This window comes from Zeus faber, assembly GCF_960531495.2.
Source record: "Zeus faber genome assembly, chromosome: 18".
Classification (NCBI taxonomy): Eukaryota; Metazoa; Chordata; class Actinopteri; order Zeiformes; family Zeidae; genus Zeus; species Zeus faber.
Genome location: NC_137210.1, coordinates 7,959,877 through 8,010,346, shown reverse-complemented (window position 1 = coordinate 8,010,346; position 50,470 = coordinate 7,959,877). Strand labels below are relative to the sequence as shown.

At 44.9% G+C, this 50,470-nt stretch overlaps 1 protein-coding gene across 1 annotated transcript; it reads left to right on the top strand.

Annotated features, from left to right (window-relative positions):
- The first annotated feature begins 28,330 nt into the window (after positions 1 to 28,330).
- Positions 28,331 to 36,748, top strand: LOC307244464 (rho-related GTP-binding protein RhoE). Its single transcript, XM_080019637.1, has 5 exons — positions 28,331 to 28,581; positions 28,747 to 28,834; positions 33,230 to 33,339; positions 34,232 to 34,366; positions 34,716 to 36,748. Exons 1-5 carry the CDS (start codon positions 28,396 to 28,398, stop codon positions 34,962 to 34,964), a joined length of 768 nt encoding a protein of 255 aa, XP_079875763.1. The 5' UTR covers positions 28,331 to 28,395; the 3' UTR covers positions 34,965 to 36,748.
- The last annotated feature ends 13,722 nt before the right edge of the window (positions 36,749 to 50,470 follow it).

The following is a 50,470-nucleotide window of genomic DNA, read 5'->3' as shown; positions in this document are numbered from 1 at the left end:
GTGTGTGGGTGGGCTTGGCGTGAGAGACCCATGTTGTAACGTTATCTCTGGTAAGGGTTTCACAATCCTAGTTTCAATCATTGTAGCGGGTGTATCCGAGCGGTTTAGGTTCAGGTTCATTCCAAACAAGAGCCATGTGACTAGACCCAAGAGCCAGACACTTGGAAATAGACAATGTCCCTCAAGCAGTCCAGGCCCCTATTTTTCAACTGTATGTTGAAAAATAGGGGCTTCATTCAGATTGCTTCATTCAGATTGGACAAACCAGTAGACAGGGAGGATCGAGAGATCTATACAAAAAAACACTTTAGCATCCAGAAGCACTTCTATATTCTAGTCACACCGGTGTCAGGGGTGTTGGGGGCAGTAGGAGTGATATGTTTAGTTTTGCAGCAGCATGGAAGGATTGGTCCCCTTTTTCCTGTCCAGTCAGTCAACCGCAGAAATTAATTCCCCCTAGGAAAGGAACACGATACCAATATTTATCATCTGAAAAGAGTAGAATATTTTATTGATTTTTAAGCACTGGTATACTACAATATATGCTATCAGTCAATTTAGAGTGTGTTTGAAATTCTAATCGGGATCCGCTTTATGCACAATTATTCAATTTTCCCTCAATTGACCAATTTCAGTGAATCTCAATGCCCTGCTAAAGATATTAAACATTTTTCAAACTTAGATATATTTATATATATATAGATTTACCAAAACGTCCTCCCATGCTCACCAAAAACCCCTGCTGTGCCTCGATTAATGTCAAGTCAAGTTTATTTATATAGCCCCAGTCACAGTATCGTCTCGAAGTCCACATTTCACACAGAAATCAGCGATCCCCTTCTTTGCGGGCTTGGTTTCAGTTCGGCTTATGTTTGGTTCATGTTCTGGTTGAGATATCAACACAGTGATTAGCTTTTTTTTTTTCATTACTCAGACTTGAGCAACTGTTAAACGCTACACTGCTGCCGTCTTACCCGTCGCTTACTGTACCTTTTGAAGGTTATGATAAAATTACATCAAGACATTGGAAACAATGTTGAAAACCTTATCCTAGTATTTGGTCTTTTTTTAAAATGCTTCTCTATTCTTCGGGTTGAACACTGAAATAACTCTGGAATCAGGAGGATGAGACGAATCAGATGGCGGCCAATTCCGGAGGAGTTAATAACCCAATAACAGCCAAATGGATCGCTTACCTAAAAGCGAATATCATAACATGTCTATGCATTCAGTGCTATTGTTAGCTAGAACGTTATTGAAGAAATCCAGCCGTTAGGGAACCATTCAGGATCCAGATCAACTTGGCAATAGCTTCAACTTTTCTACGCCACCACCAACATTTGGAGAGGACATTTCAACATTTCTATTCGACCAGCTTTCCTTACAGATTCTAAGAATACACAGCCATGACTCATCCCAGTCTTAACCACAGCGCCGCTGAGTTGATCAACATTCCATCACCTTCTGGTGGGAAGACGTCTTTGAATTACTGTCATTTCCATTGGACAGCTCTATAATTTATGTGCTCGGACAGAAAAGCAAAGAGGTTTGCAGTTCGGGGAAGATGCGTTTGTGTTAAACGCCGGGCGCAGCGGTGCCAGCGGAGCGGTAACGACTCAACACAGAGCGGAAGGAAAGTCATCAGGAGAATGTCTCCGAATGAAGTTAGCTGCACATTAAGGGGTGGACAGTTTAATGGCAATCCATCTAATGAATATTTCATCTTCGCTGTAGGGAGGTATGGGGGCATTGTGGGGAAGAGCCGTGTTCATTAATCTCAGTGGGCTGGCGCTGCACAAGTGCCTCCACTTGTCTGGCCAATCCTACACCAACCAGGCATGAATATTTAAAGAAGTGATTTATATGTAAATGTGAGTGTGCAATACCTGGCAAATGACAACTTTTTCAGCTGTGAATATTAGGAATTATTAGGACAGTAGGACAACAATGGTATTCATGGCTAGTGGCAACATGGCTAATGAGAGGAGCTCAGGTAAGTGTTGGGGCCGGCCATATAACGATATCAGTTACCCGAGGCGTTCATTTGAGAATAGGTTTCTAATTATTATTTGTCAGGTCGCGAGATTAATTAATTGTGCAAATCAGCGTGGAAATATTCTCCTTTTCAGGCCATCCCTTACAATTTATGTTCAATTAGGGTGCCATAAAATCTCATCAGTGCCCAATCCTGGACAGTTATAGTTTATTAAAAGTTTATTAACGTGAAAATGAAAATTGGAACTGAAAATTACTTTTTTCCCCCATTGCTACCACAAATCGTTTCTTGGGTCATGGCTTTAAAATCACCCAACTAGACAGTCAATGGACTTTTCAAAAATATAGAGGAGGGGGGTGGTGGGTGTGTGGGGGGGAGGGAGGCTCTGGTCAGACAGGGGTCTCTAACCGAGTGGGGGGGTCAGTGGCTGCCGTGGTGTCGGACCAAGTCTCCAATTTCCCACCCCCTCTGTGTGAATCCATTCAAGACAGGGGCTTGCAGCCTGTCTGGGCTAAGAGCGGAGCGTAAATCTCCATATCGGCTGACAGGCGTGGGCCGAGTCTTGGGAGAAGAAGGGATCTTACACCGCAACACGATACAGAACTCCTTTTAGGCGTTGAAAGTAAAAACCAGACCTGACTGGTTTAAAAAAAAAAAAGTTGAATTGAATTCTCTACACAAGGAACTGGAATGCTCTACAAAAGATTTTCATCTTGCTATCAGTTTAATATGCGTAATATGTTTTCCTACTTGATTCTGTGCTTATTATCCAAATATGCGTAATATACTGGATTATTCAAAAATGTGCAGTCATTTGACAGAAAGTGAGTGATCAAATTGTGATTGGTTGAGACACCAATTTGTGGGACCAACTGATAAACGGCCTCTTCATTGGGGTGTGCAGTGTTTTTAATTTAAAGTTTATTACTGACTTGTCTTATTTAAAGGGCCACAAAAGTTATTCCGTGAGCGTTTTTAAAAAGCTTCTCAAGACTTCTCAATCCCTTTTCTTGAAATAGCCTTGATTTTGTGTTTGCATGAACACAAAATCCCGCTTTAAGTCTCTTGGGAGGTAAGCCGTTTACATACATCGTCATGCTTTTTTCACCCATATTTTCTATTTTTACACAAACGCACTACACTATTCGCGATGTAACCATGGAAACAAATATTACATAATTGGCAAACCCCAACGGTAAGATGAGGTGCATGACAAATGGTTGATAACAGAGACCACCCCACGTTACGCCAGAGGGCGATATCTGAAGGCCTCCGTAGCAAGCGGTGCATCGCATAATGCAGCGTAATACAGACTGAGGGGAGTTTATTTGACAAATCCCAAACACCGAATCGGGTAGGGGCCGTTCGCAGGAGACGACTAATCTCCAACTTTCTCCAGCAAACAGACGAAACAGCTGACCCGCTGAGCTTCAGAAACCGCTTTGGCTCTTGGGGTGAGTGCAGAGAGCCTTTGAAGGCTTTCAACAGCAACTGTACACACAACCACGGAGCGCTCTGCATTCATTAGATGAGAAATGAATAGCGTGCTCTGGTTTTGAGGGGTGGATTGAACATGGCTCTGAATTGGCTTCTTTGTTTTTTTTCTTTGGGGGGGGGGGGTTGCCCAAACCCCTGTGCCTGTGACCCCTAGGGCTTCCAAAAGGGCTTCCAAAAGGTCCGTGCCAAAATGATTATTTTAGCTACATTTGTTTTATTACATTGTTTCACATGTTTTAGCGTATCTGGAATACCCCATAATACAAAAACTAGAACAAGAGCTATGCATCAAACACTGTATTAAGAGAATTCTGTCTAAAATATTATCACTGTTCTGTCTATACTATCAATAATCTATTGGATTGGTACTTATTCTAGGCCAATGCATAATATAATTAATATGATTATAATTACAATTCTTATCATTACACAATTATCATTGCATATAATTGTGCAAAGACTCAAGATTAATGTTGTGAGCTACTCACTCCTGTTAAAAGGGTGGTTATTATGACTATTGTTCAGGCCCAGAAGCCATGCATAATCCACATGCATATCGCAGTTGTTTTTCCAAGATTTATAGCTATGTGGAAGACACTGAGATGTGGAAAATTGGTCAATTTTCACCAAATGAGACTCTGAAATCAAACCATTCACATTAGAATTGCGCTCCAACCCCTCACCCCCACCTGCCATAATGATTCATATAAAACTCATGGATTCATTTATTTAACACAATTTCTCAAATGTGCAATTCACGACAAGACCTCCATCAGTTTATATTTAACTTGATATTATACTTTTTCAATAGCTCTGTCCATCATTCCAGGGCAAGACAAAAATGAGCTGAGATAACCTTCAGCAATTCCTGTCACCTCAAGGTCAGACAGCCCTATTCAAAGAAAGGGAGCGCACAAAATGAAAATCGAGAGGAAAGTCAAATTCAACATGAATCACCAACTTGCCATCAGGTTTTTTTTTTTTAATAAAAAATAGAAAAGCAAATTCATGATTTCCAGCACTTAAAATAAAAATAAATATTAAATATAAATGACAAACCAGATTGTTTTTTCCCACTGAAATGCTATCTCAGCGCTCTTGACTTTCCTGTGGCTTGAAGCCTTGTAACAGTTGAGTTGAGAGGCTGAAAGTGAGAAGGTAGAGCTTTGAATAATGTGTAAAGGAGGCCGCTGGAAGTGAAATCACCCTCGGAATTGAGCGACGCGTTGTCGACGCTGTGGAGGTGACCGGGCGAAACTCGAAACCCGCGGCCAATGTTCATCTACGCGATGTCAGAGTTGAACTTTCCATCTCGTCCGAGCACTTAGGGGAGTCGCGTAAGCACCAGGAAAGAGGAAAAGATCCTATCGGACTGGAGGCCTCATTTATGGTTTCAAATGCAGGGCAGGCTTAATACACGCCAGTGATTTCCCCATCCATTTGGGGATGGATATAACCATCCTAAGCCCCTGCTGCCTCATTCCTTATTTTTGACATCTCGCAAATAAGCTCTCGGGTGAAATGAATACCTCCTAGCGGGGTGTGGGGGCTTTAGTCACCTCATCGCATGTACTGTTCACCCGGTAACTGACGTCCGGCGTGTTTAGCAAGCCCCCCCCCCCTTTTTTTTTAACTCACCTTTGCCAAGAATGACTAAACTAAATGGGTAGAGGGAGAGAGAGAGAGAGAGAGAAAGAGAGAGAGAGAGGGAGAGAGAGAGAGAGAAAGAGAGAGAGAGAGGGAGAGAGAGAGAGAGCGAAAGACAGAGAGAAAGAGAGAGAGAGAGAGAGAGAGAGAGAGAGAGAGAGAGAGAGAGAGAGAGAGAGAGAGAGAGAGAGAGAGCATGCTCCATCTGTTTGGGGTTCCTCTCAGTAGGGGCGGCAGAGGGACCTTTTAACGGTGTTTTGACCGCCATTAAATCACAACCTTTGAGGTTGTAAAACAAATAATGACCCACACGCCAACCACATTTTTCAAGCCACAGAAACATGCTATTCCCATGCGTCGCTCCCCAATTCGCAAAATCGCGCAGTGTGCCGGGGGGGGGGGGGGGGGGGGTGGCGTTAGCAGATCTGGGTCCACGGGTGAAGTTACCGGCTTCTCTGTGGGTCGGGGGGGCCTTCTGTGGCTGCGGTGCATTCTGCTTTCTCAAGGTCGTGCTGCGGGACTCGTGGGTGGCTGTGAGGGCTTTTAAAAAGTTATGACTCCCTGCACCAGAACTAATTGGGAAGTCCCATGCATTCACCAGTGCGCGTGCGCGCGCACACACACACACACACACACACACACACAGAAATACACAAGTAGACTCAGCACAGGCACATACACGCATACACATACCAGCATCTGCCTCGAACCTGCCCCCGAACACCCTCCCGATTACATTCTCTCCCTTTCTCTCCTTTCTCTACGGCCACGCACCGTAATTGCTGTTCCAATTTTCGTCTACTTAATTAATTAATTAATTTTAACCTGCGCTGTTATTATGCTGGGCATACAACACAGAGTATTTGTTTGCCATTGCATTTAGGACAGAGTTAATCTGCAAGTGGAACTTCTCAACCTGCAATGCCTCTTTTTATTCATTCTTTAATCATCAAGAACTTCTGCAATTGCTCTGTCCTGTGGACGACCTGTGGCATGACAAGAACACAGTTTTTTTGTTACACAGAACAGCCACCAATCCCCCTCTTTGGAGAACGATCTAATGTTTTGGTCTTTAAACAATTAATCATCATGACTACTCCAAGAGGGGGAGAATCACCACGGGTGAGACAAACAAACATAGAACCAAACACCATGTACCAAACATAAAGATAGAAACATGAGATGACATGTATCGACAAAACAGAGTTAATTAAGTCCAGGAAAACTGGAACAGAAATTGGGCACGTGGCCTCTTCATGTCATAGTTATGGCAGTAAATGAGGGCGAAAAGGAGAGGGATGCAACCAGGAGGGTTCGTTCAAAGCAGGTGCTGGTGGTGTGTCCGTGTGTGTGTGTGTGTGTGTGTGTGTGTGTGTGTGTGTGTGTGTGTGTGTGTGTGTGTGTGAGTGTGTGTGACCAAAAGATGGTAAGATTGTCCTCCAAAGAGGGGGATTGGTAGCGGTTCTGTGTAGCAAAAAGCTGTGCTCTTGTCATCCCACAGTGGTGGCTTTGCGGGTTGAGAAGTAGAACTCCACTTGCGGATTAACTCTGTATTGGATGCAATGGCATACAAATGCCCTGTGTTGTATGTATATATAAATAAATAAGTTGCCATTGGTATCGTGGGGTCTGATGGGGATGGGGATCGCTGTTTAGATTGATTTCATTCCTCAATGTGCGTTCATGGCCACATTAACGCCAAAGCCAAAGGTCTACAGGTGCGTTTTTGTGGAATTGTTCAGAGAAAACTATATTCAAGATGGAAGATGTAATTGCAGCAGAAGACCCTTTTGATTTCCTCGAAAAACCATCTGAAAGTCTTCTGGTGTGAATGGGAATGACCTCTTATGAAATAGGAAAGGTTTCAGCCTTGTTTACTCTCTTGGGTTGACAACCGACCATTGCTGGATTTTTTTTTTATTGTTTGTTTGGCATAACGTTAATATTTACCGCACATCCGGGATACTGCAACAGCGGTTGGCAAGACAGAAAATACGACAACGCAGATGTCTTTTTTTTTTGGTTTTGTTTCAGCCCTGAATTCCTTTACAGCAACCTCATACTTGTTCGGTCATCTCTGGTAATGATTCCCAGGTGTCAGAGTTAAGCACGTAGGCATGGTGGAAGGAGGTGGACGCATTTAGTGGAAACGGGAGGAATGAAAATTCAACCACATTGCACCATTGGACATGTTACGCCTGAGGATGCTATACATGCCATTAAACTACAATTTGAATGTATATATTTTCAGATGGTTGTGCTTGTACTATAAGTGTGTGATATGTGATGTATAGATAGATAGATAGATAGATGGATGGATGGATGGATGGATGGATGGATGGATGGATGGATGGATGGATGGATGGATGGATGGATGGATGGATAGATAGATAGATAGATAGATAGATAGATAGATAGATAGATAGATAGGTAGATAGATAGATAGATAGATAGATAGATAGATAGATAGATAGATAGATAGATAGATAGATGGATGGATGGATGGATAGATAGATAGATAGATAGATAGATTTATCAATGTGTAATGCTCTGGTGTAACTTTTTAGGTGAAGACACCGAGTCAGATAAATTAAATGTTGTTTATATTTCATTGGTACACACACACACTCTCACTCACACACACACACACACACACACACACACACACACACACATACTAATATTTCGATTTTTCACCCAGACCTGTGCTAAACCTGTCACATGCCGTCATATTGCCCAATCATCAGAACCCATGCTGCCTGACTACCGGAGGGTTACAGATAGACAGACAGACAGACAGACAGACAGAGCAGCAGTGCAGGCTATAAATAGAGGGTCGTGACAGTTTGTGGAGATGAAATTCCACGGCACGTGACGAATGGCAGCCGGAGAAAATGCGCCGTAAACAGTAGCGGTGGAGGAGAAATGTCCCACATCAAGACTAGGAGGGAGACGAGGGGTCTGTGTGCGTAAAAGGAAATCTGCATGGCCTCCCTGAGATGCTTGTTTTGATTTGTGTGTGTGTGTGTGTGTGTGTGTGTGTGTGTGTGTGTGTGTGTGTGTGTGTGTGTGTCTGTCTGAGGTTGTTAACTGAACAAAGTGTGAAAGAGAGCGAATGTGAGAGGTGATTATACTCTAAAAACATCTTTGTCAAAACAGTTTTTTGCTGAAATACCACTCAGATCATGCATTTCAGCCATTCTAACATGCCTCTGAATCCATTGTGTTCCTGATGCTCTGTTAAAGTGGGAGGAGCCACCCTCCCGTTTTGTGAGCCAATGGGGTTTGAACACAAGTTCCGGGTTCTGTGAGCCAATGCGGCTTGAGCTTCACTTCCGGGTTCCATTGTATTTAGTCTTTAAACTTTTACTGCTCTCACCTTATTTCACCAAAATCTGTTTCTGAACAAATTTGAGGCGAGAAATAAGCAATCCAGTTGCTGAATCTTCACTCATATTCGAACTACAAGGCCTCATTTAAAAGTTAGTTTCGACTTTAGAAATGCACCGGCACTGCCAGTTGCATTTCAGTTGCAGTAGTGGTAAAACAAAAAAGGTGGGTTAAAAATAATCGTATATCTATGTGGCAGAGTCACGACCACACGCCACTCAAGTGGTTTGCTCAGGGACCTCCGGCACAGAGACAGACGACGGGGGGGTTGTGAATTCCACCTAGCCTTGTAGAGATGAGGCTAGGTGGAATTAACCAGGAGCAGATGGAACATGTCGTGACACAGGGCTCCCCTCTTGACTGAATGTGTGGACGGGGTTTTTAACCCTGATGCTTAGCCCAACCAACGAGCATCAGGTGGGGCTACTCAAGCCACCCCATCCACCGCTATATAGAAAAATCGCACAGGTCTGTCAGACAGATCGGGATACTCAGAAGCAACATGAAGCCAGAAGTTTGTGAGATACTTCTGTGAGAAAGCCAGTTTCAATGTGCTGTCGCAGGAAAGATCCACACAGAGATCTTGTCACTGTGGCTGGTGAAGGGGTTTTTGATCCAGTTGCAGTGCACATCTGGCGATGGGGAAGAGTTTGCGCAGTTTGGTCCTCAAATAATTCTTTCCGGCTTCTTGCGGTGACATTTCTTCCTTTGTCAAAAAATCGGACAGATTCTCAAATGACTCAAAGTTTGACTGGTCATATCGCCTGGCCCACATATCCATTTTTCTTATGGTTGTGTCTATTTCATTCTGGACATTGAACATGGTCACTGCTTTTCCTTGGAGACTGAGGTTGAGTCCATTTAAGTGGCTGAAAATGTCGACCAGGTATCCAAATTATGCCAGCCACTCAAAATCACTGAAGCGATGAGCGAGTTCAAACTTTGCGTCGAGAAAAAAAACACCCTCACCTTTTCACGCAATTCAAAAAGTCACATCAGTACCTTCCCCCTCGAGAGTCACCGGACTTCTCTGTGTAACAGAAGCTGCTTATGGTCACTGCCCATCTCGTCACCTAAAATGGAAAATAAACGTGATTGCAGTGGACGGCTTTTGATGAAGTTGACTCCTCTGACAGTCTCATCTAGAACAGTCTTTAGATCTGCAGTATTTTCTTTACAGCCAGTGCTGCTCTTTGTATACTGCAGTGACCAGATGTTATGAGTGGAGCCACAGCTTTCACCTGGGTAATGACTCCACTGTGCTGGCCCAGCATCGCACGGGCCCCATCAGTGCTCACTCCCACACTTAGTTTGAAACTATGAATGCGTTCAAATTGTCAAAAATGGCCTCAGCAGTTGAAGATTTGCAAAAACAGGCACTCTTCTTTTATCTCTCCATTGTTTTCAAACCTTACATAGGCAAGCAGGTTTGACAGATTTTTGATGTCTGTCAATTGACCCAATTGAAGGGCATAAAAATGACTCTCTCGTATGCTCGTTATCAGCTCTCCTGACACATTCTCTGCCATCTCATCAATCCTGCGTTTGACTGAGTTATCAGACAATGAGGTGAGGTTGATTGGCTTGCACGCCTTTTCTCCCAATATTACCCCCACTATCTCTTTTGTGGCAGGAAGAGTTAAATTATCCCTGATTGTTTGCGGCTTATCAGGCTTGGCTATGAGTCGGGCGACCGATAGGACGCTTCCGCTGCCGTTGCGTTCTCGGTGCCCGTACATGGCGTTTCGATGACTTTCGTCTTGCCCTGATGCTCCTTGAGTTTATTATCAAAAAATTCAAGCGGCTTGGACATGTCCTGTTGGTGTTTTGTCTCGAGGTGACGGCGCAGTTTACATGGCGTCAGAGCTTCGTTTGATAAAATCTCTGAGCACACCACGCACAGCGGTAACGGTTCCTCTTCGGTGCCTGTCCAAAAAAATCCAAATGATAAATATTCAGCGCTAAACTTTCTCTGAAACTTTATTTTTTCTTTGACAGACGGGACTGTCCTGCTGGGACTTCACTTGTGGATGATGTACCAATGGCTTTGTTCCTTTTCAGTGTGACTGATGCTAGCCAACTATCCATTAGGATTATCACCTCAAGTTCAAAAATGTACAGGTGCAAGTCAATCGTGGTCCAGCTTGGACGTAGTACGCTCTACCATAAGTTCTTAGCTATGAGTGATGATGCATTTTTTAAATGCATCATTTAAAAAAAAAAATTTTTTACATTTCAAAACTTTTTTGTAATTAATAATTTTTTTTTTTTTTTTAATAAAATCAATGTGTTTTGCCCATGATTTGGCGGCCCACTTGCAATACCCTCGCGGCCCACCAGTGAGCCATGGCCCATAGGTTGGGAATCGGTGGCCTACAATATCCTGTTTGCAATTTACAAAAATACTGTAATAGTAGGGTGGAGTCAGTAATTTATGATTAGCAATTCTAAATCAGCTGTTTGATAGAACCAGTCCCTGATTTATTCAGGCAATATCTATATTTTCTTTCAATAATGTGAAAGAAAATAAAGATTGCCTTTCAAATGTAATGGAGGAAAAGTTGAAAGTCTGAGAAACTGAATATACTTAAGTAAGTACAGATGCTTGAAAAATACACTTAAGAACAGCAACAAAGATTTTGTTCTTATTCTCTTTCCAACGCTGCCCAATTGCAACCACTTCATGAGGTAAGGAGTAAAATAAGGCACTGAAACGTAAGAAACGTGTCACGAGGAAAAGTCCACAGACCGTAATTTCAGATGAAATTCCCCCCTTGCGGTACCAGCCCCAGTTCAGTTTTAGGGAAGGACCAGACTGAAGTCCATGCAAACTTGTATCTTCCACATTCCTCCTTTGCCCTCTGGGAGGCTGCCTGGCCTGCGGCTCGTCTGATCCCAGCCGGCCGCAGGAATTTATGGTGGAAAGCCCGCGCCACATTAGAAGGAACCACCGACCAGTTACGCCAAGTTAGAGTTTTTTTCCATGGTGGGGTGCCAGCACAGAGTGGAAAGGAAAGGAAATGCTTTCATTTAGGTTACCGACAGTTATCGCGCGCACACACACACACACACACACACACACACACTCACACACAAACACACAAACACACACAAACACACACTGTAACACTTTTGGTTCTTGTTTGTCCTGTAAAATGAGGTGGTAAATACTTTGTTCCGGGTTGTACACGGTCCTCAAATCTCACACACGAAGTTACGGCGTAACCGTGACAACTGAACGTACAGGGGACGGTTTTGTCATTTAATGAAACGCAAATAAAGACATTACCATCTATTTAAGAGATAACGCTTTGTTCAGAGGACAGCAGTGAGAAAGCCACTTACGGGCTAACTATGACAACAGAGGGAAAACAATGGACTATACAACGTGATCTAGTTCGTCATAAATTAAACCTGACTAGTTATCGAAAAGTATCACTAGCTATTTTAGAGACAACGTGTTTCCAGAGACCTGTAGAGACAAACTTAAGGCGTAACCGTGACAACCAAATGTAAACAATGTGTATATATACAATACTATACACATTGTGTCGTGTGAAAAACATCACTTTATTGAATGTTACACAACACAACACACACAGGCGCATATACAGTGTGCACGTGTTGATGTTGACAAGAATACTTTCTGGCTCCCGCTCCGACTATTTAATACCCTCTGACTCATAAAAGAGGAGCCTCGCGCTCCCCTCTCGGCAGAAAGCAAACAGACCTGGTCCGCCATGATTAAAAGTTGATCACCTCTGATCCGAGCGAGGGGAAGCGGGAGAGAAACACACACAGATACACACACGCACGCACGCACGCACACACGCACGCACACACGCACACACACTCTGGTCAGCGACTGTGAGGGGAATATACTGGATTCCATGGAAAGGGTTCCAGTTCAGCTTTGATATAACAACACTGGAGCTCCAACAGATGTGCAATGGACGATGGTCTCAGTGTGAGTCATCCTAATTTAACCCAGTAGAATAGCGTTTTGAAATCAACACAAGTTTTTGTGATCTTTGTGTGTGTACACGTGTGTGTGTATGTGTGTTTGTGTGTGTTGTGTGTGTGTGTGTGTGTGTGTGTGTGTGTGTGTGTGTGTGTGTGTGTGTACTCCGGCTGCGACTAGATTCCTGCGCAGTGAGCATTTGTTATATTTCGTTAATGCTGATGAACACCACGGCGTACGTGTGATATTGCATAGGGAGGCTGACACTTTTATTAGTGACAGGTTCGAAGCAAAACATCAGATGACACTAATCTGCCACATTGCTTATGCTTCGCGAAATGGAAATCGCAGTGGACAAGACAGGATTCAACTCATAATCGTGGGTGGTGAGGTGTTTTTCAAAAACTGTTTTGGAAAAAAAGTGTTACGTTTTTTAACCTGTGCTGTCAGCAAGCTGGGCATACAACACAGGGTATTTGTTTGCCATTGCATCCAATACAGAGTTCATCCACAAGTGGAGTTCTACTTCTCAACCTGCAAAGCCAGTCTTGAATAATATTGAAGAACCGCTTCCAATAGCTCACAGCATTTCTGAGCCCCGCAGCTGCTCAGACACTCTATGGCTGCGAGAACATTATGAGCTCAAAGCGCTGTAGTCGAACCCCAAACCCCGCAGTCGGGTTTAAAAAAGCCAGAGCTCTAAAAAAAACGATGGCTCTCTTCCGTATCCTTGGCAAAAACAGTATTTTGAACACAAATTTTACATCGATTTTGCAATGATGGCAAATGTTTATCTGTGCACAAGAGTTTATTTGGAAGGTTGCTTGGCCCCCAGCGCCAAGGGGCGCCTACTCACAGGCATGCCAGAGCCTTGTTTGTGTGTCTTTGGTAAAACGTCAGCAGAAAGTTTCACTCAGATGCCTCCTTCCTAACTAGGGATCAAAGACATTCCCCAGGTTGTTATAAGTCCAAGCCGACGGGAGAAGGTGTCAGCATCTGCACTGCAGTAACAACTTTTTCTTTTAATGGGAGACATGCAGCGGGGTGGAGAGTGGGGTGGATGTCTTCTGCCTCTGATCCTCGCAAACGTCCCAGCTCACCCTCATAGCTCCCTTCAAGCTCTGTACAGCTGCTCTGCACTCCCGACAAATGACATTGCTGCAGGTTTTAACAGTAACATAAATTGAATAGATGAACACAAAACCGATTTTAATAGTTTATTGTTATTTGTAAAAATAAATATCCTAGATCTTATCCTCAGTTTGGATGCTTCTTATCTACTACTACTACAACTTCTTGTCTTATGACCGTTTGTTTATTGATGAAATCACCCCCCCCCCCCCCCCCTGCAGTTAGACTGCTCAATAGCGAGCATTTGTATGTGTATGATCTGCTTGTGTGTTCACATATGTGTGTGTGTGTGTGTGTGTGTGTGTGTGTGTGTGTGTGTGTTGAGGTGTGTCATTTTGGTTACAAGAGCCAATAACAGGTACTTGTGATCAAGCACACAAACACACTCATTGTTGAGACTGTATAGGGCATTATCGGCCGCGTGTTCAGAATTACACACACACACACACAGACACACACACACACACAGACACACACACACACACACACACACACACACACACACACACACACACACACACACACACACACACACACACACACACACACACACACAAACACACACACACATGCACACACCTATCAATGCTAGTTTATATACACAAAGTGCTATGTGGCAACCACAATCCACCACCGCCCTCCATTGTAGCACCGCTCCCAGCTCGTCTCCAGCCGCAGATCCAGGTCTGATCCAGGTCAGACAGGAAGTGTGTAGCCCGGAAAAAGGCACACATCTGGTCTTCATTTGTGCACTTGGAGAGAGACTTGTACTGCCGGTACAAGAGACTTGCAGCTGCAGTCAGCGAAATTTCCCAAAACTCACGAGCTGTACATTTCCCCCCTTTACTATTTTAGACTGTGGTCTCTTACCACCGACTAATATTAGAGATTTTAATTCATTAACTCAGATGGTTCCCACTATTTACATAGACGATATCTAACACTGCAGCTACGGTGTTACAACACAACTTTGGAATTCCCTGGACCAAACATGTTGGATATCTTGCATCGTGAATCACAGGGGAAGGCTGTGGGCTGCTGCCAGATTTATGCCGAGCTGATTCTTGTGTAATTGAGGGAATCATTGCAGAGGGTTTTCTGTTAAAGGGATCAAAGCAGGTGAAGCAATATCCTGTTTTCTTGGCTTCTCAGCTCGGTTTCACCAAAACTGTTGGGGGGGGGGGGGGGGGGGGGGGGGGGTTGAGCGACGCAGAAATCAGAAACACGCAAGGTTCATTTTCACCTTGTAAACATTAATAATAGGCTGTGTCATTTTTAACTTGCAATTAACTTAGCTGCCCATATTCAACCCAAAATTAGAGGTCAACGTAGTCTTTTATTCAATATTTATACATGTAGACACAGTGTGTTTGTGTGTGTGTGTGTGTGTGTGTGTGTGTGTGCTACTGAAGGTAAGCGCCTAAATGAACAACACAGTTTGGCTTTAATTACAGTCCCAGTTACTAGTGTTGTATAGAGATATACAAGCCCACCATTGTTCTATGATTTATGGAAGTGGAAAACCCTATGCATATAACATATTACGGCCATTACTCAACTTCAAACGTGCGGTACAGCAAGGCCGACATGTCTTTGTCACACTTATGCACACTATCAGACTCATCCATCATTCAAAGCAGCTGGTGTTTACAGGGCATTTTGCTTTCATATGGCAGGATGCAAGCTTTCTAAGCCGTGGCCTTCGGTGTTTCTCTTCGGCTTTGTCCACTTTCTTGCTCGCTAGAGTTGGTGGTTTGGCTTTCAACGGCGCCGGACCACCCCCAGCACCATTTTGACGCCGTTCTATGTTCCCGAAAAAGAAGCCGTTGCTTATTTATCTGCGAATGTCCTAATGATCTCCTCTGGTAAATCCGGTCCAACGCTAATGGACAGGGAAGGGCGTCCCAGGAGGAAAGCATCCTCCTCATAGCTCGTGGACAAGTTGAGCGCTGCTCGGATATTTTTCTTTTGCTCCCCATTTCCGGTGAGTCAGACCTATTAGACCCATTCAGATTTCTCTCTCCCATCCCAAGGGAGCTTGCTTCAGACATAATTTGAATAAAAGTTTGTGGCAGTTATCCAAATGGTGCTAGTGGAGCCTCTTTAGGAAAGTCTGTGCAAAAGAGCATCGCTCTTTGTTTTTCCTTCATCTAAGTATTCATCTATCGTCGTTTTACTTTGGAAGCCAAACGCCGCTTATCAATCATTTATGTGTAAGCGGTTTAACCAGCAAGGGTCAACCTTGGTAGAAGTCGGTGTTATGTATTATTTCACATGCATGCGGCCCCCTTCTTTAATTATGATTTGACAGCTTGATTTATGCTTTACTTCCTGTTGCCATGGGTGGCTGTCACGGTTTCGGGGGGAGACGTTAATGTGCCAATGCTCCTTCCGCTGCCCTGGCCTTGACACTCGTCAAACGGTGATTGAATATGCACGTCTAGCCAGCGTCTCCAGGACCACCGAAATTGCCCTGATGTGAATCTCCCGCAATTAAACAAAAATGTGTCCGTGTTGCGCATTAGCATCACATCTCGGCGTACAGAAGGAGCTGCACTTTCAGAATACCAGCCACTTGGTTGTACCAAGTCCTAAAGTAAATATTCTGTCGTCAACTATTTTGACGCCTATGCAAAGATAATTGTTGTAAATTACTGGGAGGTGGTGACAGATAATTACCTTCTAATAAGCCGCTCAGCTTGCGGAGGATGGAACCCAGAGATAAATGTTACCATTACCAAGTTCTTATTCAGTGACTGATGGACATGATTGCGCTGCTGTCGGGCGGAATCAGATGCTCTTGTGAACTGTAACCATCGCTAATGCGTTGAAAAGAACGCGTGCATGTGCAGAGCTTTACAAACATGTCACGCTCAACATTGTAGAATGTTGACACTGTGTTTAGCAACAGACAAATACATCAATATTCAACATCTCAACGTTCGAATATTGTTTTAATTAAATGGCTTTAATTCACTCGTATGCGGCTCGAAAAACTGCTCGGTGCACTCAAGTGAAGGTGACGATCGCGAACCCAGGGAGCAACATACATCCAGATCTATAAAGCAAGCGTCATGTATAGCTATCAATTAAAGCTGGATTATCAAGTTTTTCCTGACCGACCATATGATTATTTATCTCTAATTTGTTGGGGTGCACCGTTGGACTTGTCAAACATATCAACTCATTTTCGACTCCGTGTTCATGTGTGAACACGGAGTCGAAACGCACCTGGGAGTAAAGAGTCATGCCTTGGTTTCTGCGATGAGGGCTCTGTCTGGGATCGTGCTCAACCTGCGAGGGGAAAATGCGCTTTGCCTTGAGCCGTAACAGGAGATTGTTCCAGACAACTCAGATGCAATCAGGCCGGCTCAGTGGGTAATTATGGAATAGCTAGCTTTTGTTGCTCCGGGAAACATTGTCTATCACGACAGAGCCATCAGTCCTCATAGCGGATATCTCGTTATGCTCTTGGCTGAAAGCTTGCCCCGTGCACCTGGCCCTTCTATGAGTTAATTCATTAGCACTACATTACTGCTAGTCGCTGTACTCCTTTAACATGGGAAATGGCTTTATTCTCCAAAAAGGCAGAAAGCATACAACATTCAAATCGCATGTAATGTGAATATGGCAATAATTAGTATTAGCCAGACGTGTCACTTTAAATGTATTGTTACCACCTGCATGGGAATACGCTTCACAGACTTTCTGGAATCCATTTTGTCGAAAACCTTTTGGGAAATCAAACCAACATGAATGTCTAAGTGGCTACGTTGCCTTCAAGAGCACAAACGGTAAATGTATTCTTCAGTCACGGGTACAGTTGGCTGTTCAAAAGGTTCAAAGTTGAAACCTCCTGAAATACCACTATTATAGCTTCAATATTATTTCTCTCAGAGTATGGATGCATACGGAAGGATTTTTTGGACTTCCATATGGACGCATATGGAAGTGTCCCGTATTTGGAGAATGACCCATATCACACACACACACACACGCACATGCATACACACATATTTTGCCTCTATTGCTTAGCTCCTGATCCCTCCCGCCCTCAACAGAGAGATGAGCACCTCTGCCATTTTTCCATCTCCAAACAACAAGAGGTCATGTGACTCCTCTCCCACTGAGCGGTGCCGTGACTCAACTCTCAGCACTGCCAGAGATTAGCGTGGATCTCCCGTGTTTCCACCACACCATCCAGGAGTGGCCACACAAACAACTGCTCTTAAGTCACGCGGATTATAAGACACCTCCCCTCCAGGTGAGCGTGGGCCGATCCGCCCGTAGGCCTACTCTTTTGTTTGGTCCCCGTTTGGAGAGCTGACCTTGTTGTGATATGGTTTTGGGCAATGTCGGAAAACACCAGCTGGAAGGAGGTCGAGAATAAGGCAAATGGACATCATCGCTTCTCCTGAACTCAATGACATCTGACTTTTAATAACCACAGCGATGCGAAACAAAAGCACAACCGCTGTCATTGGTTCCCTATCCAAATAATTTCCAGACACCAGCGATTCAATTTAGGATTTTCACTTTCTTCCTGTTTGTTTAAAAAAACAAAAGTGTCCAGCACAGTGTGACTGAGTGGTAAGCTGCGCTTGTTAACTGCATTTAACTTTGGATATAGTCCATATTTCATTTCTCAGGATTACAGTTTTTTTTCTTTATCAGCACTCTCAGGCTTAACTTCAGTCTTCAGAAAGGCAGAAAAAACAACCTTGTTCCTCAGTGATAATTCAGTTCACAGAACACCAAGTTATTCCAGGATTCCTTTCCTGAGTTATCTATTCCATACATACACATCGGGGTCGTTTGGCTGGTTGAACGCGGTCGCCTGCGGAGGGGAGGTGGGAGATAAGCCTACGCAAAGATAATGCTGAGCAAATACAACAAATATCCATTTTCCAAGCGGCTGAACGCGGCTCCGATTCTTTTGTTTTGTTTCGTTGAACCTTTTAATTTTGGCCATACGTGTGTGATGTATGGGATTTCTTGTATATCTATGTTCTGAGTTTACTTTATATAGAAGTTAGGAACTGATGTTTCTGTTTATCTTGTGATGTCTATGTAAGCCCCTGTAGTTTGAATGAGGTTTCTTACTGTATAATATATATATATATATATATATATATATATATACATACAGTATATATATATATAAATATAATGAAATATTTGATTCTTAAATCCCAGATCATCCCACAGATTTTCCAGGCAGAATGTACAATATTGAGAAGAGTGAAGAGGTTGGAAGATATGTCATATTTCACATGTTCTCCTTTTACATTAGGTGTTCCAGCCCCACAGCGTAAGAATGAACATTTTAAGTTTTTACGGCATCTCCAAGTCAAAAGAAAACCCTTATTCATACTTTCCATCCAACTTCCACAGAGGAAAAAACTACTGCTACTTAGTGGAAATCCACACTCATTTTCCCAATGACAAACCCAAAACGAACAGGTCTTGATATGCCATTCATTAAGTAGATATGGTAAGAACAGTGATCTAACACAATTCATCGTAATCTTCTGGAGCCCGCATACGATCAAATAATCATAATTTAGCTTCGAATGCATCCACCATAACCACTGACCAATGAAGGCTATAAACCACCACATTTGAATTCATGGCGGAACAGTAGCGGCGGCAATCAACCCTTAATGTTTGGGCTTGATAAATATCATGCTCTGGGCGGAAAAAAAAAAAAAAAAAAACCAAATAATTGAAGCTACACTGATTTATGTTCCTGCTGTAACTTCCATTAACCTCAGGTTTCCCCGCTGCAATACGCTGTATTTGGGTGCAACCAGCCGGCGATGGCCGCTCGTCTAGATTCCACCCTCCATTTGGTTCCCTTGGCTCCTGCAGTGGGAGATAGCCTCGCGCTGCCTCCCCCCCGGCACCGCTCGCTATCCTGCCCTCAATGAGCTCCATCCATCTATCCTGCTCCGCCTGCCAGATGAGGATTTTACAGTGTTACTTTCTGACCGCCGTTGGATTTGTTGAAAAATAACTCTGACTTACGATGACCGATGGGAAAGTGGGTCACATTTCGGCGGATGAAGCTAGGCATCAAATTGCATATGGTTTTGGTTAGTTGTAATAACATGGCAAAAAATGAACATAGAGTATGTGTCATTGTACGATGAGACCGGTACCCACCTATCTTAGCATCTGTGCTAGGGTTAAAAGCTGGCACAGAGGCAAAAAAAAATAAAAGTAACGTCTTCTAAATGCTATAAAATGCTAAATGGTAACATAACTAAATTCTAAAATTCTATTTGTTTGTTATGCTGAGCATACTGCAACTTGTACCTGTTAGTACGCGTAGCGCTACTAGTTACCATAGTGCTACTCCATGATCACTTTGTGTACATAGATGTGTACATATGCATTACTTCTTATATCATTTTCATTTTGATCTCTTTCCTAACTGCACTGTTTTTGCTGCTGTAATGCCTAATTACCCACCGAGGATGAATAAGGTCTTATCTCAAATTGTACTCAACATATTCATCTGTTTCTCCTTGGAACGCAAACAGGAACTTGCTTTACAGGGTGGCTTGGGTCTAAACGGGAAACCAGCGCGTAGCCTCCGGCCCCGTAGCACCCAAATAGGTCTGGACGTGGTCTTTCGGACTCAGGTCGGGTCTTCTCGGGGGTGGCAGCGTATAAGGTCACCGTGAGCTTTAAGCTGAAGCCACAAAGCTTCCCCGTACGCCGCGTACTCAAGGTCGTCCGTCGAAAATGCCTCTTGAGTCCAACTAGTCTTTCTGCCTGAGCGGCTCGCTCGCCATGGGCTGCAGACGCGGGGGACGCCGAGGTCTTTCAGGAACACTGCTGGGGGTTTCAGGAATAACCCTTCTATGGTTGACTGATCGATCTGAACAGACAGCTTAGCGAAGGAAAATTGGATCCAAATACTCACGGAAAGGTACCTAAAATAATGCTTGCCCCACATAGTTTAGTTTATTTGAAAAAAAAATGTTTTTATATGATTTAAAAGTATGTGCAGGATATTTTTGCTTCCTGCTGTTTTCTGTCGGTTTTTTATTTCCTTTATCGCTGTCTCTTTTAATTTACTTTAAAAAAACTCTACATCCCCTGAAAACACGACACTTCAATAGTACTTTAGCACACTACACTCTGTGTAGAAAGCAACATCCCTACATCTTTATCTGTTCTCCACGATAATTCTACAGGACTGAAATGTCAAAACTGCTGCTTGAGTCTTGTAAGATACTGTACATAATGTTATTGACCTTGGACAGCCTGGCTGGAAAATAACATTGCTTAACCAGCGTGGATTTGAGAGCGGTGCGGGGTCACCTGATATGGAAAAGGGAAACTGCAGCACTGAAGGTCACGTCGATGAGCCTCCCTGAGGCCTTCAACCTCCCGTTCAAGCAATCCAAAGGACTGGGCTGAACTCATATGCCGGGAATTGTTGCTTATATTTGTCTATTCTGTGACCCACATTTACCTATGGGTAAGAACTCAAGGACAGTATTGTCAGATAATTTGTTCTGAGATATTATCTTGGTCATGAATACCTATTTAAAGGCTTAATAGACAGACAGACAGACAGAAAGACAGACGGACAGGCAGACAGACAGACAGACACAGACAGACAGACAGACAGACAGACAGACAGACAGACAGATAGATAGATAGATAGATAGGTAGATAGGTAGATAGGTAGATGGATGGACGGATGGACGGATGGACAGAAGAAATATGCGATGAACCCAGGGGTTAGTTTGCTGAGAAGTTGGGGATATAAAATGACCCAGGAATGAACTAGAACGAACAATAAAAAATAAAGCAATAAAAATCAATTAATCGGAAATATAAACCTAAATATAAACAATGAATACTTTTTTTTGCAATACACAACAACCTTAATGATAAGCAATAAACAATAATAAACCAAAAGATAAACAATGAATTAACTACATAATAAATCAAATGAATAACATAAGATAAGAAATAAACAACAGACAAAATTTGACAATATACACTAAACCTAAAGAAACAACAAGGAGGCACCTAACAATGAACAATAAACAATATACCTCTGTAAGAGTGAGATTGATTCCTCATGTGAGAGTTTGGTTGGGAGAAACAGAGTGATTTTACTTTCAAGTGTAGCCTGTAAGGAGCTAAACTTGAATAAAATATGTTTTTTATTGGGATGTACAAATGTTCAAATTTTTTTCCCTATGGTCATTAAAATTTCATACCTGAACATATTGAGTGCAAGTCCGGAAGCTGAAATCCATACGGCAGAGCGATTGTCCGACTTCCTATGGCGACTTCTCATTTTAGCATAATGAGAAAGTGAGGATTTATGTTATTAAGCCTCTGCTCCCGCTGCCCTGGGCCTCATCGATGCCCAAATCCATACGCTCATTGTTTATAATGGAGACAATCATAGTATTAATTAATCACCGGGAACACAAAACCCATAACATAAGCACCTGCTGGCCATTAAAATGATTGACATTCTTTCCGTCTAACCTCGTCTCTGCACATATCTTTAAAGTTTGACCCCAAGCAAATTAAAACAAGGCTGAGTGTTGGGTACATTTCACCCATTTCACCATCGCTTTCATTTTTTTGACTATGACGGCCGAAAAAGAAAAAAGCCTTATTTTAAGACTCAACATTCCAGGACCCAAACAAGAACACTTTTTTTTTTTTTTTGGAAACAAGAGACACTATCGTCATTTAGAGATACAGGGGCACTCATGAAGGTTGAAGTGATTGCATCACCTTTTACGTGCAGTTTTCCAGGCAAATTCAGGATTTACCGTCAAAACCCCCCTGGTGGTGGCACAAAACGCGTACGGCTAAAACCCGGACGCGCTTTGTGCCACGTCCAGGGGGATTTTGACGGTGAGCTGTTTGTTTTTGATGGATTTCACCCGGGAAGTCATCACGTGTCGATGACCAGACGCTCACACATCGCACATTCCGGGAAGGGTGAGTCAGAGGAGAAATCTACCCAATAGCACATGAGGCCGTCACTGGATGACTGCACGACTTTAAAATAGAACCGTGAGCTGCATGGTAGGTGAGGAGTGAGTTGTTTCCTCCTTCTCCACTGTGTTTGTTTGTTTGGGTCTGTGGATGGTGCCCCGTTGCTCCTTTTCCTTTGATTGCCAAGAAAAATCATCGTAAGGGAACCCATACCTCCAAAAAAAAAACAACACTCCGACGTGAAGGAAAAATGACACCTCCCCAAACACAAACCTTTGGAGACCTGCGTCACCGATGTTCACACTTCACACCACACACACGCGGTTCTCCAGTTCCCCTCCATCCCTTGTTAATGTGTTGTTGATATGTGTGTGTGTGTGGGTTGCGTTGCGTTGCGTTTCCCACTCTCTCGTCTGCTTCCTACAGTTTCATTTTCTGTTTCCACCCATTTGTCGACGTCTCTTTCGTCTCCGCCTCCGTCTCTTCGCTCTCGCTGCTTCGGTCCTTCATGGAGCCGTGATCCCTTCCCCCGCTCTCTCACTCTCTCTCTTTCACTGGCTCTTCGTGAGGTGTGTCCTTCTCCCTATGTATATATGAGTTATGCTTCTACTGGGTGTGTCTATGTAAATATATGTTTGTGTTTGTGGGTATGTGTGAGTGTGTGTTTGTGGTATATGTGTGTTGACTTTATGCGTGCAGGACTTGTGCTTGCGTGCATGCTCGCACGGCTTTTTGGAGGACGATGCGAAGGCCAGCGCCTGCAGATATGTCGATTACGTGGTCACTCGCTTCACTGCCATGGCAGCTCTGGTAGGAGCCTTCAAGCAAGTAGGTCTCGTGCTGCAGACGCTGATCGTGGGCAACAGGACTCTACGGTTCCTGCAAACCTTACAGTAGAAAGGGCAAGAAACAAACTTACTGTCCACGGTCCCAAACGTGTAGGAAATACAATCACAATTTAGTCATTTGAATGTACTTGGGCCACCAGAGTTCGCCGGGTATATAGTACCACGAAAACATTTCTAATTCCACTAAGAATTAGAAATTCCACTAATTCCTCTAATTCCACAAAACTAAGAGTGGAAATGATTCTCTTGTGTTTCAAGATCAGAATTGCGAGGTTGGACTAATTCATTTAATTCATCGGTTCCAAACAGAATAGCAGCTCCAGCAGAACAAGTTTCCCTCTGAAAGTGACGACTATTCGTAGTGATCAAATGTTAGACCCTTTTGAGAATCGGTTCTTGGCGAGTCACTGAGTACAAAGAGTTGAAGTTGTGAGTGGAATTTTCGCTAGAATCAGTTAATTCTGTCAACGGGACTTATTTTGGTGGAATGCAAAGCGTAAATCAGTTGCATTTAATCAGAACTGCGTTAAATATGTTGGACTTTTTTGCCTTGGACTTGGACTAATGACTCGAGTCATTTTAAAGATGTGTTTGCTTAGAACAAATCAGTTTGCGGGTTGTGTATCAGTATTAATAGGCCATAATAATAAGCCCAATTATACATGTTTACGGACATTTTTAGTGTTTTTTTTAGGATAGTTGTGTGCCCTGGGATAATTTTATTGTAAAAAATGGGCCATGGAAGATAAAATGTTGGGAAACCCTGACCATTAGTACGTAGTCATTTTTTCCAGTGTGTATTGTGAGATCGAGTAATCCAGGTACACTCGAAGTGGTCCTCCAGCATAGCACCGGAAAAAGAAACAACAAAAAAAAACAAAACGCATTAGGTTTCCGTGCAGCAGACAAAGCAAAGAGGAGAAAACGACAGAATCTGTCTGTCGCAGCTTGTCAGCGCCGGAGTCTGTCCCGCCTCCCACCGCGATGAAGCCCGAGCCTGCTGTCACTAGCGATCAGATAGCACTCTGAACCGGCGGGGGGACGCCTCTCTCCCGCGGTGCTGGCACACGCTTTTACTTGCTGTTTTTATTTGACCTCCTCCATTGACGCTTGCCTGGCTGTTCTGCAGTGCGGGGAGGGAGGTTAAGTGCGGTCTTCCTACCCGGTGGATTCCAGCTAGATACTATTGCCTCCGACGACAATAATATATGAATCCGCTGTTTACACCAATTAGCGTGTCCTGGAAATAAGTGACAGGCACCACATCTTGGCGTGACGAAGATCATTAGCCGCCACCGACGCCATTAGTGAATCATTTGGAGCGAGGAGGTGGGAGGCAGTAAAACGGAGCAGACCCCGGGGCCAACCTGCAAATGAAGTGCTTGGGTTTCTCGCCAGGCAGGGGATCCTCTCCCCGATTATGCGTTTACCGTGACAAACGGCCGAGGGAGGGAAAGTCAAGGCAGTCACTGTGACCGAGAGAGAGAGGGAGAGAGCGAGAGAGAGATAGAGAGAGAGAGAGAGAGAGAGAGAGAGAGAGAGAGAGAGAGAGAGAGAGAGAGAGAGAGAGAGAGAGAGAACGTCTGACCTCATTCTTAATGTCAGTAGTTTGCGAAAATATTTCTATTTTCATTCATTTCAAAAATGTATTTCACTATTTCAAAGTAAACATCTGTCTGTTACTCATACATCTCAACTCTCTAGAGACAGCGATTGGGTTGGGTCAGATTTGGTACAGATGTTGGTTTGTGTGATTATGTATAGATTTCATATAGTTTATATTTCACTTCCAGTTCTTGTGCTAATGAAAAAAATAAATGTACCGAGGTTCTTGCCATTTCCCTGTGTGCTTCTTTCCTGGAAATTGACAGAATACGCACCTACCATCCATTTTGCCGCACGGTGGCTTAGTTGTTAGCACTGTTGCCTTGCAGCAATCAGGTCCCAGGTCCTCTCTGTGTGGAGTTTGCATGCTCTCAGCGTGTTTATGTGGGTTTCCTCTGGATGTTCTGGTTTCCTCCCACCATCAGAGACATGTATGTTAGGGGTTAATGCTCCTGTCGGTGCCCCTTACCAAGGCACTTACAAAAGAGTTGGAGTTGGTCCACGAGTGCTGCACTGCGGCTGCCCACTGCTCCTAGGTACATAGGATGGATCAAATGCAGAGAACTAGTTTCCCCCAGAGGGATTAATAAATATATACAGTATGTAAATATTTATATATACGGATGAGCCCGCCTGAGTCACCCGTCCTGCTCTCAATCATATGTGTTTACCTCCGCCCCTGAAAGGAAGTCCTATCTAGTGGAAAGTCTACTATCAGTCTGCATTAGGGAGACGCACGGCTCCGACTGATGCTTTTCCCCAGGTAAGAGACAGCAGATGCTCTCTTGATGGCCTGTCATCGCTCTTCTTGATCGTTCACCCGTAACAGGGGCAGCGCTGCACAGGTACCGAGACAAAACAGGAAACGCACTCGGAAAAGGAAAACGTTGCCTCAGACTGAACTGCATGGGGAGGGGGAGTTACCTGTCACACATGCAGTTAGTCAAAGAAGAAAAAAAGAAGGATATTCAGAAAAAACGGAAGTTATCTCATCAGACATCACATTTCTTACAAGAAACCAAAGTAATACTAGAAAAACAAAAAATGCCGCATCTGTGACACACAATGACATCCTTATAAAAACAACGACAACCCTGTGGCTAAAATACGACACAATGTTTATATGTCATATCTCAAATTTTATTGTCAATTCTCAGTGACTCCAATATAGAGTATGTTCACTATAGCATTGCATTGATATTTCATGGTGCAGGCTTTATTCCAAGATCTCGTGCCAGGGGTTCCCAAACTTAGGTCTGGGCCCCTGTTGGGGTACTCAAAAGAATTGCAGGACATTCGCACCACAATTGTTATTATATATTGGAGTTCCATCTCGCAGGGATGTTATTGTGATTGTTTTTGTTACGATTTTTATTAGTATTCTCCTTGGCACTTTTCGGGAGCCAATGGAGCTCGGGAAACTGTTGGGTCTCGTTAGAACCGGGACGCCTCAGACATCTCGTGGTTCTAGATGTTTCTAGAAGTTTTAGCCATATGGATCCCCATACGGAGCAGAAATTAGTAATTAAAAAAAACAATGAAATTTGACCGGAAGTAGCCGGACATTCGCGCATCGCCCACCCGCCAAGGTTCTAAAACTTCTGATCGGGTGGTGGAGCGAGAGGAGTTTGTTGAGTCGGACTTTGTGGCGCCATCATCCAATTGGTTGTATATTTGCAGGTTGTGGCTACAAACGCACAGTACAATCGTATGAGTTACATAGTGTAGACTTGTAGTGGTTGCATGTGTGTGTGTGTGTGTGTGCGTGTGTGTGTGAGAGAGAGTGCAAGCTTGTGTGTGTGTGTGAGAGAGAGTGCAAGCTTGTGTGTGTGTGTGAGAGAGAGTGCAAGCTTGTGTGTGTGTGTGTGAGAGAGAGCGAGCTTGTGTGTGTGTCGCCTTACCTGCTTGATGTCGGCCGGGCTTTTTGATTGATATTTTACATCTCTTTTGTCATTTTGATAAATATAAACGCATTCTGTTCGCATCCAACCCAGTGCCGTGTCCCTCCTTATTTTGCCGCATTCGAGCCATTGGTAACACAGAAACTCTAGGATTCGAATACAGTCCAAAACATATTTTGTGTTTGTGTCCTTGCAACTGGTCTGAATTGTGTTTTATTTTAGTCCCAAAAGTTAAACAAGTTAATGAAATGACTCTGAGGGACATGCAGTGTTCAGTCCGTTTGAATGGAACCGTGTTGTTGGGAACGTCCACGCGGAGTGATTTCCTTCCACAAAACACCGTGAGGCAGGACACTGTGGACTGTTATAGTAGACAGCCACCTTTTAATTTTTAGGATAAAGTCATAACACACAACAAGTGTATCGGCTTGCAGTAGTAATTCTGCGTTCAGCAGGACTCGGAAAACTTGCGTCACTGCGCCATTACGTCAGTCAATGCTACGTTCAGTGGGAACTGAAAATGAATAATGTAACTCGTTTCAGACATAATGCTGATGTATAGACTGATGCTACGTTCCATGGGAGCTCAAAAATGTGTATTTATGCATCGCTGCCTGCGGCGATATTTATAATTATCATTTCACTATTTTGCCTTTGGTTGTTTGGTCGACAGTTTCCTCACAACTTAATGTTAGCTAGCTAGCTAGCGAGCAGCCGAAAGTTCGGCGACTAAGACGTTTTGACGGTTTATTTTTCTTACATTTTTTATAATATTTTAGGGTTTCAAATATTTTCGTGTTTTTTTCCTCACATATATTTTAACATGGAATATTTTTTTCATTACTGTTTTTGATTTTTCCATAATTCTTTCCAAATATATTACAATATTGATTTCTGAAAACATATACAGTATGTGTATGTACATATATATATATATACTAAAAATATATTTAGACATATTATTTGTGTGTATTTATTTTAGGAAGCTAAAGTATATATCAATTTTGTATGTGATATATTGTTGAATCATTTGGGAATCCCGTGTCTTGAGTCACGTCGCGGAATCTCCTCCACCGATGGAGCGCGTTACAAAGAACGGGCGCTGCAGTTCCACGCCGACAGCAAGGTGGACGCTGATTGGCTGAGCCTGTCTGCACGGCCCCCTCTTGGCCCCGCCCTCAGAATATTGACGTAGCATTGTGTGCGTGTGTGCGTGCGCGCGTGCGCGTGTGTGTGTGCGTGCGTGTGTGTGCGCGCGCGTGTGTGTGTGTGTGTGTGTGTGCGTGCGTGCGTGCGTGCGTGTGTATGCGTGCGCACGCGTAAGGAGCGGAGCGAAGCTAACTCAGCTCAGTCTGGCCCGACCTCGCTGCGGTGCGGAACGGCGTGATGTCCCTCTGAGCGCGTCACACACACACACACACACACACACACTGGATGAAGTTAATGAAGGGAAGTCAGACGCCCAAGCCCTCGCCTCCACCTCCACCTCCACCCAAGCCCTCACCGTCACCCGGGATGGATCCAAACCAGAGTGTCAAGTGTAAGATCGTGGTCGTGGGGGACAGTCAGTGTGGGAAAACCGCCTTGCTTCACGTGTTCGCCAAAGACTGCTTCCCCGAGGTACGTTGCGACCGTGGGCGCGGAACCTTTTTTATTTTAATTTTATTTTTTTTTAATTTCGGACGACCACGAGTGGACGTGGGGATTCCTGGACGTGCCCTTCCATTCATCTCTTAACAACTTTTAACAAAAATGCATTTCTCTGGCTGTTGTTTTGTTCTGTAGAATTACGTCCCCACGGTGTTTGAGAACTACACGGCCAGTTTTGAAATTGACACGCGGAGGATAGAGCTCAGTCTGTGGGACACATCAGGTAAGTCCCTTTAAATTACGTGTAATTCCTTTTTTCTGTCAGTGTACACTGCTTGGCGACCGGTTCCAAGAGGGTTTGGAAGTCAGAAGTTAAAAAAAATAAATAAACAACAAAAAAAAAACCCGGTTTATTTATTTATTCGTTCATTTCTTTAACCCTTAATTAACAAATTAAAAAATGTTTTTTAATTCTTATAACGGTGACCCGTGTTATGCAAGTGGAACACATTCCAAATTTTTTTTGAAGCCAGGCTGTGTCTTGTAGAACATACAGTAGGGATGGACCTCACGAGATTGGTGGTGGTGGTGGTGGTGGTGGTGGTTCCCCTCCTACTTTGCACACCTGCAGACAGCAATGCACAAACCGTTGAGGTGTGACTGCACACACACACACACACACACACACGCTCGTGCGCGCCGCATGCTTTAAGCCCCTCACAACTCCTGCAATCTAGAAATATGCAAGATCATCCATTTTCGCGGCTAGTGGGTGGTGCTGGTGCAACAGACAGAGATGCACTCCCGCGCTCTCACGTTTGGCTCTGTGTGGGAAGTGTTTGCTGACTTGGTGCTTTTATGACTTGGTGGTCGTGCGAAATGTTGCCCTCCGATCGCCGGGTGTCTCCGGGGGTGATCACCTCGGATGACCCCCAGCTGATTGGGGGGGTAAGCCGTCGCCGGGGCTTTATCCGGGACGTGGGTCTGTGACTACACCACAAATCAGGAACGGCGGTCCACGTCCATGGGCTACTAATGGATTCTTTCGGTCAAATCTAAGATGATGTTGGGTTCAGATGTTGAAAATGACCGTTTTGTGCTCGAATGCACCTTACAAGCAGCTCGTCCGCCACATTTTTAAGTACTTTCATCTTGACACTATTAAAGGGTTGAGCATGGTGTTGGCAGCCCAGTGCGGACCACGGCACAGACTGACCATTGTGAGCGGTGCTCAGTTGCCAGGGGCAGAGCATAGGGAGCGGTTCGCTCGTGTCCGTGAAGGCCAATTCCTCCCCCGGGGCTCGTCCCATTCTGTAGCAACCTGCGAATTTGGAATTGGAGCATGTTTGTTCACGAGCCCCCTCCATCAGCCACGCTGTGGACGTGAATGGAGCTCATTTAAGAAAGCCTCCCACGGAGTGGCTCTAATGACACGATAAAGGGGCGAGGGGAGGAGATCAGCCGGGTCTGCTTGGCAGGGTGTGTCTTTTTTTTGTTTCTTTGTTTTCCTAATGTGAAAAGGTGTTAATGAGCCTCCGCTTCCATTGTAGACCTCTTTATAGACGGGAGGTCGTTTAGGTCATCCAGTTCGAAAGCAGGTAGCGTACTACAGACAGCATGCTACAAACAAACATAGAAATTGACAAAAGAAGCACCAAGGAACATGTCCCCGGGAACGCCGTTGTCCCAAAACGGTGAGGAGGTCACTTGGAAGATACATTCAAACAAGATTTGAACAGCTTGGTCGCGAGCTGTGACACGACCAACCGTGTGATATTTAGGCCGATTGCAGACAGCGAGGGCGTCGGCGAGCGTAGTGTTATCGCTTGTTCTGAACTCATCCTCACTCGATTGTTGCTGGCGCACCGGCTCCCTAACTCCGAGCCAACCTTTGTCCCGTCTCCTGCGCCGAGAGCCCCTTTTGAGGGCAAGTTAAAAGCTTACAGAAGTCCCTCAGCCCCTCTGTCATGCAGACAGCTGTTCCCCCACACTGTTTGTACCATAAAGGAGAGCGCACCAAACGCCAGACATTCCTTAAATGGTTTTGAAGGTAAAAGGGTTTTTTTTTTTTTTTGTGTGTGTGTTTATTGTTAATCTCTCTATTGAAATTATCCATCAGCCATACCATCATCGCTGGTAATGTTGAAGCCTGAAATGATAAAGTCTTAACATGTTTTGTTTTTGTTTTGTTTTGTTCCCCCCCCCCCCCTTGGATTGGATGGCAGTCTTAACTTAGTGGCCCGCTCCTCGAGGCCAGACTCTTAAGTCTTCCTTGTCATCTACAGTAGACGCGACTCTTTCGCTCACTCTCAAAGAGCCCATTGTGTACAGGTCTGTCCTCGGGAAGCACTGCTTTTGTTCAAACACGGAATGTTATGTGGGGTGTGTGTTTCCACCTGTTCTGGAGGTGGTGTGTTCTGAATGCCGCCAGCCCAGGATTTGGTAGCGGAGTAACACCAGCCATTTCACCGCTATTCATTTTTTTGTTTTTGTCCCTCCCCCCCAAGCCTGTTATAACATTGTCACGGTAGCCCAACTGTTTTCCGGCGTTGGGAGCGGAATTCATTTTGCGTATATCCGCCGTTCAGCTTGTATGGCGGCGAGGCTTTGAAGCGGACGGCTGTTCATTCCCTCATTGAAAAACGATTCAGTGTCATCCTTCGGAGATGCAGCGATCCTCAGAATGAGCGAGGTCCCCGGAGAACACTTTCCCTCAGCACGCTGAAACATGTTCTTCCTCCCGTCAACGGGGGATTAATGTCGGCTCTCATTTCACTAGTCTCAGGGCTGTAAAGGTTTTGGGCGCCCCTTCCAAACGGAGGATGCAGCTGACTGGATGTTATTCTCCCACATGATAATATATATCCATAGGTGTCATTCTCGTCGAGCCGTCCTCTGTTCTCACAAAGGTTTTTCTTTGTGTTGGCCTTTAGAGAGAGTGTGAGTGTGTGAGTGTGTGAGTGTGTGTGTGTGTGTGGTCAATAGCTGGCTCAGGGCAACCATCGTACGGCTCAAGGCTGAGGGTGGGAATGGGGCTAATGAGCTGTCAGTCAACTTGCGGCTCCACCCGCCCCGCCCTCCATCTTCCTCCTGACTCCGTTACCCTGCGTGTCATTGTTTGTCTATTTCCTCATCATCCAATCAGCAGCGTGGTTCCAATAAACCCCCGAAACCTCTTCAGCGATACGGTCAGAAGTGATCTCGTCGGCATTCTGATCTCGGTCAGTACGCGGTCCCTCGCAGCCGAATGGGCCGGATTAAGCCCAGGTGGCTTAGTAGCAAGGGACGATGCACACATGGGTTGAATGTTCTTGATTTCCTGTAAATTTGTAAATTCCTAGACCCAAAATGGCCTTTGCAAAGCGGGCACGTGTGTGCACACATCAGCCCATCAGGCGTAGGCCTTAACTACAAATTGTATGGCTGACAGCCAAGTAACTGACTGACAAGTTGTGGAAATGAATCGACACAGAGCAATGCACTTGGGGTAAATTATATAATGCCACTTGGAGTTAAACACAGGTTGTTGAAGTACACAATGTCCCGGCAAACCGGTTTTCTTCTTGTCCAATCATCTCCCAAAGGAGAATTTGCCCCCCGGCAGCTTTGAAGTGTGTTGAAAGAGAAAAGGTCAATCTTACCAGATTTTATTTATTTATTTATTTTTCCCCAGCAAGGGTCTAGATGCATTCTGTATTCTATATGAGGTTCTGTGGAAGTAATTATCTTATCTTGTCCTTGTTTTCTTTGAACAGAAACAGGAAGTGAACCACTTTAGGGAAAAAGTTAGAAAAGTATCTTCAATTTGGCGTTGTAAAAAAAAAAAAAAAACGAGTCGCCCCCTCCCTTCCCCCGGTTTCTTTTGTGGATTATACCTTGTTATTATCGACATTCCTTTGATAGAGAAGCTCCACTCCCCCTCGAAACAGACTCGTTACAAAGGCACTTTTTGTGTTGTCGCCATTAAATAGTGCGAGTGTCAGCGCCACTTCAAATGCGGTGAAACCCCCGCCCCACGCTCCCCTTTCCTCCTGACGGCAATGATTAAATACAACCATGACTCTTTCCTTCCACAATCTCCAGGGGTTGATTTGTCTCCTGTCAGCTCTCAAGGGGTCGGAGGAGAACTCCTTAACTCCTCTTGTTTCTGAGTTCATCAGGGATCTCCGAGGGGCGGTGGGGTCCGGGGGGGGGGTGGTAGAGGAAGCTTGGTAATCTGGAGAAAACAAAATGCCAGAGATTCCTGGCATTGGCACAGAATTCCTCATGTGGAAGCTCAGAGACGTTGGTTGTCCGTCATCAGAGATACTTGTTATTGCGAAGTTTTGAGATATCACTAAGGTTACATTCCTCCGTTTGGAATTTTAGTGCTGCGAGCGTAAGCAATATCATTTTTCGGCCAAAAACTCACTTAAAAAATAATAATAATTAACCGTTTATTTGGACCCCCTGCAGATTCTAGTTCCTTGTTTAGATTAAAATACACCACCAGTATTCTCCGACCCAGTCATTTTCTTATTATGCGTATGGAGCAACGTATCGGTCCTAATGAGATTGATGGATCCCTGGATATCATTTCCTGAAATATCATATTTCAATTTTCTTTGTCTTGAAATGATTGATAAACATGAATTTTGACCCGTCCATGTCATTAAACCCATTTATTGTGTCTCTCCAGGATCTCCCTACTATGACAACGTGCGACCTCTCTCCTACCCTGACTCGGATGCCGTCCTCATCTGCTTCGATATCAGCAGACCGGAGACTTTAGATAGCGTGCTGAAGAAGGTGGGTGACTAAATCGGCTTAAGAGGCATGCTAGCTGTCCTGGAAGGACCTGCGTTCATTTCCCCCCTATTGGACACCCCACTCCTGGAAAGTGAATTTCCCCCTCATTGACATGGGACGACACCCTCCCCCTGACCCTTTCTAGAAAGGGCACTCTTTGTGTTGCTGGGTCAAGTACTTTTGTGAAGAACTCCACTGTGACAAAACTCCCGAAGGCTGCACCACAGAACACGGCCGGAGTTGTACCAGTGGGAGAAGGGGACGGCGCTGTTTTAAGAGTTGAGGAACAAAGGGGAATGTTAGGTCCCTCACCCCCTGACTCTCACGTGAGGTTAGGGAGGTACAACGGCCGTACTTTGCGCCCTGTGGAGCTGTTCAATGTCTTTCTCCCCTTTGACCCCTGTGATATCACTGGGATTGGAAGTTGTGTGCCCGCTGGGTGGAGTGGAGTGTGGTGTTGGCGAGGGGCTAAAACCCTAAAGGGAACATCATTGGCAGTCTGTTTCTCCTTGCTCGCCCACCCCCAATACTCACTCTCTTTATAAACCACACAGGCCTATAGCTCTAGTGACATGAGGATAAAGCTGGTCATTGTGTCGTGGGGGAAGATCATCTGGTTCAGAAAAGCATGTCAAAAGGCGGTGCTTCGCAGCATAGAACCGGCCTGGGAAAATCTTGTTTTCTATTTATGCAATTAAGGGGAATGAGTTTTAACAGAGGGTTCCTCTGTGCTTGACGATGACTGTATAGCCGGGCAGTGGCATCAAGGTAGCTGAGTCACCCGGTAAAAAGGAAAACAATATATATCGAATTTTTCGTTTAAGTCATGATTTCCAAAGTGGAGTTTGCTTTAGTCCTTTAACACTTTATTTTCTCTTTCGCGGTCTTCCAGTGGAGAGGCGAGATTCAGGAATTCTGTCCGAACACCAAAATCCTACTGGTGGGATGCAAGTCCGACCTCCGAACCGACCTGAACACGCTGGTGGAGCTGTCCAATCACAGACAGACGCCAGTGTCATATGATCAGGTAAGCACCAGCCGTTGACCATGCCCCTAATATGCATTTTTAGCAAACCAATTCATCCATTTATTGACTTTAGAATGACTCATATCAATATAAAACAAATCAAAATTGGATGGAACACAATTGACCGCAGAATAGCAAAATGTTTGGCTGCATTGCAATCAACACCAAATAACACGATAGAAAAACTGTTGGAGGAAGTACGATTTTTCCACCCGTAGGCAACTATTACGTACACCCTATCACTAGGGTGTACCCTAGTGATAGGGTGTACGTAAGATACGGAATAGCCAAAAGAGGTATGAGCACGGACATCAGCTAAATGTTATCGTCCATGTCTTTCCTGGCGCAGGGCTCAAACATGGCCAAGCAGCTGAGCGCCCCCTACATCGAGTGTTCCTCCCTGCAGTCGGAGAACAGCGTCCGCGACATCTTCCACGTGGCCACGCTGGCCTGCGTCAACAAAAGCAACAAGAACGTCAAGCGCAGCAAGTCGTCCCGGGCCACCAAGAGAATCTCCCACATGCCGAGCAGGCCCGAGCTGACGGCCGTGGCCTCCGACCTGCGCAAGGACAAGGCCAAGAGCTGCGTGATCATGTGAAAAAAGGACTGTTTTGGACAGTGTGCCGGTGGAGGTGGGGGCACGAGATGGGGAGCGGGCACAGTGCACGGAGCCAACCCTGTTTGCCAAGAAGCGAGGAACGGTGGGGCGCTCAGCACTTTAAATCATCTGGATCCACCCCCTGCCCTTCCCGCCCCCCCTCCTCGATCTCGATCAAGCTCCAACCAAGAGAACCAAGTTGCCCTTTATGAGTGCCACGGGATAGGCATACCATTGACTGGAGACCCCACTGGGGGTCCAGGAGCTGGAAACAACCCCCACAATCCTCAGAGAGACTAAGGTTCTGCATCTTGTGATGTTGGGGCCACAGTGTGGCCACAGCGGGGCTTGGGAGCGCTCTCTCCTTGGCTTGGTCTTCTGCACTCTCCCGTTCACATGGAAAGGACCTCACGTTTTTTTTTTTGTTTTTTTGTTTTTGCGCTCGAGATTAACAACCCTGGAGAAGAAGCCGGGCCTAAAGCGGAGTCGTGTTTTTACTGCTGTTGCTCGGAGGAGAATAATAGTGGGGGGGGGGGGTAGTAGATGAAGACTACAAAATTATTAATATTTAAAATTGCTGTCGCCCCCCGCCTCCCGCCGTCCCCCTCCCGCCCAAAAGCATGTAAAAGATGGCAGAAATACGTATCTGTGGGAGGCAGACGGGTCTCTTGCACTGAACAACAGTGGCAGAAACACTGTGCTTCACGTCGTGTCCGTCTTTAGCGGATTCTCGCTTCTCTTCGTGTTTTTGTTCTTGCTGTGACGAGTTTGCCGAATGGGATGTCTGTCCGCTCTGATCTTAAAGCCTTCTTTTTCAATGTGCCCTTCTCCTTTTTCAATATCACCCTGGAATTAATTCGTACCTCAGCATCTGATCCCGTATTGATTCCATCTATTTCTTGTCGCCAAAGAAAATAATCATGTGTTGGGAGGTGGGGCTGTTGGTCAAAGTGCTCGTAGAATCGCGCGCTACACCACCTTGGGTCGAGATCGAGTAAAAGTCGAACGCTATCGTAACCTATTTCTGTGTAGCGTTGGCGTCCCCATCCTTTTTGCCATTGGTCTGTTTTTCCAGTCATCTTATTTTTCTCAGATGTGTCTGTCGTTATGAAACCAGTGCCTCATGCAGAGCATCACCTTGGGGGCGAAGGGGGCGGGGTCTCACTGCCGAAATGCCGACCGGGAGGAAGCAGCGTGGTCGTTGCAGAAGAGCTCATCCACTCTCTGGCTATGCAACCCACATACTTTGGCTATGGTCCAGAATAGCCGCCGACATTTTTCCTTTTGTCACTGAAAGTGCTGGTTATCGTTCCACGTGTGGAGGAGGTGCTGTCACAATGTTGTTGTTGTTTTTTTTTGTTTTGTTTTTTGTTTTTTGTTTTCTTTCTCTCCTCTGCCTACTCCCGCTCTCTCCCAAGGCTGAACTTGACTTCTCAGCACTTCATGGAGTTAGGCAGGTGTTTAAGTAGCTCATCCATGAGAGCACCACCCACTTGTTGACCTGTCGCACCCTTGTTTTCATATCAAACCAATGCAATTTCACGACGGCCCTGTCAGTGTCTAATGTCTCGCTTACCGAAATTTCCCAAAGGCAGTATTATCAGCTACCGGGTGTATGCTCTCAGAATATACTGAATTAACATTGAAAAGGTGTTAGCTGTAGATGTATGTTTTAATTGTTTTTGTTGTTGTTGTTTTTTTTCATTTGTATGTTTGTATGATTTCATGTTGCCACAGTATTTATTGAATTTCTATATTTTTCTCCCATTGAAAATAAAGTTTGATGTACAGTAAAATAACGTTTGTCAACATTCTGTTCTGCTTCCATCCCAATAAATGGGTGACTTTAAAAAAGGGTTTTAATCAAAGGGCGTCACATGGTAACAATAGATAAGTTAAATAACTTAACCCTCATCAATAAGTACATATGAATAAGAATATGAGCCGCTTGGACCGCTGTGAAATCATCACTGTAGCAGTCTTAAATTTCCTAAAATATACTGTGTCAAGTATAATTACTTGATTAAGTTACTATTTTACTCCTGGAGATGTTGATCCCATCTTGGATTGATCGGAGCTGGGAGGCTCCTCGATGAGTGAGTATGATTGGGACATTTCGTGGGGTTGTGCGTGGTGGCTGTCCGCTCAACGGATCAGAGCGACGGAATGAAACGTATGGTGTGCTTATCTGGCGCTGGTGTCTGAGGAATGCAGCACGCTGTCCAAACCATCACGACGGATTATGGACCAATGTTGCAGCTGTGAAAGCGTCTCTTTATGTTTTTGTTTTTCTCAGATCTCTTCCGTTTGCATTTATCAAGCTGGTTTCCATGTGCACTGTAGCAGACTTTACAATCAAGCGGACAACTTGAATAACATGAGTAATTTGCTTGGTTCCACATACACATTTTATATCCAATTCATTATTTCTAGTCTGCTTTTGCTACCTTAGTTTTCAAAGTGGTAATCTGTGAGATTATCTCGTTAAAAAAATCCCATATTTGATCCGTTTTTCCGTTGGCACTTTATAAGAAACAGCCATTAAATATATTTACGTTACGCATGTGCTCCTCTATACGCTGTTCACGTGGTTGGTGGTGGGGTCCGCCACCAACTATTGGGGGAAATGTGTGGCTACCTCATGCAGAGCAGTTGTCTTCACTGTCGAGGTTTTTTTTTTTTTTCTTTGCGTCAGATGCTTCTGCCGCTCACCAGTTCAACCTCTCTCTTTGGCTCATGTCCGACCCCACTCAACGTCAAACGTGTTCTCAATTCAGAGATGACCTAATGTATGATCCGCTATCGCACATGTCTGCTGGAGCCTCGTATGTTGAAGAATTAGTCATAAATTAATTTAAATAGATTACCTTTCTGGATCCTGCATGTTGCAATGATATGATTCCAAGGCTGTACCTTTCCACAGCAGCTTCTCCATTCACTTAATCGACGGTGCATATATTGGGGCTGAAAGGCTGGATATATCAAGTGATACGTATTCTAACACTGAGTTGAATTCACCTCAATGATATATGCTGTTTGGCGGCCGTCTCGCAGCCCTGCCGTATTCACTGCCGAAATGATCACATGTAAGTGAATTCACAAGGAACCCTTCCCGCTCTGCGCGGCGGACGTTCTCACCAGCGAGCGTACTATTCTTTATGATTAAAGCAGTAATGTGAGAGAGGATAATCTTGGCTGAGTGCTTTTTTTTTGCACGGATCGAGCAATATTCTACTCATCACGCATTTCCACTCTGCTAACCCCCGTGCTTTCAGCCTATTCCCTACTGCCCCCCGTTTGAAATCTCCCAGGATGCACTGGTGCAGCTCGCGCTAAATTGGTTTGCAGACTTTTTTCTTCTTTTGAGACTAATCAAACTCACTTGGCCTGAGACAGGGAGGCGGAGGCTCGCTCACTTCCGAAAGGAAACTGTGAGTGCGCCACGTTGCGGGTTTATGGTTTTAATTCAGTATTGATGGAGAGAGGCAGCACTGAAAAGAATTTAATCATTCACACAGACTTTAAGAAACATATGGATGTGACATCGACAATGGCCTCGTGGTAATTGTCCTCATGCCGTAGCCTGAATAACCTGCCGCAGTGTTTTTGAACTTGAAGTTATGTGTTATAAGGAAATAAAATAATAAGGAAAAACAGTCATTTTGCAATGGAAGAAGTAAACCCCCGCATTCTTCAATGGAATTGTTTCCCGTCCTCCTCCTTTCCGTGAGAGCAGCACCCGCGTCGTTTGACAAGCGGGTCTGTTTGTGATTGCGTCTCGGTATCTGCCCGGAGGGAGCCCAGACTTTCTCTCTGTGGGAACCCATAGATGAGCGGCCGCACCGCATACGCATACCGCACGGCCTTCCCGTTTGAGACGATGAACGGCCGAGGCTGAGAAGACGCGAGTAAACGAAAGAGAAGTTTTTTGTTTCAGGTCAGGGGGTTCCGTTATGTCAGGCCCGAGCTTCTGCACGTTCCCCATTGGAGGACGCTTCCAGCCGGATGATCGAGTGAGACAAACGCGGCCCTCGCGTTTGAGATCGTCGGCATGTGCAAGTGTGCGAGTCTATTCCATTTCTTTTTAAATCATCATCATCAACATCATCAGCATCATCATCATCATCAGCCGTACGGTTCCCATCACGAACCCAGCCCTCTCCACGTTCTCCCGGAGACGGTCGAGGCGCAAACGGAGTCGTTGCTTAACATGCATGTATTCAAGCAGGGATGATACCGGAACACACCCAAAAGCAAAATGCATCAATTTCCATAATATTATTCCGTACATCTAGAGCCGTCCTTTCCTCAACAGGATATGTGCTGCGAGATCAAACCTGTTCAAGTAAGTGCTGCTGTTTTATTAATGCGCCGCTCTGCGTGAGCACTTGAGGAATGCCATTAAAGAATAGTTTTTTGATATTTTTTTTATGTCACCAGTCTAAGACGTCTGGAACCCAAAGGAAAAACAAAGCTTGGAGAGGGTGGAACCTGGCTGCGAAGGGCTGTTTTCTGGCAGGAGAGTTCTGGAGTCCTCTCAGGTCCTGGCTTCTGCAGACAAGTGGTGTCATCAGCGTATAGCAGCATTTTATTTATGGAACCTAGATGAACTAATCCTCGATCAACTCCAAAGTCAGGCTAATTTAATCCTCCTTAAAAATTATTTGAATTGTTCATTTATAATTTCACAACATTATTTTTTAAACCATTTATATATATATATACATCAATAATCTTTTGTAATCTTGCTTTTATTTTCAATAAAATTGGCCCGTGCATTTCATTTCAGTCAGGCAGATTTAATCCTTGCTGTTGCAACCCAGCCTTAATACTGAAGATATAGGCTCAAGCAGGCTGTGTTTTAAACCTAAAAGGGCGGGTTTCTTGAGCGCCTGCCAAAAATTACTTTGTTGAGGGGTGGTGGAGATGGGAAGGGACTTAGGTGGAACCCGCACCCATCAGCAGACGGTGCTTGGCAAGTTTAGGGACGATGTCTTCTGGCTGTTGTTCGTATTCAGGCCTCGCCAAGCCCTGAAGCGATGGGGCGGTGGAAAGACCAGGGAGTGGAGAGAGAGAGAGAGAGAGAGAGAGAGAGAGAGAGAGAGAGAGAGAGAGAGAGAGAGAGATAAGGCTGTAACAGTCACCCCAGCCCTTCTCCTTTCATTACAGAAGGAGAGGAACTAGGGGATGTGGAAATAATAAACTGGCACCCAAAACTCAATTTTAGTGACGAAAAGCAGATAAGAGGAAAAAAAAAATGAACCCAATTTTTTGGTGTGTATTTTCCATGGGATGGCATTGCAGGGTATTTAATTAGTGTCTTATTGAAGTTCTTAAATTCACAATATTTTTCTAAGATAGGTAAAGAATTGATTGGATTTGGGACCAGAATACCGAGGTATACAGTACATTGGTTCTATATTGTACAGCAAGATGATGTGGTTTGTTTTGTACTGGATGGTATAAAGTAGCACCTACGTCAGATCATTCCGGGAGCTGGATTAAACCATATTCAAAACCGTAGCGTGACGATTCTTTCCAGGACAAATGTACGTTGATTACAGTCAGACGATGTCTGGGATTGCCCACTGAGAAATAACCCGTGGATTGAGAAATATCATCAGGATGCCTATATGAAATCCTACAGCTACGTTTTTTGACATCTACAGCCCTGCGTCCTTTTGAACTTCCATTCTTGGTATCAGAGCGTGTCCTCCGCCACGACCCCTGATATCAGCGCTGAACTCGAAAGGAAGTTGATTGAAAAGCAATTCCCCCCCTCCCTTTATGTGTCAGGTGGGGTCGTGCCGGTGATATAACCTGACTGACAGCGCGGTGAGTGGTGTCCTCTACAGTCTTGTCGGTGCTGGAGGAAGCGGTGCTCCCCGGACCAGGGGAGTCAAAGTGGGAATATCTGACCCCCAGGCGTCCCGCTGGGGGTCAGATATTCAGCGATGAGTACAATTGTTACTGTTATTGTTACCCTGACAGGGCACCGACACTCGTATAGGGGAGTCAGGCTTGACCCCAGGACCGAGACCCTTGTCCAGAAAGTACAGTACAGTCAATGACGGGCGGACACCTGCTTTTCAAGACAGCGCCGGTTATCCTGAAAAGGGTAAAGGAAAAGGAAAAATACTGAAAGATTTTTTTATCGGGTAAAAACATGTGAAAATATCTTTGTTCATTTTTTTTTTCATTTTATTATTTTAATATTTTATTATGTTAATAATTTCATATTTTATGATGTGTATTATTTATTCATCCATTGTGAAATGAGATGCATCCTGTGGGAAATATTAACATTGGACATCTTGTAGCAGGGTTCCTTCATTTTCACCCCACTCACCTGCTGCCATCCTGCTCTCTGGCATGTTACACGTCCATTATTCATCCGCATGAAACTGGGGGGGGGGGGTACGTCCCCCCGTCACGTATGCGCATATGGAGAGCGTTGCCATCACAACGGCTAAAACAGCCACTTTACATTTGATGAAGAGGTAAAATGAATGGTCCCCTTCCAAGTCTTTTATTTTTTTCTGAGTTGATGAGGGGTTTGGTGGTGGTTCCCGGACTGATAAAGTGGGAGATAATGTCCTTCCTCGTCATTGCTTTAGGCTGTAATTTTGAGTTTAACAACGGCGCTTTGTCCAATTGTTACCTGTTCGCTGTGTTTCCTTTTTTTGTTCTAGCTGGTTGGGTTTAGATCTCCATAGAAGCTCTACAGTGTTCTATTCAAGGCACAATGTGCATACGTCACAGTGCTCGGCAGTAAATATAGGGGGGCCTATGAAATAAGGAGAGGCAAGATAATAGGGTTGCAAATCTATAAAACTTCCCCATACCTTTGACGTCCTGTGCATTGCCCTATAGAATAGAACCCATAAAGATATTACAATAAGCGTGTATTTTTATTGTTTTTATTTAAGGTGATTTCCCTCATGTTTTTCACCTTAAGGCATATTTCAATATATATCACATATAAATATTATAACTTATAAATATAAATTCCAACATTGGCTCGGAAAGGCGAGGTGTGTAAATAAACAAATAAATATGAAACAATAATATTAGTTAATAAATAAAACAAAATATTCTATTATGGTCTCAAATGTGGAATAGCCCTGGGCCATAACTTAAGTGTCATTGATAATGCATGAAGCTGGTTGTGGCTGCTCTGATCACGGCATTTTGGATAATGACATAACACATATGGATTAGACAGGTAATTGTCAAGGTAATTATCTGTAAAACACACACACACACACACACACACACACACACACACACACACACACATACAGTATATATGTATATATTACTACTATTCATATATATATATTCATATATATATATATATATATATATATATATTCCTTTGTTCTGAACTTAGCTGAAAATAACTTTTAGAATAGCGTTAATCACACTTTATTAGACTTTATCAACTTTGAGGAGACAGAGTAATTAACAATTACTCGCAAAATCAATTCAACAAATTCAATTTCAAAGAGACCGTACTAATTCAGGGTGACAAGACATTAATATTCATGATTCGGGGGTGGGGGGGGATCTGTTGCTTTGCTCGACTGGGAATAATTCCCTGTGCGCATGTGTAGTAAGAGATATATAGACAAGTAAATTTGGAGTATTAATTTCAAACTTAATTAAGTCTGGAAATCTGCTCTCGCAGATGTAACGTGCATCTGTGCGAACGGATAAGAATGCACCCAAACTGTCTTGATAAGTGGACGTGATAAAATAAATAATAAATTCCCACGGTGCCCGGAGCTAATTGCTATATTTACAATGAGCGAGATAGCATCGGCACATCAGTTCGGGAGGCTCAAACCCATAACTGGGAGGCTCTTTTGTCTGTGCCGCTGCCGGGATTTGCTTATAAATTTATTATAAAGAATCAATAGTCCGGTCTGGGGTTCGGGCTCGGTCGACACCGAGCGATGATCAGATTTAGCCCTTGACCTTCAGAACAATGGTGGAAAGAAATGACGGCGATAAATTGATTTCTGATTTCTCCAGGGCTCCAGGGATACAGTATGTCTATGGTAATCCGAATTGTGGTCTGGATGTTTTGCCATACAGCCTTTGAAAATGAACCCAGATGATCAGAATCCAAACCAGAATGACTTTATTCCATCGGCTGCATAGTAAAATAATTTTTTTTTTGTAATTGCCAAACATACACAAAATAGCAGAAAAATACAAAACAGAAATAGTCAAATATATATAGATATACACAATATACAAATACAGTTCTATCCAGAGGATAACTTATTGATATCAGTACATAGGGTATAAACTATAATTAGAAATTATTGCTATGTTATTACAGATGAGATGATGAGATTCTTTCAATGTCTGAATTATTTTGTATGAATCGGGTCAATATTGTCTTCTGATGATGTTTAAGAGCAGAATCTGAATAGATAGTAAAGTGTGGTTCATATTTTGTCATGTGCAATTTTGTGAAGCACACATCTCACACTGTTATTGTTTTTCTTTTTCTTTTTGAAGAAACGCTCCCACATTTCATTTGCATGAGGGTAGAGAAGTAGTAATCCCCATTGTTGTTCAATGTCCTCTTATCTCCATCTCATCCCATATTCACGCTGAAACACAGATTGTGTGTGTGTGTGTGTGTGTGTGTGTGTGTGTGTGTGTGTGTGTGTGTGTGTGTGTGTAAAGCAATTACCCACCGCACCCTGACGGACGTGCGGAAAATGGGAATGAACGGGCGAAATCTCTGCCTAATTGGTATCAATGTTAAACAGTCTCCTGGGAGTAGCTTCTGACACACTCACAAGGTGGTGGGTTATTTTTTTTTCACCTTGCATCGTGCAGCTCTTTTAACATAATTACTTTGACAATGACATATCACTGTCAATGTCTCGCTGAAATGGCCCGCTGTAAGAAAAGTACCCAAATCGCATGAGGAAAAGGTAAACTGGTGTTGACCACCCTGGTCGCGTATTTGGAGTCAAATTTAATCAAATGAGTGGATTAATGGATTTATCAAATAAATACATAACCATCACCACGGCTATTAATACCAATCAGTGCTAAGAACACTGCATAGCAGATAGGGGTCACAAATAAAAGTAAGGTTGCCTTGTCAAAAATATGGTCCAATTGTGCACAAATATTGGCTGATGAGTCATACTTATTCACGTTTTTCCACATCTAAAGCAAAAAGTAAATATAAACCATGTACATGTACAGTACACGCTTCCCAAAGCTGCTTTTCAATCTGCCAAAAAAATATCCTCAGTTTACACAATGAGCACTGAAGGTGCTCCCGGACTCTAGCAAAAAAAGTGAGCTCCTCGGCGGTCAGGATAAGTGATGGAAGATTAGAGAAATAGTGATAAATAAATCAATGAATACAAGACGCTTTATTTGCACTTAACTGTAGAACCGTGGACAGGCAAAATAAACCACAGTGGACTGGATGTTGACTTGGAGGACTGTGGAGCCTTAGCCTGGCAAATTTAGGGACCAGATGCAGCCAGGGTGCTGGGGTGTGAGGTAATAAATCCACACCTTAGGGTTAGGAGGTTTGATTCCCACTGAAGAAACTGGATCCATCCATCCATCTATCTACAGTATTTTCTTTGGCTGCTTTTCCTGTGCAGGGAGGGCTAATGTCTTTCCCAGCTGACATTGGACTTAGGACAGGAAGACATCTTGAAAGGTACGCCACTCCCTTGCAGGGTCACACACCATTCATCAGACTTCAGACCAATGTTCTAACCTGCATGGCTTTGGAAGTGGCAGGAAACCCAAACATGCAAACTCCACACAGATGCTTTAGAGGAGATTGGATTCTATGTCTTTGGACCTTGACGCATCGGTGCTGCCCACTGTGCCAACGAGACAAAAATCAATTCTCCGAGATCTCAATCGATTGATGTTCGATCAATCTGAGCACCTCAGAGTGTTTGTCCTCTGGCGTAGTTTATTCATAAACACATGTCCACCGGAGGCCGCTTGATTTAACAAAACATCAGTACAATGTCAAATCTCAGCGGCCCAGCGTGCCCACGCCGCCCCCGGCTTCTCTTTGAACAGCTTTGCTGAAGACTCTCACTGAATCTTCAGAATCCTATCTCCTTCCCCCATGCTGGACCACCAGGCCTCTCTGCAACCATCTACAGACATACCTGCTCTTGTGGTTCTACATTTCTGCCCACCATTGCAACATCAAGTTACCCTTCAAAACAACCAAAACCCCCTAAAACACATACACACACAGCCTTTCTTTGGGTACTGTAGTCATTAAAAAGGAGCACAGTTTGAAAAACGGTTTGTTTGGAACTCGGCTTATCCCCTCCAGCCACTTACATACAAATCCTCCACAAAAATACATACTCCCTCGAGGAGAGATTCTACCCAAGTTCCACCCGGAGCACAAATGTTTTTCTTTTCATGAAAGGAGGCTGTCCCCGTCCTTCAAGCAGCTACATAGAAATGTAAATTCATCAGGGGACAATCCTCATGGGAAGCCCACGGGAGCCGACATGTCCTGCTGGTTTCTGTTAATGCCACTAGCCCATAATCCTCTCTTAAGAAACCACCGCAGACTGGGCAAAGAGCGCGTTGGTCATTTTACTTACTTCTCGCCGCACTCTCTACCACCCGACATGACTTTAGCATGAGGCCAAATGATGCAGGGGCAGATCGATCCTTCTTACGACAAGTCTCTTAACTAGACCCCCCCATGTAATGATGGCACCGGCGTGACTTTATCCCTCTCTCTCTCTCCCCATCTCTCTCTCTGTGCTTCTTCCAAACAACACTCCCCTACTGTTAGTCCTCCCCAGCAGACTGTAATGTATTTAGATTTTATTTTCATGCACACAGTGTCCGTGGAACCCCACGGTCTCCCAGAGTAAAGCTGGTATGTGGAAGGGAGGGTACTATTAGATGGGATTAGACCCCTGGGGAACGCAGAGGTGGGAGGGGAGGGAGTCCTGCATGGCATCGGCGTTGCTGTAAACCCATTATGCAGAGAGAGCGAACCAGGGCTGATGCGATATAAATCGCCCCATATCTGCCATGGACTCAAACCCGGTCTACCATTCCACCCCCCACCCCCCATCCCTGCTGTTGCTCCTCATCCATGGATAGAGGGTTTTACAATTATGCTGCACAGTAGCTATCTGGCCTTTAATAAGCCGTTGCATCTCAAACATGTTGGTAAATTGTCAATTTGTCTGGCGTGATTAATAGGGGGAGTCTGTTTACCTCGCGATGGTGCGCCACAACGCCACCATTTGAACCCATTATCCATGACCCTGGGAAGCTTAAGGGAGGAAAAACAATTTCTGGTGATAAGGGACTGGAATGGCATTTTTTTGTCTTTTAATTATGATAAAGTGACGATAATACGCACAACATGTGTCACAGCCCCAGCCGTGCCTTTCTGTCCCCTGGTCTTCTTATGTGTCTCTCTTCCCTTTCCCTCTTGTATTTAGTATGTCCATGGACATAATATGTACATGTATATACAGTATACATTTATATGTATATGCATGTATATACCTGACAGTGCAAGTGTGGGCGTGGCTCCTGGTTCCTCGTCACACTCTCCATATGAACCCCGGCTTCTCATTCAGACCTTGTCTGATCATACCATCACCTAGACTGGTATTCTCCAGACTGCTCGTCGTTGTATTGTCATAAATTTGTTGCTCTTACCTTGTCTGACCCTGTCTGCCCCTCGTCTCCAGAAAACCTCCCTCATGCCAGCCAGCCTGCCTGCACCTCACCAGCATGTCCACACTCTGAGCCCTGTGCCTTCAGTCAGCCCGCCTGGACCCCGAACGACCCACCTGCCCTTTATTCCATTGCCACATCATTTTGTTCCCCACTTGCAAATAAACCTTCTACTACCTTCTACTTTCCCGTGGTGTGTGCTGCGTCTGGGTCCTATCTGCCTTGTTTGTGACAGAACGATCAGAGCCAAACATGGACCCAGCAGCCACTACCCCCGTTGACCAGACAGTCTCCACCCATGATGAGGTCTTCACCCGCACCACCAGCTCATCTGAGGACTCATGGACACACAACATGCTGTGGGTGCTCAGGTAGTAAAACTTGAGGAAATGCTGAAGACTCTGTCAACTAAAATAACCCCTTCTCCTATGCTCCCCCAAGATCCCTCTTGTCAGCCACCTCCTTCCATCCAAGAGCCCCATGTACCCGCAACTGAACCCTACGCAGGGGATCTTGGGAGGTGCCGTGGTTTTCTCCTCCAGGGTATGCTGGTCTTTGACCAACAACCAATCACCTATGCTTCAGACTATTCCAAGTTATACTATGTTATGGGACTGTTAAGGAAGAGGGCTTTAGATTGGGCACAAGCAACCCTAAGCAGGAATAACTGACATTCTGTACTTTTTTCTGAGTTCCTTGATGCATTCCAGAGGTTGTTTGTTCATCTGGTCCGGGGGATGCCGTGCAGGGGATGCCGGGAAGAGACTGCTCAACCTCTGACAGGGCCTTGCAAATCGTTGCTGGCTACTCAGTAGATTTCCGGGTTCTGCTGGCGGAGACCAGGTGGAACGAGACGGGCCTCTGAGGCGTATTTTGAGGTATCGAGTCACTCTCTACAGGGATCATCCGACCTTCTTCTTCCCTCATGGGGGCAGGTTTCTTCTTTGTGGCTAAGAAGGACAGGTCCCTTTGACCCTGTATTGATTATTGTGGACTCTCAGATAAAAACAAGTATTCTCTGCCTTTCATCAGTTCTGCCATTAAACCCCTGCTTGGCGCCACAGTCTAAAGCAAGCTGAACTTGCGTAAAGCCTATCACCTGATCTGCATCCGGGAGGGGGACGAGTGGAAGACGGCATTCAACACCCCACTGGGCCACTTTGAGTATTGTGATGCCTTTTGGCCTCTCCAACGCCCCCGCCGTCTTCCGGGCCCTCGTCAATGACGTGCTGAGGGATTTCCTGAACCGCTTTATCTTTGTCTACCCCAACGACATTGTGATCTTCTTGCATGACCTGTCAGAACACAAGCTCCATGTCCGCCGGGTGCTCCAAAGGCTCCTGGAAAATAAAGTTTTTGTGAGAACGGAGAAGTGTGAGTTCCATGTGAACTTCTTTGGCTACATCACTGAGTGTGGGTAGGTGAAGATGGACCCATAGAAGATCTGCCGTCACTGAATGGCCGGTTCCCTCCACCCGCAAGAAGCTGCAGCAGTTCCTGGGCTTCACCAACTTCTACCGACGTCTTATAGGGACAACAGCCGTGTTGCAGCCCCTCTCACCGGACTCACCTCCCCCGCGGCTCCATTCGCCTGGACCTCTGCTGCTGAAGAGGCCATCTGCTGGCTAAAAGAACACTTTGTTTCAGCTCCCGTCCTGGTCCAGGCCTCGGCAGGTTGACGCCTCCAATGTAGGAGTGGGGGCTGTCCTCTCCCAGTGCTGTGGTCCTGAGTCCCAGTTCATCCCTATGCCTTCTTCTCACGTCATCTCTACCCGGCAGAACACAACAATGATGTAGGCAACAGGGCTAGCTTGTGGCAGCTGAACAGCCGTTCATAGTTTGAACACACCACAAGAACCTCGCCTATATTCAGTCCGCCAAACGACTGAACTCAGGTCAAGACCGTTAGGCCCTGTTTTTTGGATGATTTAATTTCTCCATCACTTATTGCCCAGGGTCAAAGAACGTCAAGCCTGACGCCCTCCCCCGCCAGTTTGACTTCGGAGAGGCTCTACCTGGTCCCGACACCATCCTGCCCTCCTCTTGTGTTCTGGGGGCCCTGTCTTGGGAGATCAAGTCGGTGGTGCTCAGGATGATCAGAGGGCCCAATCTGACCCTGGAGGTGGGCCTCCCAACCGCCTGTTTCTCCCGTTCGTGCCCAGGTCATCCAATGGGGGCACAACTCATGGTTTTCATGTCACCCCGGTTTGGGATGGACCATCTCCCTTCTAAGAAGATGCTTCTGGTGGCCCTCTATGGCTACAGACACCCGAGAGTTTGCCCTGCCGTGCACCATCTGTGCTCGGAGTAAGGCCTCGCACCGCCCCCCGGCGGGCTTACATCCTGATCTGGACTGCCCAGTGGAACCAGCGCCTTGCAGACCACTGTCGGGTCCCGGACGTTAACTACACACCCGGTCAAAAGGTCTGGCTCTTGTCACGAGACATCCCTTTAAAATTGTCTCCCCGGTTGCTTGGCCCTTTTGAAATAACCCACATATTAACCCCACTGCAGTCCAGCACCATCTCCCACACACTATACGCATCCACCCAACCTTCCACGTCTCTCAGGTGAAACCTGTCTCCACCAGCACCCTCTGCGCTCCGACCAATCCTCCGCCACCTTTCTAGATCATCGAGGATCACGCCCCCCTACATAGTCAGCCAGCTCCTAGACGTCCACAGCTGGGGCCTCCAGCACCTGGTGGACTGGTAGGGCTAGGGTCCTGAGGAACAGAGCTGGTCTGGGAGTTCCACTTGGCCCACATGAGAAGACCTTGCGGGTCTCCTGGGGGCTCCCATTGAGGCGGGGGGGTACTTTCACAACCCCAGCCATGCCTTTCTGTCCCCTGGTCTCCTTATGTGTCTCTCCTCCCTTTCCCTCTTGTATCTAGTATGTCCATGTATATACCTGACAGCGCCGCGTGGGCGTGGCTCCTTGTTCCAGGCCTGCCCCTTGCCTTGTCTGACCCTGTCCACCCCTCGTCTCCAGAAATCGTCCAATGTGCCAGCCTGCCTGCCACCCTGCCTGCCTACGCCTCACCACTGGCCTATCCACACTCCAAGGCCTGTGCCTTCAGCCTGCCCGCCTGGACCCGACCGACCCACCTGCCCTTTATTCCATTCTCACATCATTTTGTTCCCTCCTTGTAAATAATCCTTCTATACTTTCCCCGTGGTGTGTGCTGCGTCTGGGTCCTATCCCCCTCGTTCATGACAACATATGAGATTGTAATCTGCAGCGGGTGATTTTTCATTCAAGATGAAATCAAATGTGTCATATTTGCAGAGTAATTCCACACTGTTTTCTTGCAATACACACTTGAATGGCTTTGGCAAGCCGATTGATGAAACACGGATCATTTTGACACCTTCAAAGGACAGGACATTGTTCATCCTCCGAACCATTCGGCTCCAAATTGATTCTGAAGAAGAATGAACTTCATTTGCCGCTAGTGGTCAATATCTCTGATTGACTTTCTCCCCGAGGAAGGTTGAAACATTGCACAGACAATCAGTCACTGTTAACTTCTTTGTATTGAGGCCTTCACCTTTTGACCCGATCCTCTACAGATTCCTGCAGGTTGTTCAGTGGCAAACAGCAGCTAATGCTGACCGGCATGTGATCGCATTGAACAAAATCCTCACACGGCCCCAAAGGACGTCCTAACAGTTCTATCACAAACAGAAACCCTTTAGCTGCAAAGTGTATTTTATGAATTACAGTACATACACTATAATTATGGATTCATTATATACATGGAGAAGACTACA

Bases quoted from the DNA above. Each gene is read 5' to 3' on its own strand.
- LOC307244464 (XM_080019637.1), top strand. From the start codon at position 28,396: ATGAAGTTAATGAAGGGAAGTCAGACGCCCAAGCCCTCGCCTCCACCT. The intron at 28,835-33,229 runs GTAAGTCCCTTT...GTGTCTCTCCAG, and splicing joins CAGTCTGTGGGACACATCAG to GATCTCCCTACTATGACAAC. The intron at 34,367-34,715 runs GTAAGCACCAGC...TTCCTGGCGCAG, and splicing joins CGCCAGTGTCATATGATCAG to GGCTCAAACATGGCCAAGCA.